This window comes from Nuphar pumila, chromosome 6, assembly GCF_984573655.1.
Source record: "Nuphar pumila chromosome 6, dmNupPumi1.hap1.1, whole genome shotgun sequence".
Lineage (NCBI taxonomy): Eukaryota > Viridiplantae > Streptophyta > Magnoliopsida > Nymphaeales > Nymphaeaceae > Nuphar > Nuphar pumila.
In genome coordinates, this window is record NC_143254.1 from 131,205,494 (window position 1) to 131,277,582 (window position 72,089).

Below are 72,089 nucleotides of genomic sequence, written 5' to 3' on the forward strand. Positions count from 1 at the left end.
GTTTCTCCGTGTAAATAAAAAGAAAATATTTTGTTTGGATATTAAAAAATCAGGTCCATATTCAACTCCACCTCTTAACTATATTTTTTACAGATCTAGATTCAAATCTATTGTTTAAAAACACCTGAGCTGGAACCAACCCAAGTTCCGACTACGATCTGCAACTTTTCAATGTAAAAAAAAAAAATTTATTTTATCAGGTATGGTCTGGATCTGGTTCATCTTATCCTTATATGGTCCGACTATGGTGTCTTTTATGGTAGGTCTGATTGGACCCAAGTCCGAAACTGGTACCAGCAACTTAAATGAAATCTAGGGTTTGGTCTCACCTGGGTCTGAATTGACACCCCCTACTCACAACCACTGCCGCTCCCAGTCCGAACAGAGTCCGCACAACTGGGTTCGGAGATCGGTACTACGTTCATTCCAACTACACCCTCGTTCAGAAGCTAAGCACGCTATACCTACCTCCTATTGTCTAAGGGTACTTTAGTCATTTAACACTGACGGACGACTCCGAACCCGCGATCGCCATCGACCAGCCTCTGGTGCAAGTCACTTCCTTCGTTCGCAACTTTCCCACAAAAAAAGAAGTCGTCGTCGTCGATTGTGCCTCGCCGACGATGGCCGAGAAACGAGCGCCGTTGGATCTGAACTCTCTCCTCCAGTTGCAGAGCAGCGACGAAGAAGACGAAGACGGAGCCGTCCCCCACCGGACCGTCGACGACATCCTCAACGACTGCGGCGATTCCTCCTCCTTCTCTTCTTCGTCTTCTCCTTCCTCGCCTCCTTCGGAGCTTCCCTTCCGCCCCCTCTTCCCTCCCAAACAGGACCCCAAAACCCTAGAAATCGCTACGCCGGGAGATGATTCCGCGGTCGATCCGGAGGTTCCGACTGCCGAGAGCCCCAAGTCGGACAGATCGGAGGACAAGACCAGCGTTATCAGCGTGCCGCGCTCGGTTTTCTCGGAGTCGCGGCTCGGTTTCTTGAGAAGGAAGCCTGGGGATGGAGAATTATCCGGGCGGATCGCGCCCGGGAGGGGCAATTCGCCGCTGCCCTCTCTGTTCGGAGGGATCAAGCCGAACCCTAGGCCCGGTGCCGCTCTCGCTGCGGCGACAGCCGCTTCGAGGTCGATCCCTACTCCGCATGCCGCCGCGATCAAGTTCAGGAGAAGTGCTCTTCAGAGAAAGATGGTCCCGGAGGACAATGCTTCGTCTGTGGCAGTGGGAGAAGAAGAGGAGGAGGAGGAGGAGAGAGGAGAAGAAGAAAAGGCTCAATCTGGAGGAGGTACTGAAGAATCGGCGCCTCCCGAATATTCTGTGGGTCGTAAGGGAGCCGATTCCGCTCTCCTTGACCGGAAAATTGATGGTGAAGATGCGAATCGCAGCAATGGGGAAGAAGTTGTCGAGACTTCTTTGAACGAGAGGGAAGATCATGGAATGCTAAATGGAGAAGTCCTTGATGCTTCAGCTTTGGCACCGGTAGAGGAGTTGGATCAAAATGGTGAAATCGATGTCATGAACGATTCACGCCCGGTGAGTGAGACCGTGGAGGAACGAACCTTCATGAATACACCGATAAAACGGTTGGAATCTATTCAAATGGATGAGATATCGGTACAGCCTGAGAGTGAATTCCGATCAGAGATGACAATTACGAATTCATCTAATGCTGAAGAGGGAGAAGTGGAGCCTGTGGAAGACGTTTCAAGAACAGATGCCGAGGAATTTGCAGACGACAAATCTGTTCTATCAGAAAGTAAGAAATCGTCGAGACCGCAGGGTAAGAGATCGAAATCATCGTTGAAGCCACTTGAGTTAGCCGAAGAGCTTGAGAAGAAGAACGCCTTCTCTGGGTTGCACTTGGAAGAAGGCGCTGCAGCTCAGCCCATGAGGCTTGAAGGTATTCGAAGAGGGCCGCCAGCAGTCGGGTACTTGCAGATATACACTGACAATGCTATTACTCATGCCATCTCTTCACAGGCATTCAGGCGTGACCATGGCTCGCCCCAATCACTGGCAGTTCATATGAACTACATTGCTGTGGGTATGTCAAAAGGAACCGTTCTTGTGATGCCCAGCAAGTACTCTCCTCATAGTGCCGATTACTTGGATTCAAAGGTAGCTATTGTTTCCCCATTGCTAATTATATCAACGCTAATCATATTGGAACACTTTATGTCAACCTTAGTTAAAGTAGAAGACATGAACATGGACAAAATTGGATCTTTGGAAAGCGTTTGACGGTTAGCTGATCTGTGTGCTTGATTATTTGTTATTTGGTAACTCACTGTTCTTGATTATCTATTTCACATGGAACTCCTAATAGCCATCCGTGTTCATTCTGGCACTTGGTTGCACTGATCCTGACACTGGACACTTTTGGATCCTCCATTTTCAGTTCATTTAACGTTGAAGGCACCTTTATTTTTTTTTGGGGATTTAAACATTTTTTACAATTAATTTTTGGCTGAAATTACAAGTAATTTTATGACTTTGCTTTGGCCAATTTCTTTATGCTTTTATTCTATGTAGTTAAAATCCCGCCTAGGTCACCTAGGGTAGGGATGCAAACGGACTGAATTCAGGTAGACAGAATTCTGATTTTAGCTGTTCAGACCCGATTCGGATCCTACATTTTTATGTATTTAGCTGATCTGAATCTGATCCAGTTTGCATCCTTAGGCACAAGTCTACTGCCTAGGAGCGCCTAGGCAAGTACCTAGGTTGGGTGAGGGGTACCAAGGTTGGTATTTTACAAATTTTTTATACTATTTAAAACACTAATCATGCTTTCTTTGAGTATTTTGAAATATTCAAGTTTTTCAGTATTTTTTATGTTTTTTATGTGTTTATTTTAAATAATTTTATTCTTTTGTGCCACTCTAGGTGATGCAGCTAAAAAAATATTTGTTTAGATGAAATTGAATGTTAAAAATGTAATTATGTTTAACTGTTTAGATTCATTCACAATTTTTTTTGTTGTTTAGCTTCATAAACTATGCTAAATATGTATTTTATACTTTTTTAAGGATTTATTGTAATTGTTTATTTTTTTTTTCTTTTTTGGGTCTCGACTAGGCTGACTAGTCCTGCCTAAGCACTGACTAGGCTTTTTAAGGGGGCTGGTGCCTAGGTGCCGACTAGTGCATTTGACTACTTAGCTTTTATTTGATTCATCAAAGTAAGAATCAGAAATAAATACTAGTATCTTTATTGATTTTTAGTCTCACACATTGTCTTGCTGTTGATGCCCTGTCAACCTAGATGGAAACCATAGGCACAAGCTTTATCTACCCAATCTGAATTCATATATGTGTGCAGCTTGATTTATTTGTAAAAAATCACACTTTGGATTGTGTTGTTTCAACTGAAAGCATGATTTTTCCTAACATAAAATTTTGATACATCATATGCTGCCCACATGTGCGTATGGTAAAAAACCCTAGGTGTTTCCTAGGACCAGCTCCCTTAACACCTAGGCAATGTCTACCCTAGAAACCTAGAATAAATTCATTGTTTCACAAATGGAAAATAAAATTTCAAAATATGCAAAGATATGAAAAATACGGAAAATTGCAAAATCATGATTCTGAATTTGTTAACATTGTATGTTAAAACATTTAATATATTCCTACTAAGTGCCACTCTTAGGTGTTGCCTAGCATCAAGACTAGCTTGGCACTTGACTAGGGCCTGCATCACCTAGGCGCATTTTAACTACAGAGGTGTATAAATTTAAAATTCAAACATGTGTGTGTGTGTGTGTGTGTGTGATAAGCATTGAAAACTTATACGTAATCATTGCATTACTTGACATAGAAATGATCACAAGGTTTTCATGAAAAGAGAGGGAGAGTGATTGGCAAATATTTTTCATTTAGTCGCTTAGGTTGGTTTGGGAGATAAGACTCACAATATCTCCAAGTACCGTTGTTTGACACACTGTCATATCCCTCTCTAGGTAATGTAGTTGATTTTTTAAAGTATCTATGATGTTAAGTAAAATACCGATCTTGATTTGTCTAGCGCTTTGCGTGGTTGCTGTCCTGTCTCTTCTCTACTGTTCTATCGATGTTACTGCTGTTAGTTGCTCTCCAATATCCTTCTGGCAATTATAAGAAATGTTAATTGGCCTCAGGTGTTTATGCTTGGTTCTCAAGGTGAAAAATCTCATTCACCTGTCACTTCCATGTGCTTCAGTCAACAAGGGGATCTGCTGCTGGTAGGATATGGGAATGGTGGCCTAACAGTTTGGGATGTGCAGAAAGCATCTGCAGCTAAAACAATAGGAGAACATACCTCACCTGTTGTACACACACTGTTTCTTGGGCACGATTCACAAATCACTCGTCAGTTTAAAGCAGTTAGTGGTGATTGTAAGGGCCTTGTTCTTTTACATACCTTCTCAGTGGTTCCTTTACTCAATCGTTTCACTGTCAAGACTCAGGTAAATCTAATTTCACTCTAAAAAATCCTATGGCAGTAAAGTTTGGTTTTGGCTAGTTATTTTTTTTTACTTAGATCACTTGTGTGCATTGAGAATTTCACTTTGTTGCCTTGCAGTGCCTTCTTGATGGTCAGAGGACAGGAATGGTTTTATGTGCATCTCCTCTCCTGTCGGATGAGTTCCATTGGCATGGCAGTGCTACAGTTTCTCCTGGTGGTATTGGTGGCATGATGGGGGGTGTTGTTGGGGGAGAAGCAGGATGGAAGCTCTTCAGTGATGGTTCTTCTCCAGAGGAGGAAGGTGTGGTTATATTTGTCACTCACCAAACTGCTCTGGTGGTATGAAACCTTCCTAATTTTGGCTAGCCAATCATACGTGTTTATGTTTCTTAAAATTTTATAAAGACACCATTCCCGTGATAGTTTTAACTGGATGTGTCTTTCATGTAGGTAAGGCTCAGTCCAAGTTTAGAAGTCTATGCACAGCTTCCAAAGCCAGATGGTGTTCGTGAAGGCTCCATGCCTTACACAGCATGGAAGTGTGTGATGAGCTCCCAAATATCCTGTCCTGGTAAGATTACATACACGTGGTTATCTAATTTCTACATGTTTGAGGCTTGTAATGATCATATACATAAAAGTAAAAAATTGTGTGGATGCAGAAGAATTGGATAAGGCTTCATTGCTTGCAGTCGCATGGGATCGAAAAGTACTTATAGCAAAGTTGGTAAAATCAGAACTAAAAACATTAAAAGAGTGGTTAATTGACAGTTCAGCAGTTGGTGTGGCATGGTTGGATGATCGGGTGAGTATAGATGGTCAGATTTCTTTTGTCACATGCAAGGCTAACATTAACAGTTGTGAGCATCTTTCTTTGTTTATTGATATCACCATGGTTATTACTGTCTTAGATGGGTCCTTGCTAAGAAATATCTTACATGGATAAAACTGAACACTGCACAACAATTTATTACAGATGTTGGTGGTGCTGACTTTGAAAGGGCAGCTCTGTCTGTTCACAAAGGAAGGAACCGAGCTTCATCGAACTAGTTACATTGTAGATGGCTCTGCTGGAGATGATATGATTGCGTATCATGCTCATTTGACAAATGTTTTTGGGAATCCTGAGAAAGCTTTCCATAATTCTGTAGCAGTAAGAGGTGCAACTATATATATACTTGGGCAGACACATCTTGTTGCTTCTAGGCTTCTTCCTTGGAAAGAACGTGTTAGAGTCTTGCAAAAGGCTGGTGATTGGATGGGTGCATTGGACATGGCAATGAAACTATATGATGGTCATACACATGGTGTCATTGATCTTCCAAGGACTACTGATGCTATTCAGGAGGCCATAATGCCATTTCTGGTAGAGTTGCTGACAGCATATGTTGAAGAAGTATTTTCCTATATATCAGTGGCTTTCTGTAGTCAAATTGAAAAATTGGAAGCTAGTGATAGCTCAAAAACTAGTCCTATTTACACAGAGATAAAAGAGCAGTATGCCCGTGTTGGTGGTGTTGCTGTTGAATTCTGTGTCCACATAAACAGAACTGACATCTTGTTTGACGATATCTTCTCCAAATTTACTGCTGTTCAACATGGAGGTAATCTTACTAGATAATCCTTTAGTTTCTATAGGTCTGTCAATGGCTTGGACATCCTACCATTAGGGTGCACCCAAACCAACCCAAATAACATGTAGTTGGGTTTGATTATATTGGTTGATAAAATGGTATTTGAAAGAATGTTTAAATCCTAATTTTACTTAAAAGCACATATAACACGTTGGGGCAGTGTTGTGAAAAGTGTTGAGGTGTAGCGAGGTGCTCCACCAAAAACCGAGGCGAGGCGTAAAGCGTAAGCCTCAATTTTTTTTTTGAAAACTTTAAAAAAATTATAAAAAAATATCTAAAAATACAAATAAATAAAGAAATGCTTTATTGATGAAATAACAACCAATAAGAAATAGAAAATCTCAAATAAGTACTAAAAAACATGAGATTAACATATAAAAGTAACTAAAAACTGATTATATAACTGGAAAATATATGAGATTAACCAAAAAAATTTAAAATTTACTAAGAAACTGATTACATAACTGAAATAACTGGAAAATATATGAGATTATTCTAAAAAATATGAGATTAACATATAAAAGTAACTAAAAAACTGATTACATAACTGGAAAATATATGAGATTAACCAACAAAAGATAAAATATACTAAGAAACAGATTACATAACTGGAAAATATATGAGATTAACCAACAAAAGTTAAAATATATGAGATTATTCTGAAAAATATGAGATTAACATATAAAAGTAACTAAAAAACTGATTACATAACTGGAAAATATATGAGATTAACAAAAAAAAAGTTAAAATATACTAAGAAACTGATTACATAACTGAAATAACTGGAAAATATATAAGATTAACATACAAAAGTTAAAATATATGAGATTATTCTAAAAAATGTGAGATTAACATATAAAAGTAACTAAAAACTGATTACATAACTGGAAAATATATGAGATTAACCAACAAAAGTTAAAATATACTAAGAAACTGATTACATAACTGAAATAACTGAAAAATATATGAGATTAACCTATGAAAGTTAAAATATATGAGATTATTCTAAAAAATATGAGATTAACATATAAAATTAACTAAAAAACTGATTACATAACTGAAAAATATATAAGATTAACCAACAAAAGTTAAAATATATTAAGAAACTAATTACATGACTGAAATAACTGAAAAATATACGAGATTAACCAACAAAAGTTTAAATATAGTAATATACTAATAAACTTATTACATAACTGAAATAACTGGAAAATATATGAGATTAACCTACAAAAACTTTGTTGATTATGTCTCTGAAATCTTGTTGTAATTTTTTTTTTGCGCCTTGAGGCACAAAGGGCCGCGCCTCAAGGCAAAGCACGCCTTTTGCGCCTCAAGGCGCGTTTTTGATAACACTGCATTGGGGTCATTTAGGTTGTGTCAGATATATCTGACAACAATCATATCTCATATCCAACCCAAATATTATTGGGGTTGTGTTGAGGGTTGACCTGAATGATATTTGTGTCAGTACTCTCATACCCAAATCCAGAAATTCAGGTTTGAGATGGATCAGTTACCCAGTGCTGATCTGACCATTGACAGCCCTAGTTTCTGTAACTCATGAAAGTTGGTGATTTATTATTCTAGTTCAATCTTCTTTCTTGTAACTCACTTGCGCCTCGCAATACTTGTTATCTTTTGCTCTTTGCAATTTGCTTCATTTAAAAAATTTATAATTTTAAAGTTGATGGAACTTTATTGAAATCCAATAGAAAAAGAAATAGAACAATTACTACAGGATGCAAGTCAAATGACCAAAGAGGCCTGATACAATAAAAATAGGCTGCACATAACTTCACTGTTGTATAAAAGAATCCAGTCCTGTAGGTTGTTATAAAGCCTCTTTTCCATCTCCCAAGGTCTGAGTGAATACAATTGATCCACCAGCTTCCTTTTCACTACGAATCTATTGAAATCCTCTTTCTTTTCATATATATTTTCCTGTTGGCTCAGTTACTTTTGTTCCTTGTAATACTTTGTCATTCTTTTTGGCTTTTCTTATTTATTTAGATCTTTACATCAAGCAAAGGAGAATATCCCACAGAAAACCCTAACTTGACCACTAAAATTTAGGCACATTTTTGGAGCTTCTGGAACCATATATTTTGAAGGACATGCTTGGATGTCTACCACCTGAGGTATGGATGCTACCAATGCTGCTGCATACTTGGTGGTGGTTCAAACTGAAATAGATTTTCATGTGATTATTTTGGTTTATTGACTTAAAGATAATGCAAGCACTTGTGGAGCATTACAGTGGGAAAGGATGGTTGCGGCGTGTTGAGCAGTGTGTTCTTCATATGGACATTTCCTCCTTAGACTTCAATCAGGTACTGGTTCTGCTAGTCCTTGTTTTGGTTTCTACACTCCACACATAAGTTTGTCACTATTGTTTCCTGTTGTAGGTGGTGAGACTATGTAGGGAGCATGGACTATACAGCGCACTGATATATCTTTTCAATAAGGGCTTGGATGATTTTAAGGCACCTTTGGAAGAGCTTTTGGTGGTTGCACAAGATAGCCAAAGAGGGGATGCTGTTGGAATTGGGTTTGTTACTTTCAACCTTTTGAAAATCACTAAGCATCTCTCTGCATCTTCTTGTCCTATTTCAGTTCATGTTTTTTGAAATTATTCCTAGATTGATGAAGACATGGAAATTTTGTGGATCATGATGTCTGAAGTGCATGAATATGTGAAGTAAGTTTTGGATGGTAACACTGCATAGCTTGGAATAGGGAGATGCTTGAAGATTCAAATTATATTAAAATGACTTTTGTATATTGATACTCTCTACTTATTACTATAACCATTTTCTAATGTTGGTAGGATCCTATCTGAGGCTCTGGTTTTTAAGCTAAAGGTATATAAAAAATGCTGCAAAAGCTTATATTCCTACTCCATAACGTGTTGCTAAAATTTGTTGCTTCCTATGATTTCGATGATATTGCATAAGTTTTCTCATAAGACACGTGGGCCATCACCATTCAAGCTATAAGTTGTAAAGAATTAAGGCCTTTTCTTCACTTAAAATTTGTTTCTTGTTGTATAGGTACAATTAATAACATTATTTTGGTATAATTGTGTCATGATGTTCAATAGTGTTATTGAATTTCTTGGAATGTTTTAGAACCTGCCATTCAACTCATTTACTTGCTTGAATTGAGCCGGATCACCCATTTACTGGGTCAACCCAATGAATGGATCTAGAACCGTGTAAGACTTGGCCAAGTCACAGGTTGACTTGGCTGAGTTATAGGTTTAGCTGAGTCAACACATACACACACAGACACAAATATGGGTGCTTGACTTTAATATCGTTGAGGGTACTATACTCGAATAATTCCATTCTTCTTCTAACGTTTGCATTGAATGATTTCTGGATCCAATCATACAAATGTTCAGTCTTTTTAGTGGATAAGATGTATCCCATTAAGTAGTTTGGTTGTGTATAGGTAGGCATTTTAAAAAAACCTAAAAGTCAATGGCCCACAGTGAACCAAAATTTCACAACCAAAAACCAATTTTTACATCAAAACAATTAGATTCAAAGCATGTATCTTACTAAACAAACCATGGGAAACACATCTACAAGGTATGATTGATTAAATTGCCTGCATCCATGACTTTTTACTGGAGAATATGGTATAGGTACCAAATTTAAGCCTGTTATAAATTATCTATATGGTATATATCAAGGATCTTTATTAAGCCCTTTCCTATTTGTTATAGTGATGGATGAGCTTACGAGATCAATTCAAGAAAATGTGTCGTGGTGTATGTTGTTTGCTAATGATATTGTTTTGATTGATGAGTCTAGAGCTGGGGTTAATGCTAAGTTAGAATTATGGAAACAAACATTGGAAGCAAGAGGTTTTAAGTTGAGTAAGAGTAAGACGGAATATATGGAATGTCGGTTTAGTGAGTAACAAAGTAGTGATGAGAGTGTAGTGAAGCTTGGTGAGCAAGAAATACCGTTGGATGACTGTTTTAAATATTTGGGATCTATCATTCAAAAGGATGGAGAAATTGATGGAGATGTAAATCATAGGATAAGGTTGGGTGGATGAAATGAAAAAGTGCAACTGGAGTGTTGTGCGATCGTAGAATGCCATTGCGGTTGAAGGAAAAGTTTTATAGGACGACAATTAGGCCCGCTTTACTATATGGTACGGATTGTTGGGCTGCCAAGAGACATCATATTCAAAAAATGAGTGTAGATGAGATGTGTATGCTTCGATGGATGTGTGGAAATACAATAAAAGACAAGATTTGAAACGAGGAGATACGTAAGAAAGTAGGCGTTGCATTCATTGAAAATAAGATGAGAGAGAATCGTTTACGGTGGTTTGGACATATTCGGCGAAGGCCTAATGATGCTCTAGTTAGAAGGATGGAGAAATGGAAAAATATATTAGTTAAAAGAGGCCGGGGTAGGCCTAAGAAGACTTGGATGAAAATGATAGGAAAGGATATGAATGCTTTGAACCTCACCGACGACATGACTTTGGATAAAAATGATTGGAGGAGAAGGATTCATGTGGAAGACCCAGAATGATTTTCTTATTTGGTTCATATCGCTGACCCCAATTATTTTGGGATGAAGGCGTTGTTGTTGTTGTTGTTGTTGTTGTATATATTTATTTGAAAGTTAACATGACTCTGTTGAGTGATCGAGTTAACCTGGCCAAGTCCTGGGTCTTTGGGTTTTTGAATCATGTTTTTTGCACAATTCTGTTATTGCACTTACTGTAGTTTTTTTTTTTTGGAACAGGTACAGGATGCTTGTCTATTTGAAGTATTGCTTTCTGGGTCTTGCATTTCCTCCAGGTATGTCTTCTACACTATGGCTTGATCAACTTTTTATTAGCTGAGCTTGTATCATTTTCTTTTTCTTCTGAGAAATAAGTGCTTGTTATGTGGTGAGTAATATCAGCCGTAAGCATTCGTACATAAGTCCACTCGATCGACAACCTAAATCTTTCATAATGAATATGGTATGACTAGAGTTGTCTTTGAGGAAAAGTAATTTTCATTGCTCATGAAAGGAGTGTGCAGCATGATATAGGAATATTTTTAGAATATGCATATTTTGGCATGGGAAATGTAATTTGATTTCTTTACTCCTAATACGGTTCATGTAAATGGGTGATTGCCTTATTCCTGTAGATATTAGTTACAAGGAGTTAATTGCATATAATGTCAATTTATGCCAATGTGGATTGTTTCGGTATAGCTAGAATCTTTTTCAGGATATCCTTATTGTTGTGTTGCATTGTTTCTGATAGACAAAATCTTAAGCCAAGAAGTAGGATTACAATTGAGATTCTCAAAAATCCATTTGAGGTTAAGGGATTTAAATGCAAAATATTTTTTTGTTCACGTCAGAAATGAAAACTCTATTAAAGAATCAAAAGAGAAGAAAGCGACACAGGTGATGACTGATGAGACATCATTGTGATAAATATATTTGCCAAGTTTCACGACCATACATGAACCTTAACAAGTTCACTGTTCACCACATATTTATACCCATAGCAAATTTTAAATGACAGTTGTTTCATGCATTAGTTTGTCACCACATGGACATTTTAGTGATTCTGTAAAGAATAAGTGACACAGTTATTAGCTGCACTTTTGAAATGCATAATATCTTTTAATGCATTTTCTTTTTAAGATAGCTAATATACGGAAATAACAATTAATGCATGAGACCACCATGCTATTTTCAAATTTATTAGGGGTATAAATTTATGGTGAACTTGTTGACTTCCACCTATGGCCATGGAAGTTAGCAGCTCCCAAAATACATAATGATAAGAATGAATGCAAAATTTGTCTTGACTATGAGTAGGAGGAGCAGCAGGACAGCCCCACTGTGCATATTTCAGTGAAGAGGTGCTCATCCAAAGCCATTTTGTTTAAGATGTAAGTATTAACTTCGTTCAAGGATAATTTGCATGATGCTGAATTGTGATAAATGTTAGTCAAGCTTAAAAATAATGTTGGATGACAAATTGGCAATACTTAAAGCTAAGTACATGGTCAACTAGTGCTTTGCATACTTAAAGCTAGGCAATACCAGAATAATGGTTCAACTTCAACACATGCACAAATGAGTCTTCTATATTCAGAAAATTCTTTTGGAAGGAAAAATTGTTCTAACTTGTGGAAGATAACATATTGACTGGGGTTAATAATGAGCAATACTTGGCTTGAGCCATGTGCACTGAAACTATGAACCTTTCCAAGGCCTAGAGATCTGGTTGGCGTCCAACCATAAACCCATAACGTTGATGCATGCTTTTTCATCCAATGCACATTGGCAATTCTTTAGGGAAAATTTCTGAGTTAACTTGATCAAGTGAGGTACATGCTGCATTAAGAGTCTCAAATTCTATGGAAGTTACATTAGGTAGAAAAGCAACAGCCAGCATTGGGACTGGTACTATCAGCATTTTTTAAAGAATCCGTTATGTAGATTGCATAAAGTTAGGTGATTGGAAGGTCTAGAATGAATATAAAAAATGTTCTATCACTCATACTGGCATACATGGCTAAAAAAGAACCTTGTGTGTGTACCTTTAAAGTAAGCATATTATCACAATAGGGAGATGGGCAACCTTGGTGAGCCAATTGGTCTGCTAGTCCATTGAGGGTCCCCTCTATTTTGGTATTGCCTAGTCTTCCATTTGAAGGGAGAGTGGAATATGAATGTATATAATATTTTAACATTCAACTTGGAAGCAAAAGAAACTCTGCAAGCGACAGACGGAGGACACTACAGAAAGTTGCCTTTTTACTGCAGATTCTTTTCATTACCACCCTACATAAAATCAAACAATCAATATGACAAATTTTGAAGCCCGAACAACAAGACCAATACTGGAGTGATATGCAGGGCGCCCAACCCAGACCATCCTTGTGATGAACCTTTTGATCTGATCAGTGCCCTGCTTAGGCCTAGAAAGGCTTTTCTTGTCCAAATTATTGATATGAGTTGAAAAAAAAAGTGGGTTGATTTTAAAGAGTGAAGCCTAGATTCCTGTGTTGACACGCTGAAAAGGTCAGTTTACTGTTTTATTCTAATTATTTGCAATGAGTTTTTGTGTATTCTGTTAACATATATATATATATATATATATATATATATATATATATATATATATATATATATATATATATGATCTTTCATACCATAATACTTGATAGGGGTATTATGGTCTTTTCACATAATACCCGATAGGGGTATTTATTTTCTTCTTTTCATTTTTTTTCTGTATTTCTTTTTTCTTTTCTTTATTTTAAACCACATAGGGGGGCCCACCATAGAGTCGTTGGGGCCCCCAACGGCTCTATTGGGAGCCCCCCCTTGTGGTCCCTTGGGTATATAAATAGGGGCTCTCTCCCCTTGTGCTTTCTATGTTCTTAAGAGCTCCTCCTTTAATAAAAAGGGTATATCTTTTTTATGTGTAGCCTTCTTGTAAGGCCTTTTCGTATTATCCCTTAGTGGATTGTCTCTTTGTGTGCCTTTGTGCCAAGTCCATTGTTGGACCTTGTGAATGCATTTGCATTCTTGATTCTTCCGCATACTTCATTACATGGTATCAGAGCCCCTCGTTCCTTGTAAGGTGAAATCGTGACTCTCTCTCCTCTCTATTCTCATACTTATTGGAGCAATGGAGGCCAAGATCGACCTATCATTCAAGCCAAATGGCAAAAATTACATGATGTGGGCGTCCGCAATGGAGAATAACCTCAAAGGAAAAAAACTTTGGGGTTATGTAATGGGGTCCGTTGTGGAACCTCAACTTGAGCTCACCAAGATTAAAGGAGGTCAAGAAAAAGCTCTTGAGGGAGATGCTCGCTTCAAAGCAATTGAAGACCATCAATGACAAATGGAGGATTGGGAAAGCAACCATGCAAAAATCCTAGTATGGTTTATGAACAACGTTGAACTCAATGTATGTGCAAATATTGCAAAAATTCGCTGAGCCAATGAAGTTTGGTTTTTTTTATGAAGGGTATGTATACCCAAAAAGATCTTGCAAGAGCCTATTTTTTGCAAGAGAAAGTTAGAACTACGAAACAAGGAGATATGAGCATCCAAGATTACTATAGTGCTTTAAACTCTTTGTGGGATGAATTGACTCTTTTAGAGCCTAAATGGGTGGCTATGGATGATGTAGAGCTTAGACAAAAACAAATGAAATAAAATAGATTGTTTCAATTTTTATTTGGGCTTCATCCCGAATTTGAACAAGTAAGATCCTCACTCCTTCATAGATCCACTCTTCCTCTTTTAGAGGATGCCATTGTCGAAATTACTCAAGAAGAGACTCGATATGGCATGAGTAAAAGTGTGGATTAAGTTCTTGTCGTATCTAAACCAAGCAATCTTGTCAAGACATACAAACCTCTCAATTTTGGAAAACAAGGGAGTGGAGGAAGGAAGATGATTATATATCATCATTGTTATGAGCCGGGACATATCAAACCCGCATGCACAAAATTGAATGGGACTTTCAAGCCTAAGGTGGCTTCCATTGAGGAATCCTCCACTAAAGAACATGAAGGCAAAACTGTGGATCTCAAGGACACACTTGGACAAATATCCATGGCTCTCCAACAAATCCTAAAGGCTACTTCCTCTGTCTCCGGTGCCGCCATTGCTTCTTCATCACCTCTCGGTACGTATTCTTGGATTTTAGATTCCGGAGCTTCTTTTCACATGACTCCCCATGAAAGTGCTTTAACCAATGTATGCACCAATTCAAAAATATCTTGTGTCTCTACGGCTGATGAAACATTTTTCAAAATAAATGGCATTGGAACTTTAGATCCTAAAAATTTTCAAAATTTCTTTGTTTCAAAAGTTAGAATAGTTCTTAAACTAAATCTCAACCTTTTCTTCGTTTCTCAAATTGCCGACCATGGATGTGAAATATCATTCTCATCTCAAGAGTGTTTTGTGCAGGATCTCCAGTTCGGGAAGCGGATTGGGCAAGGCCATAGAAAGAGAGATCTTTAGTATATGGATCACTTGACGCTCCCTACAAACTCTTTTTGTACTTATGTCCAAGATAAAAGTATTGAAACATGACATAAAATACTTAGACATCTATGTCACATGGGTGCGGGTGCGGGTGCGGGCGCGGGTGCGGGTGCGGGTGCGGGTGCGGGGATTCGGCACTTCCAAAAAACCCGGGTGCGGGGGTGCGGCAGGGGCAAAAATGTAATAAGTAATATATATATATATATATATATATATATATATATATATATATATATATATATATATATATATATATATATATATATATATATATATATATATATAAAGGGGGTTGGGGAATAGGCGGGGTTTTTTTTTAAAAAGGGGGTTGGGGAATAGGCGGGTTTTTTTTTTAAACTTTGCAGCTGTCAGGCAGTTGCTGTCAGCAGCTGACAGGCAGCTGCTGCAGCTGTGCTGACAGCAGCTGTGCGTGAAAATTGAAAAACTTACTTTATGCTAGGCAGCTGACAGACTAGCATAAAGTTTTTTAAAAAAAAATTTGAAGCCCATTTGGGCAATTTTTTTTTTTTAAAAATGGACATTAATGATCCTGGGTGCGGTCAACGCACCCAGGATCGAGTTGACCGCACCCGGTGCGGCACCCGCACCCGCACCCGCGTCGAGTCGCGTCGACGCGGGTGCGGCACCCTCCTAGCCGAATCCCTGTGACATAGTTAGACATCCAAGTTACTCTAAAATGTTTTTTTTTTTTGGAAACAAATTTTGTAAAGAAAAAGATATCAATTGCAAAGATTGCATTTTTGGAAAAATGAAGTCTATTCTATTTCCTACGAGAACCTTTATTTCAACAAGACCTTTTGAATTGGTGCATTCGGATGTGTGGGGACCATCTTCGGTTCTATTCAAAGGTGGTTATTCATACTATGTGACATTTATTGATGATTATACTAGATATATATAGATCTATTTTCTTAATCTTAAATAAGAAGTCTTTACTTTTTTTAAAGAATTTTGTGCAAAAATTCAAAACCAATTTCAAAGTCACATATCCATTCTTAGATCCGACTCCGGTAGAGAATACTTATCAAATGAATTTCAAACATATTTAAAACAACATGGCATTTTTCATCAAAGATCATACCCAAGAACTCCTCAAAAAAACGGTCTAGCGGAAAGAAAACATAGGCATATTTTAGAAACCACTAGATCATTACTTATTTCTAAAAATATTTCTAATTTTTTTTGGGCCAAAGCCGTGTTAACCTCCACTTAATCAATCGAATGCCGTCCTCAAAGTTAAACATCTCTCCTTATGAAAAACTTTTTAAAATGACACCCGATTTCAATCGTCTTCGTATTTTTTGATGTAAATGTTTTGTTCTTTTACATAAATGAGATAAATTATCACCAAAGACAATTGAATGTGTATTATTAGGATATGGTGAAAATCAAAAGGCCTATAAATGCTTTCACTATAAAAACAATAGTTATATGTTTCAAAAGATATAACTTTCTTAGAAGATGAGAACGGATTTGAAGTATTAGACAAACAAAATGAAATTGAATATATGTTTCTAAATGATCTTTTAGAAGATATAAATAATGACTCTTTAAGTCATCCGAAAATATTAGAAAATGCACATAATAGTGAAGATACACATAATATTGAAGTATCACCAACTCATGGTGACAATCTTCATGTTTACACCCGACGCGAGCAAGAGAAACCTATTAGTGCCTTAAAAAATTCTCACGACTTAACGAACCTCTAGAAGAAACTTCCCTTAGGCGATCCTCTAGAGAATCAATTCCACCTAATAGGTTTGTCTCATATGAATCTCTCTCACCTAATTATAAAGCTTGTTTAATAACCTTACATTCTTACTATGAGCCCTCTCATTATAATCAAACAAAAAATATATCACATTGGATTAAAGCAATGAGGGTAGAACTAGATGCTTTAAAAAAGGATAAAACTTGAGAAATAGTTCAACTTCCTCCAAATAAAAAAGCTATTAAATGTCGTTGGGTTTATAAAGTTAAGACCAAAAGTGATGGTTCCTTAGAACGTTATAAAGCAAGATTAGTAGCTAAGAGATACTCACAAGAATATGGCATTGACTATGAGGAGACTTTTGCCCCAGTTGCTCGAATGACTAGTGTCAGAACCCTAATTGCTGTAACATCATCTAAGAAATGACCTATATTCCAATTAGATGTTAAAAATGTCTTTCTTAATGGTCAATTAAATGAAGAAGTATATATGAATCCTTCGTCGGGAATTACTCTTGAACAAGGTCAAACTCTTAAACTATTAAAAGCTTTATATGGCCTTAAACAAGCCCCTAAGGCTTGGTATGATAGATTTAGTCCTATCATGATTAAGTTGGGATTTCGTTCATGTTATACTGACACTGCTCTCTTTGTTAAAAGTATAAGTAATAATATTGTAATTGTGATAATATGATCATCACAGGCAATGATGAAATGGGTATTATTAATGTTAAAAATATGTTAAAAGATAATTTTGATATGTTTGATTTAGGTTTTCTCAGATATTTTCTTGGCATTGAAGTTGCATACTCTCTCCAAGGGTATATATTATCATAGATGAAGCTTGCTGCAGATATATGTTCAAAATCTAGAATTTCAGATGATAAAAAGGTGGAGACTCCAGAGGTTATCAATGCTAAACTACGGTTGGAGGATGGGGTTCTACTGGAAGATCCTACACCCTACAGACAACTCATTGGATCTCTCACCTATCTCACTATCACCAGACCAGACATCGCTCATGCTGTTTACTCTGCTAGCCAATTTCAACATGCTCCTACAACTGTGCATATGAGTGCCGTTCTTCAGATCATTCGTTACATCAAAAACACTCTAACTAAAGGGTTATTTCTATCTTCACTCTCTTCATTAAATTTGCTTGCTTATACTGATGCTGACTGGGGAGGAAACCCAAATGACAGAATCTCAACTGCTGGTTTTTGTGTTTTTTTAGGAGATTCTCTAATTGCTTGGAGATGCAAGAAACAACAGAAAGTCTCGTTATCTTCTACTGAGGCTGAGTACCGGGCTATGACAACTACTACAATCGAACTTGTGTGGCTTCTAAGTCTTCTTCAAGATATGAGAGTTAAAATTTCCGGCGCCTCGAAGCTTTGCTGCGACAACAAAAGTGCCATCTATATTGTCAACAATCACACCTTTCATGAGTGAACCAAACATATAGAAATGGACTGTCACTATGTTCGTGATGAGTATCTCCGTGGGACAGTTACACTGTCATATGTCACTTACGAATATCAGCTTGCAGACTTTTTTACTAAAGCGATCCCTACTCCCCGCTTCTTGTTTCTCCTTGGCAAACTTTCCGTCATCTCTCTGTAAAGTTTGAGGGGGGTGTTAACATTTGTATATATATATATATATATATATATATATATATATATATATATATATATATATATATATATATATATATATATATGATCTTTTACACCATAATACCCGATAGGGGTATTTATTTTCTTATTTTCTTTTTTTTCTGTATTTCTTTTTTCTTTTCTTTATTTTAAACCACATAGGGGGCCCCACCATAGAGTCGTTGGGGCCCCCAATGGTCACAAATGTGACCGTTGGGGGCTCCCAACGACTCTATTGGGAGCCCCCTTGTGGTCCCTTGGGTGTATAAATAGGGGCTCTCTCCCCTTGTGCTTTCCATGTTCTTAAGAGCTCCTCCTTTAATAAAAAGAGTATATCTTTTTTATGTGTAGCCTTCTTGTAAGGCTTTTTCGTATTATCCCTTAGTGGATTGTCTCTTTGTGTGCCTTTGTGCCAAGTCCATTGTTGGACCTTGTGAATGCATTTGCATTCTTGATTCTTCCGCATGCTTCATTACATTCATCCCTGCACTTGTTCTTGCTTTAGTTTTTCACTGTGCTTTGGCACCTTTGATTGAGAAAACACTACTCCTTGTTAGAGGCACAAGGCCTTACAATTATAGAAATGCAAGAAGCTATTTAATGCAAGTTTTAAGGTGTTAAGTTTTGTGTTTCAACCTTGGATGCATTCTTTAAGCATGTTATAACAGTGAATAATATCCTGAGCAGTAGTCAACTGAAACTGAGGATATATGTTTTGCAGGCCAAGGTGCACTGCCACCCTCTCGCCTGCCATCACTAAGAAAAGAGTTGATCAAATTTCTTTTAGAAAATTCCAGTGGCCAGAACTCTCAATTTGTGACAAGCTTTAAGTCATCTCTTGGATCATGCTTGAATCTTTATTACCTTCTATGGTTGGATACTGAAGCCACTCTTGAGGTTATGCGATGTGCTTTTTTTGAAGATGAATATCAAAAAACGGAAAACCCTTTATCCAATTTAGTTGATATGGTTGTGGAAGAGAAGGATGGAAGAATTGTGAATAAAACAGAGGACCAAACTTTGATGGCACAAAATATCACCAATGCGTTGATTAGTGTTCTTGATATTGAGGTTCCAGGTGTGGACAGGTCCTCCAGCAGTGATAGTTATGAATGTTTAGATTTGTGGCCTTCAAAGAAAGAGCAGGGTCATCTTCTGGAGTTCATTGCTTGCTTTGTTGCTTGCCAGCAGGCGACCATTCCACAAAGTCTATTTAATCATATTTTGGAGTATTTGACATCTGAGACTGATACATCCTCAAGGTCTCTTGATCAAGGACATTTAGCTGCTCATAGACAGCAAAAACAGGTTCTTGCTCTTCTAAAAGCAGTGCCACAGGCTGAGTGGGACTCATCTTATGTATTGCAAGTTTGTGAGCAGGCTCAATTTTACCAGGCATGAATAATCTATTGCATTAGTTTTTCAATTTTGTTCTTTCCCTTCCATCTTAAACTCAATTTGTTTCGATAATATTTGTAAGTTTTCTGTTCATATTCTGATGGGGGTAGTTTGTACATCAATCTGCAGGTATGCAGCTTGATACATATGCAAAGGGGCCAGCATGTTGCAGCCCTAGATAGTTACATAAAGGATGTGGATGAACCTATTCATGCCTTTGCTTTTATTAGCAATATACTCCTGCAGCTGAAAGATGCTGACTTTTTCGCCTTTCAGTCAGCAGTCATCTCTCGGATACCAAAACTAGTAAAATTGAGCAGGTGAAACTGATATAAGACCTTTATATAGACAAAATATTCCTTCATTATATCTGAACTAAATCATAGCCTCACCATTATCAATGGGAATGGTCCTTTGCAATTAAATTATTTGGCACTTTTAAAAAATAAGTTGTTTTTCTTGTCAAAATCTAGATTCTTTTGAAATATGTATTTGAAAGCATGGAAATCATTTGAAATGATTTTTTCAGGAAAATATTGTTATGTTTTTGTTAAGAATTGATAAACTCAATTTCTTGTGAGATTTTCTATAAAGGATCAGAAGCAAAAGGAAAAATTTGATTTCTCATTGGAATGATGACTAATAGTCATTTTTCTTTCTCCTCTTTCATTTATTTTTTCATGTTTTAATTTGGCAGAGAGGGCGCATTTTTTCTGGTCATTGAACATTTTAGCAAAGAAAGTGAACAAATGCTGTCCATACTACAGCCTCATCCAGAGTGCTTGTTTCTTTATTTAAAGACTGCAGTTGACGTCCATCTATCTGGTGCACTCAATTTTTCTTCTTTGACAAAGGGGGACATTTTGGTTTCTCCTTTCTATGGAGTGAAGTTCATGGATAAATCAGACGAAATTCAGGCCTATTTGGAAAGACTCTCAAACTTCCCTCGACTTATGCGTAATAATCCAATTAACATCACTGATGAAATGGCAGAACTTTATCTGGAGGTATGTGCATATTAAAATGTACAAGATGGAATCATGGGTTTTATATGCATTTTGATAAATTGACACTGTAATTTGGCAGACATCAGTTGCTTTTTTCAGTTCACGATGTACCTCACATTTTCACCACCTTCATTGGGGTGATCTTTTTTACCTAAATTCAATTTGCTACTCCAACCTGTCGGGGATATATTACCAATATTTTGAACCTATCATGATACTATTACTAAAGGGATGATTTTATAGGAAAACAATGTGATATTTTTTAAACATATTGCAATGTCATTGAGAAAATCTTGGAAAATATCAGGACCATCTTAGGTGAATATCTTGTTGTTTCCTTTTTTTAAATTAAAAAATAATTCTCATTTGGTTAAATATTTTCTTTATGTTGATGCTTTTCCACTTTACTGCTGTTTTTTGGAAATAAAAAACAGTTATAAAAGATAATTTACATGATATTTTTCCTAAAATATTTTTTTCTGTGAGATTTTCTTGAGGCTTGTAAGAAAAAACATGGCTTGCCAGTTGCCAATATATTGCCAAGGCTGATATTGGTGAGTATGCTTTAGAGCACTCTCATGGTTGGGTTCTTATGGGGGGGTATCTAAAGTGTGAAATTGTCTACGAAGAGACAATACATAAACAAGCATAAAAACCTTATAAAAGAAGTGCACGAAAGCACTCTCACAACACTTGAACAAAATACACAAAAAGTGTATAAATAATAAACATGCAATAATGCATGTATTTCAATATATAAAAGCAAATGCTTGAGACTCTCAAGCTTAAGTAAATACAAAGGGGGAACACCCCTATTTATACAAGAAGGAAGGAGGCAAGAGGGGGCTCCCCAAAGGAGTCGTTGAGGAGCTCCCAACGGTCACAATTGTGACCGTTGGGGGCTCCCCAACGACTCTATTGGGGAGACCCCCAATGCACTTTTTGAGAGTGCAAAAAAGAAAAAAATAAAAATTAAAAGAATTACAAAAATAATGGAAAAATTACAGCATATTCCAAATGGAATATGCGCAAAATGTAAAAGGACAAAAATACCCTTTCGGGTAAAAAAAGGATAAAAATGTATAAATATATATACTTATATATAGAGATACGTATACATATAAAATGTGTATACGTATCTCTATGTATATAAGTATATATATTTATACTTACAATATTGATTTTGAGTGTACATTTTAACACCCCCCCTCAAACTTACGGTGTGATAACCGCAAGTTTGTCCAGAAGGAAATGAAATCTAGGCGAACAAAGAGCTTTTGTGAAGAAGTCCGCAAGTTGATACTCAGACGTCATGTATGGTAGATCAATGACCTTCTTCAAGTATTCTTCTCTGACATAATGGCAGTCCATCTCTATATGCTTTGTTCGCTCGTGAAAGGTGTGATTTTTGGCAATATAGATTGCACTTTTATTGTCACAGCACAACTTTGTTGGTTCTCGGATAGGTACTCCTATATCTTCCAAAAGTTGTCGAATCCATACAATTTCCATGGTAGTGGATGCCATGGCTCTGTATTCGGCTTCAGTGGATGACAAAGAAACTTTCTGTTGCTTTTTACACCGCCATGAAATCAAAGATTCACCTAGGAAAACACAAAAACCAGTGGTGGAGTGACGGTTACTAGGGTCACCTCCCCAATCTGAGTCAGTATAAGCAAGTAATTTTAAATCAGAAGAAGAAGATAGAAATACTCCCTTATTTATTGTGCCCTTCAAGTATCTGACGATGCGAAGAACAACACTCATATGAACGGTTGTGGGAGCGTGCTGAAACTGACTGGCGATGTGTATAACATGTGATAAGTCAGGTCTAGTAATACTAAGATACATTAACGAACCTACCAGCTGCCTGTAAGGGGTAGGATCGGTTAAAGGAACACCATCGTCAATTTTCATTTTTGCTCCCACAACTTCAGGAGTTTCGCATACTTTGTCATCAGAAATCCCGGATCTGTCAATAATCTCACAAGCAAGTTTAGACTGAGATAAAAAATAACCACGTTGCGAATAAGCAACCTCAATTCCAAGAAAATATGTCAGAAAACCCAAGTCTGACATCTCAAATATTGAAGTCAAGACGGACTTAATACCCTTGACTCCTTGAACATCATCACCTGTAATTAACATATCATCAACATAGAGCAATAATATTACAATCCCTGCTTTAGATTTCTTAGTAAATAGAGCAGTGTCAGTATAGCATGAGAAGAAACCATTTTCCAACATTACACTGGTAAATCTATCATACCAGGCTTTGGGAGCCTGTTTCAATCCATAAAGAGCCTTTCAAAGACGAAGAACTTTATTTTCAGGAATCTTCATGCCTGGTGGGGCATCCATATATACTTCTTCGTTAAGATCACCATTTAAAAAAGCATTTTTCACATCCATTTGAAAAATGTTCCAATTTTTAATAGATGCAATAGTAATGAGACATCTAACTGTAACCATTCGGGCTACAGGAGCAAAAGTTTCTTCATAATCAATTCCATACTCTTGCCCATATCCTTTTGCAACTAAGCGAGCTTTATACCTTTCAAGGGATCCGTCACTCTTAGTTTTAACCTTAAAAACCCATCGACAACCTATAGTTTTCTTTCCTATGGGTAGAGTTTCGAAATCCCAAGTTTCAGCCCTTTTAAGAGCATTAAGTTCATTTTGCATAGCTTCTTGCCATTCTATACATTTTTTAGCTTCTTCAAAGTTTCTAGGTTCAAAATAAGAATGAATGGCACTAAGACAAGCCCTATATCGGGGTGAAAAGGAATCAAAGGAGACAAAACGAGTTGGAGGTCTCCTATTCCTCTCAGATCTACGGTGATCGAGAACAGGAACAAGTTCACTATATTGATCAATAGCACTTCTAAAGGTGTCTTGGTTTCTACGTGAGTATGTTATTGGATCACTTGAACTCCTGCCTTCTTGTTGGTTATGCTCTTCGACATTACCCTCAATGTCCTCATCATGGTTTGATGATACATCATCATCACTAGATATATCATCATTACTAGACAATAAGTCAAAAAGGAAGGAATAATCAAAATTTTCTTGTTGCGAAACATTTTTTTCAAATCCACTTTCATTTTCCAAAAAAGTTACATTTCTAGAGACATATAACTTATCTTCTCGAAGATCATAACACCGAAATCCCTTTTGAGTTTCAGAATAGCCAAGAAAAGCGCAGGGGATAGCCTTGGGAGAGAGTTTGTCATTCTTATCCGTAAGTATGAAACACTTACACCCGAAGACTCGTAACCTATTATAATCTGGTTCAAGTTTATATAAAATCTCAAAAGGGGATATTTTTCCTAATAATCTAGAAGGCAAACGATTTATCAGATAAACAGAAGCAAGAGCAGCTTCAGCCCAAAAATTTTTTGGTATGTTTTGGGAAATAAGAAGGGTTCTAGTGGTCTCAATAATATGTCTATGTTTTCTTTCGGCCAACCCATTCTGTTGGGAGGTTTTAGGACAAGATCTTTGGTGAATGATTCCTTGATCTTCAAGATATATTTTAAATTGGTTGGAGAGATATTCTCCTCCAGAATCACTTCTAAAAATCTTTATGTTACTATTAAATTGATTTTTGATCATCGAATGGAAAGTTCTAAAGCATGAAAAGACTTCATGTTTGAATTTAAGAAAAAAAATCCATGAATATCTAGAGAAATCATCCACAAAAATAACATAATAAGAAAAACCTCCTTTTGAGACAACAGGTGCCGGTCCCCAAACATCGGAATGAACAATTTCAAAGGGTTTTGATGAGAACATAGTTCTTTGCTCAAAAGGTAAACTTTTCATTTTTCCGAGAATACAGTCATTACAAGAAAAGGAACTTTTACATAGGTCTTTTGCAAAATGTAAGTAAGACAACTTGGTGATATTAGGATGACCAAGTCTTTTGTGCCACATGTTTATATCTTTGTTTCGGGCAACATTACAAAAAGATTTTGGAACTCGAAGAGATTCCATGTAGTATAAATCGCCTTTTCTAAAGCCTTCCCCAATCAATTTCCCGGACAGGCGATCCTGTATTAAACATTTATCACATGAAAATTTAATATCACAACCATGATCCGAGAGTTGAGAAACAGAAAGAAGATTTAAATTAAGTTTAGGTATAAATCTAATTTTTGGAATAAAAAAATCTTGAGTTTCAAAATTACCTATTCCTTTAATTTCAAGAGAAGTTCCATCCGCAGTGGAAACAAAGGATGGAGAAGCATTTTTTGAATAATCGGAAAGTGAAAACATGTTTGGGGACATATGAAAGGATGCACCTGAGTCCAAAAGCCAAGGGACTTTACCTGGAATGGAAGAAGTAGACACGGCGGCACCGGATGTAGCTCCCTTGAGAAGAGGTTGAAGGGCTTCCATTATTTGGTTCAACGAGAGTGACCCACTTGATGATGCCTCTTCCTTTTGTGGTGCGCCGGTGGTGGCCATAGCAAGGAGCTTCTTCCATTTGGGACATACCGGCTTGATATGCCCCGGTTCTTTACAAAAGTGACATATAGTCTTGCTATAGTCCCGCTTCCCTCTTTGTCCACCATCTCCTCCTTGATTTTGGAATTTAAAGTGAGGAGGACGATAGGTCTTTACATTATTTCCGGGTCTTGATACGGCATTAACCTCATTATTTTCTTCATAATTACAAGGAACCATAAGAACACTTGGTCCTTGTTTACATAAATTCATACGAGTCTCCTCACCACTTAATTTGGTGAGAACATCTTCAAGAGAGGGAGGAGTAAATGAGGATAGAAGTGATGACCTTATTTGCTCAAATTCCGGTCTCAACCCATTCAAAAAATTGAAGAAACGATCTTCTTCAAGTTGCTTGTGGCGAAGTTCAATTGCCTCTCCACTCCATTTTGGTTCAAGCATAGAGAGCTCATCCCAAATAGAGGAAAGATCGGCAAAATATTCCCTAATAGACATTTCACCTTGAGTAAGGGAGAGGGCCTTCTTTTGAAGGTAATACTTATGAGATAGGTCTCTTGATGTATACATCTTCTCGAGATAATGCCAAGCTTCCGATGCCTTTTTGAATTTGATAATGTTGGCATTAATCTTCGTTTCGACGGATGCGAAGAACCAAGAAAGAATCTTGAAATTCTTCATTTCCCATTCGTCGTGTTTCTTTGAGTATTCTTCAAGAGCTTTGATCCTTTCCTCTCCCTCAAGAATCTTGATTTCACTTCCGTCCATTATGGTTATCTTGGGTTCCGGTTCCGGAATTGTTCCTTGCACATAACCCCACAATCCTTTTCCTTTTATGTGGGCCTCCATATTCCCGGCCCAAATATGATAGTTGGACCCATTCAACTTGAAGCCAAGGGCAAAGTGAGACTCTTTCTCACCCATTAAGACGTAGAGAGAAGAAGAAAAAAGACGTACCAATACGATGTTTCAACTTCTTCTTAGCACAAGATCCTTCTAAAATATTTGAGAAGCAAGATCCACCACTTCAATCTCAAAAAATCCGAAGGCACGGTTTTCGAGGCACTCGAACAAAGGCGGATCTCACGATCTCCAATCAACAACCGAGCTTTGATACCATGTGAAATTGTCTACGAAGAGACAATACATAAACAAACATAAAAACCTTATAAAAGAAGTGCACGAAAGCACTCTCACAACACTTGAACAAAATACACAAAAAGTGTATAAATAATAAACATGCAATAATGCATGTATTTCAATATATAAAAGCAAATGCTTGAGACTCTCAAGCTTAAGTAAATACAAAGGGGGGAACACCCCTGTTTATACAAGAAGGAAGGAGGCAAGAGGGGGCTCCCCAAAGGAGTCGTTGGGGAGCTCCCAACGGTCACAATTGTGACCGTTGGGGGCTCCCCAACGACTCTATTGGGGAGACCCCCAATGCACTTTTTGAGAGTGCAAAAAAGAAAAAAATAAAAATTAAAAGAATTACAAAAATAATGGAAAAATTACAGCATATTCCAAATGGAATATGCGCAAAATGTAAAATGACAAAAATACCCTTTCGGGTAAAAAAAGGATAAAAATGTATAAATATATATACTTATATATAGAGATACCTATACATATAAAATATGTATACGTATCTCTATGTATATAAGTATATATATTTATACTTACAATATTGATTTTGAGTGTACATTTTAACATAAAGCTCCAATTGAAAATAATTGGTATCTATGCATTCGTAATCCACATCATATTCTTACCTAGTTACATTAATTATGATTGATGTGATAAATTTTATTAAAAGTTCTCCTTGCACTTCTATTATAGGTTTTTCCTGTCATATGCAAGGTCAAAACTTTTCATGACAGACCAAGTGCTTCTGTTTTGCAGCTCCTGTGTCAATTCGAACCTGGATCAGTACTAAGGTTCTTGGAGACTTTTGAAAACTACAGATTGGAGCACTGTTTGCGTCTTTGCCAGGATTATGGGGTGACTGATGCAGCTGCATTCTTATTGGAAAGAGTTGGTGATATAGGAAGTTCCTTATCACTTATTTTATCTGGTATTGATTCCAAATTAGACAATATTTACTCCACTGTTAGAAGTAAAGTCGTTGAAACAACTTTTAGCATTAGTGAGTCGGAGCAGCTGAATACCATTTTAAACACAGCAGAGGTTTGTATGAACTCTTTTTGCATTCAGGTCATTATTTGTCATTCAACGATAGATGCCTGATATATCAGCAACTATGCTCCCATGCAGGTTAGATCTGTTCATGACATTTTGCAGTCTTCTGTAGGCTTGTGCCAGAGAAATACCCTGCGTCTGGATCCTCAAGAGTCTGAGTCACTGTGGTTCCACTTGCTTGACTCGTAGGTTCAATTGCTTGATTAAATTACAAATCTTCAATGCATTATTCCTAGAATAGTTCATCATTAACTTTTGGACACCATATTTGTTGATTTGTGTATAGTTTCTGCAAGCCATTAAGGCATCTGTTTGGACCTGGAAATCCCTTTAAAGTTATGAAGGCCACTGAGAATTTTAATACACTGGTAGATGGTTCTGCTACTTCACATAACACAGGGATTTCAGGGCTTGAAAAAACAGCTCGCATTTCACGAACAGTGATCTCCCAGTTTGTAGGAGAAATTATTGAAGGAATGGTGGGTTATGTGCCTCTTCCGACCATCATGACTAAGCTCCTTTCTGATAATGGGAACCAGCAATTTGGTGATTTTAAAGCAACTATATTGGGCATGCTGGGTACTTATGGCTATGAGCGCAGAATCCTGGTACATATCGCTTGAATCCTAGTTTTTTTTTGCTTTTCCAATCCTACTTTTCGAATCTTTAAACCACTCCCTCAATTCAGGTAATTTCTGATAATGCTTATTATAGTGGTACACGATTGGGCCCTTTTCAAGAGTCAAACACAGAAAAATTTGATTAAAATGCATAAACATGAACTAGCCCAAGCAAAAATGTAATTGATGCATAATATCATTCTGATTTTACATAGAATAACCATACTATCTTTATATATGGACTATAATTTTCCTTCCATGGGAGATACAGTTGATGTTCGATATGAGTGATTTCCACTTCTATCTGCTTTTATTGTTTGGGCCCTTTTTTCATTGTTCGTACAGGACAGTGTACCTTTGCTTATCATTTGGAAGACACCTGCAGTGAGTTCTTAAAACCAAGAAATTGAAAAACAAAAGATCATTGACAATGTAATCTATCAATAGGTGATTTATGATGTATAATTTTCCAGCCATTTTGCTTTAGGACTAACAATCACTCATAAAACAGTGGTACTGTAGGTTGACTTAAGAAGATATTGTTCGTTACTTTCACTTTTGATTATCTGACTCTCTTGCTGCTCTTAAATCAGGACACTGCGAAGATTCTGATTGAGGATGATACATATTATATCATGAGCTTACTCAAGAAGGGAGCATCACATGCATATGCTCCACAGAGTCGTATCTGCTGTATATGTAGCAGCCCACTGACCAAGGAACCTTCTATATCAAGCATCCATGTTTTCCATTGTGGACATGCAGTACATGTGCAGTGTGAAGTTGGTGGAAATGAACTTAATAAAAATTCCTCAGTTGAGTGTCCCATATGTATGCCAAATAAGAACCCTTCTCGAGCCAGAAGCAAGTCCATCCTTGTAGAAAATGGATTAGTGAAACATGCCTCTTCGAGATCTCAACAGAGACAAGGCAGCATACCTGCCCAACCATTACACGAATCTGATCTCATTGAGAGACCTTATGGACTTCAACAGATATCTCGGGTAAGAGTTTATTCTTTAACATAACATCTGTATATGACGTTTAACCCTTAATATACTATCTGAATAATTGTTTTGCAGTTTGATATCCTGAATAATCTTCAAAAGGTTCAGAGGACACTTCAAATTGATACCCTACCTCGGCTGAGGCTTGCACCTCCCGCTATTTATCATGAGAAGGTTAAAATGAACACTGATATTTCCATAGGAGAAGCAAGTAGTTCTGCTGTAAAAAATGACAAACCAAGTAAATTTCGTCAATTGAAGAATCTTAAACCAAAGGGGTCTTCATTTCAGTTTCCCCTAACATCCAGTATATTTCGTAAGTACTTCATCTCATCCGGTAGTGCTATCAACTTCTTAAAATACATGTGCATGCATGCACACACATGTATCACATGTTCTCGGAAGTTTGTGTGTGTGTGTGTGTGTGTGAGAGAGAGAGAGAGAGAGAGAGAGAGAGAGAGAGAGAGAGAGAGAGAGAGAGCTTGAATATACATGTACCTGTTTGACATCTTTTTTCTAATATTCCAAATATTTTGCAGTTAATGAGAAGAATAGGAGACAATAATGTGCATTATTTTCGAAGAATGCTTCTTCATGCAATCACACAAGTGTTTGGAACAAGTAGAGATGGAAGCTGGCACCTTGATGTGTCTCATTATTGCATCAGAGGTGCTGCTCATACAGCTCTTATCAAAGTGCCAATTCATTCAAAACCCTCAGGTACATTATCATTGTTTTTTTGCTATAGGATTAGTCACCATCTTTAGATATATGCAAAATACTTTCACTGATATCAGCTTACTGGTTATTTCCGTGAAAATTACTAGTTAATATAGAACATGAAGGCTGAACGTGTAACTTGATTAGTTATTTAGGCTAAGCAGAAGTTCTTGTTTGCAAATTAGTTTCTGAATGTCCGGTACCTATGCTGCTGTGCGTAAGCTATTGCATGCTCTTACTGGCAATACTTTCATTATAGTTTCGCTATCAATTGCTTCTTTACAGTTATAGTATCATTGCTCCAATAGGAGATATGAACACCTATAGATGCAGTTTTGGTTTTCTGAAGATGTTTATTGTGGTAAATTTAATAAAGTTTTACGTCTGTCAATCCATTTGCATTGCATATAACTAATACTTTGTGTCAACATAAATAATATATGCATAACCAATTCAGTGCCATAAAATATTGAGAAGCAACAGCCAAACAATGAGTGATACTTATTATCAGGTCTTATTGAACAAATTTGGATCAATTTCCATCTCATGATTTACAACTCTGGTTTTGCAGCATTTGACACCTATTCTTCGAGCTCTGGTACAATGGAGATGTGCAAAGTTTTATTACCCAGTTATTCTATTTCAGGTGCAGAGAACATAGATGTTATAGAAACTTCTTTATTCGACTGCAAGAACAAGTGCAATTATTTTTTACCGAACTAACTAAAGTTGTATTTGATCAAGTGGAAATTTGTCAATGTGCATGTGCAGGAAGCATTTCGAGGCTAGGAAAATTTTGAAAACTATACAATGTATATTGAATAACCCTTGGAAGGTTCTACATGAGCCATTTCTATAGCATGTACACCACCTTCCTTCTCAATAGAACAGAGAGCAAAAAGAATGCTTGGACATACTGAAAGGCAGCTGAAACATGGTCCTGTCATCAATTTTTTCTCCAGAAATTAATCAGGAAACTGGTGCGGCATCAGCGGTTGAACATACAAGCTAACATGTTGCACGCTTACATGGTATCACTTTCAAATTAGATCAGCTTTGCTAATTGTTGCATCCGCGCATGGCTTTTCCAGAGAAGCTTAACATGTTCAGTTCATACAAATTATCCTATGTAAATCTTTTTTCAATCAGCTATCGTATGTAAATCTTGAGTAGTTTAGAATGTGTACAGTAAGGGCCAAAAATTTTCATGTTTTGTATATTTGTTGGTTGTTTTTCACCAATAGAAGGTATTTAATTTTGCTCAAAATAATCAAATATTATTCTGCAATTGTGAGTCCTTTCATCTCCATATAACATAAACTGACCACATGGGACACATGGCCGTTGTTTCTGGACCAGGTCTTTAACCACTCCAACTCATTCATACAGGGCATTCGTAGATGAAATTTGTTCATGCCTAGTGTTAGTACAAGTACACTAGGAGGTGGAGAGTTTGCTTCAGGCCTTGAAGCGTTAGGCTGAGCCACAGGGTGTTTTGAGGCATGTGCCTCGAACTTGTGAGGTGCATGTCTCACCCCGAGGCTACAACGTATTAGGGCCCACTTTTTCATGTGGAAACATACTTCTCTCATGGGAAAAGGGTCATTTCCTTGTGGGAAATGAAACAAATGCACTTTGTGAGAAAACGCTTGGCGCATGTGGCCCAATGGTGTGCACGCCGAGTGGGAGACTCAATTTGAATCGGATATGGTACCTCTTTATACTCTTTAAGAAATAAATCAACGAAGCCAAAATCTTGAGAAATTGCAAGATAAAGGGTGATTAGAGAAATGGAAACTACCAGATAGAAAGTGTACCAACCCTACCCACTAACGGTCCCAAGCAATCGGGTACCATCTGGTAGGGGTGCAGTCAGGTAGCTTCCCACTACATATTGATTCTTCGTATGATAGGTGCTAGTATACTAACATAAAGCAAGAAAAAGAATTGTTTGAGCTTAAAGTCTTCTGTTTCTTTCACATGTGAGTGGTTATTTTTTGGAGCGTCCCCCCCCTCTGCACAGGCCGACGCCCAGCACAACTGTAGCCTCAAGGTTTTACACAGCCAGCATGATGACAGTAGGTATGGCAGGTTGAGCCAGCACAACCAGGTCTTCGTGCTGGGTGCAATTTCTTCAGGTTATAAATAAAATAATAATAATAATAATAATAATAATAATAATAATAACCTGATTCATTATAAACTAAAAGTTAGGCACTTGTCAAGAAAGAAAAGAAAGCAATGGCCGACCTTGAAGTGGTTGAATTGTTAGTCACTCAGAACTGATGGGTTTTACTTGTTGATTTAGTTTTTTATTGTTTTAATGGAACTTGTTAATTACAATTAAAATAAAGTGAAGCTAGTGTGTGGCACAGTTTTATTTAACTTCTTAAGCTATTAGGCCCTACTTGCCCACTAAAGGTCATCTACCACCTTCCTCAAACTTGAATTCACCTGAAGTCTATGAAATCCTGATGAAGTTTCCATAGGTACCACATACAGAAGGCAAATTTAACAGCCATATAGTAAAATGTGCACCTTCAATAAAGAATGGGCGATCCAACTGGAGAAGGGATTCATGATATATATTTCATCTTCCTTAAGTACCATTTGCAACAAACAAGTTTTGTAGTTTTCAAGAGATGCATGAGGGTTGATCTTCACTTTGCAAATCCTCTTAAAGCGTTGACCATGACAAGTTCTTCCCATGTTAGATGCCCTAAAACAACAATAACGTGCCTTTAGAAATGTACCTTAAAGAAAGAATGACCAGTAAACCAAGTAGGCACAATACCCTAATGAACAAAAATCACAAGTATCCCTTCACAGAAGTAGCGCAAGAAATTTGTCAAACATAATGCCAATCCTATTTTTGAAGGATGCAAAATGAGCCTTTGGATGGGCACTTTTGCTTCATTCATGTGCCTGTAAACTCCAGCTGGATGTCTCTGTCAATTTGACATTATCTAGAACACTAAATAAATTATTTGAGACAGGTCACAAAACTCAGAAACTGGAATCAACCCATGTAAGAACCTTAACAAAAACCACACTCTTTTGATCATAAGCTTAGCCATTTCGCCTGCATTAAAAACTTCCCACCTTTTAGTATTCAAGCAAGAACGTGAGCACAACCAAGTCTAACTCCATGTTCTTTCATGATCTCTGAAAAACCATTAGGCCTTATTTTTCACTTCATTTTCAATCTTGCAACTGTATCAAGCATCAACTGATAAGAACACACACCTTATGAACACAATGAAAGCCTCTAACTCAACCATAAACAAAGAAGAATGCACAGTTCAGAAACTCAGAACTCAAAGGCTCAAACCAGTACATTGAGTTAGCATAGAATGGCTACAACTGTTGATTCCAAATATCAGTTTGCACTGCACCAGAGTGATTACTCAATTTTCACTATGTATTTGACCAAGCTAACTTAATCATACAACAGTTCATCTTTCGGTCCTAATACATGATGCCATTAGAATTGTACTCTGCAAATGCTTATAGTAAGACATGCTTGCTCAAAGATCAAGCATCCGAAGTTTTAAAGATATCCTGAACAAAAAAGATTCATATCAATAGTACCCAACTGTCTCTGAGACTCACATAAGCCACAAAAGATCAAAGATAACCTTGGAGTTGAGCAATTCCTACACTTTGAACAATGCCAGTTTCAACTTACTAACTATTTCAAGAGAATTAAAAATGTATAAACAGACCCAGATTATCAATGTCTCAGACATTTGACTTCATTCAATGATCATCGCTTTTATGAGAATTGGTAATTAACACATCAACACATCCTCGAAATTCCTTTCCGGAATCCCTGCCGAAATCAATAATGTTTCAATCTGAAATGACAGAAGATGTAGGACTTGGATCGATATGAGGATGCCCATCCTTGTATTGTTTCAAGGATTTTGGAGCAAATGGAACTGGCAGATATGGAAGGAACGGGAGAATTGGAACAATTGGTAATAAGAGGCTGAAGTTTGCGGTATTACAAATGAACCAGGCAAGAAGCAAGACCCGTTAATTGCTTGAGAGGGAATGAAGAAATAGAGACGGCACAATAAGAAGATTTTAAGAAGATCAAAGTAAAGAAAAATGTATGGAACATTGGGTGGCCTGGAAACTGCCTGTGAGAACACTGTTATTAAATTTGGTGCACAGCATTCCAGTTCAACAAAGAAATGAAATTATAAGAATCCAGGGCGATTAAATTTAAGAGTATAAGCCACAAAATATACGACATCACAAAACTCCATCCGCTCGTCAGCAAACTAAGAACGCATCTCTCAACAATTAGGGAAGCGTAACTAAACATACCACCATTCTGAAACACGATTACAATGAGTCCTTCTCAAGTCGATCGATCGATCGATTGATCGAGAGAGAGAGAGAGAGAGAGAGAGAGAGAGAGAGAGAGAGAGAGAGAGAGAGAGAGAGAGAGAGAGAGAGAGAGAGACGTCACAGTTAAATGAAAGAAAGAAAAAACTAAAGGAAAAGAACCCATAATAATCAATCCCTTCCATAGCAAAACGCAGCCTTCATTCCTATACAAACCATCACCGCAGAAGAGAAGAAAACGAAATCCATTTACCCTCATTGCTGCTGCTGGTTGGAAGGCGGAGGGGGAACACCGGGCCGAGGCGGGGCAAACACCGGAACAGATCCTGCAGGCGGAGGTGGCGTCCCAGGCCGATGCTAAGGAGGCACCATTCCCGGCCGCATAGGAGACGGAGGGCCCCTCATCACCTGCGGAGGAGGGGGAACCATCAGCCGGACGCCGAACGGCTGCAGCGGAGGGGGCATGCCCAGTCCAGCTCCCGGCATAGGCGGAGGCACGCCAGGCCTCGCCGCAAACTGCGACAGTGGAGGCCGCGGAAAAGGCCGGGGGGGGGGGGGGGGGGGGGAGGGGGGGCTGTCCGGGGATTCCCAGCATCCGGATTCCGGGAGGGGCAGCGGGTAGGAGCGGCGGGCGCGAGATCTGCGGCTGCATCATACCAGGGGCGAGGCCGCCGACTCCGCGGACGGGACCGGAGAGCCCGGGCTGGGCTTGGACGAGGGGCGCGGTCGGGATGCCGCGGAAAGAGGCACGGCCAATGCCGGGGCCGGCGCAACGACGCCCTTGGCGCGGGACTCCTCCGGCGTGGGCGGCCCCTCGACGGTCGTGGAGACGACCTCCTCGCCGCGGAGGAGGACGAGGCCGAGGGACTGGCGGTCCACGCGTTCCTCCCCCTTCTGGCCCTTGTCCGGCTAGAGCCGCCGGAACTCCCCGCAGTCGCCGAGCACGAGGTTCACGTGGCGATCGAAGGCCATGAACTTGCCGACGAGCTGGCGGCCGTCCTGGATCGTCACCCTCATCCTGTAATTGATGAACTACAGCATCTTCGAGCTCTTCGATATCGACATCTTCGTCCCCCTTCCTCCCTTCTCCTTTTTCTCGATCTCGACTGTGATGCCAAAACTGGTTCGCTAGGGTTTTGGGAGGAAGGAAGGTTTTCGAATTCAGTAACGCGGGAGATCGTTGAGGATGTAGTCGGGGTAGCTCGCTTATGAATTATGATCACAAATATCGCCGATATTTTAAAAGTTGTTTAACGATATTTTCATAAGCCGATTTTTTCATAAAAAAAGTATGATTTTTAAAAAATATAGTTTATTTTTTTAATATATATATATATATATATATATATATATTATAGCTAGAGAAAACTATTTCACTAACTAGTCACTATAGAGCTCATTAATATATAGGGAATTTATTGTCTGCTATCAATATCGGATATCGCATATATATCGGCTACATATTGTCAAATTATCAGGACCTAATATTTATTAAGGCTAAATATAAATATATAATTAGAAAATCAAAAGATATTTATTATGAGGACAACAACACTAATTGTTAGTTTTAGCTACTTTTAATATTATAAATAAAATAACACATGGTTCCCTACTCATATCATAATCTTCATAGATGTCAATGGATTTGATTTTGTCCAATATCATAGCTCAATCGACTTCATTTATTTCAATTTGTGAGCAAAACCATGTTTGATTATAATAAGTTGTAGATCTGGTTTTGATTTTTTGCTACTGAATCTGATAGTTATCCAGATTTGATGGATAGTGGAATTGGATTACATGTGAAAAATCAAGTACAGTATCAGCTTTTCACAATCCGAGTTTGAATAAGATCCAGAATCCATTTAACCAACATGTGATTAGTCAAATCTGGTATTGACCATATCCAACCTGAATCCAAACTATTTACATGCCTAACTCAGTTCTAGATCTATATCCATTTGGATTGAAACCAAAACTTTGAAAAAACAAAACAAAACAAAACAAAACACTATGTCCTATGTTTATAGACCCATTAGATTAAATGCAAACCCATTCAATCATTAAATTAAAGCTTATAATGTGTCACGGGCTAATTTTTGGTGAACATGTACTGCGCCAAGTGAACCCAACCTGGCTAGCCTAATGACCTTAGGCCCTGCACATCATCCAATGTGCGACTATCAAAATGATTATTGGCATTGCACATCACCCTATAAGTAGTTGCTTAGACATATGTTCAACCTGATGCACCACCTCACATGCAACGACCTAGCTCAAGCCAGGGCTTCCTGCACTACCCTATGCATGACACCACACTACCCTATGCATGACACCACAATTCTCTTCATGAAGCAATCATCGTTCAAGTTTTGAAGATGGAGAGACGCTTATATGCCACTGAACCAGTAACTCAAATTCAACAGCAAAGTCGCACTACGAAAGCTGTGGCGTGGTCTCCTGAAAGCGTCACCTAGGAGACCTGCAGGTACTTCACGATTGAGGAAGGTTGTTGTCGACCCCAACCTTCGGACCAATTGATAACTATATGTTTTAGTGAGCAACACTACTCAGATTACTCATTGACGCGTAGGCACTCACTTGCCCGACCTCGTGCCGCCATGCACTTTTAAAACCACATAATGTGATTCCCGAGAGAATTAATCCTAACCCACATGCACTTCCTGTGTGCACCAAACGCTACACATGAGAAATATTATCCTGAGTTAAGAGACACTTAACTAAATCTCCAAGGCATCCATCCTCTAGTCCGCTGATCCAACACAATGTAAAACAACACACCATGTCCATCACATGGCATGCTACCATCATACGTCACCGATAGCTCAACACATACCACCTGCTACTACGCCCTATGTCACCACACACCGTCGCACCAACACTGATACTATTACCAATTGCATGACATGCTACCACTACATGTCACTGATAGCTCAATGCATACCACCCGCTACTACGTCTGATGTATTTTCCAATTAATAATGCTTCACACTGCCCTTGCCACATTCCAACCCTTGCAACACCATTAGGGGTGGCAAAATCTGACCCGACCCGCCAACCCGCTTCTTAGCCAGGTTAGGGTTTGGCTTAAACGGGTTCGTGTCATAAACGGGTCAACCCGCCTAACCCGTTTATTAAATGGGTCATGTTCGTGTTAGGGGTATGCCAACCCGCCAATCCGTTTGACCCATTTAATAAACGGGTTAGGCAGGCGGGTCAACCCGTTTACACGAACCCGTCAACCCGTTTATATATATATATATATATATATATATATATATATATATATATATATATATATATATATATATATATATATATATAAACTTATCTAACCCTAACTCCTGTTTGACCAATAGTCTGAACCAAACCAAATCGTAAACAAAAATGTCTATGTTATCGGGTTGACCCGTTTAATAAATGGGTCGCCGTGTCGTGTAATCGTGTTGTGTCGACCCAACCCATTTATTAAACGGGTTAACTGTGTCGTGTCGGGTTACCCGTTTAATAAACGGGTCGTGTTCGTGTTGAGGTATTCTGACCCGCCAACCCGACCCGATTGCCACTCCTAAACACCATACATTACACAAACATCTTCTGCCAAACTCCCATCGTCTACTTCAACATCGAGTGCCTTTTTATCACCCACACAACTGGTTGTGCCAAAGATGACTCACAACCCTCGCTTCACATGACAACATCCATATGCACCAAGACTATCCATACACATTGGTCTCCAAACACTGAGTTTCCTCTTCCACCCGCGTGCCTAAGAGTGCTGTTGGCTTGAGACAATGTGATTGATGCCACCTAATATTCAATCCAAGCACACCAATATATCTGGAATCTATGTATAAGAAAAAAAGAAACTCAAAATGATTTGAGAAGCAAGTGGGAAGTGTGTTTCCTACAAATGGAGAAGCGAGATCCCCCCACGCTTCCCCCTTTTGGGGGAAGCATGGCACTTCTCGCTTTGGAAGCGCTTTTTTCCCCAAAAGGGATGCTTCCGGTAGCTAAGATATATATCGAGTTTTCCCCCATATATACGTGATATTGTTACTATGGTTCAAATTGCACTCAATGAGTCAATATGGCTGTGAGCTGTGGCACGTTAAAAGTTGATATTAAAATAATTAAAATCATATTTTAATAACCTTTTCAAATATCTCACAGGATAATGTCTGGTTCTACAAAGAGGCTACTCAGTCACATGTAAGTTGGGTTTCACTCATCCATTATGTCATCCCCTATCTTATACCTCTCTTAAATCTTATGATGCAAGTTATTTTGATCAAATCCGACTTTATAAATGGATTCAACATGATCTTTTTAATAAGAATTGACCCTTAGATTGTATCTCTTTGACCAAAAAATATAATTTTTTAAATCACAAAATTTTATATTTTGTCAACCATTGATTTTTGAATCATCAAAAATTCTGCACACAAGTCAGATTTAGGCAATTTAAATGTCTATTCACTAAATGAATGATGTAGATCACATCTATAGAGTCCAATTTGATCAAGACAACTTGCATCAATAAAATCAAAATCAAAACATTGAAACCAATGTTGTCAGTATTGGTGCGCGTATCATATTGGCAGAAAATCGATAAGCTTCATCCGTGAATCGGCTATTTTTTAATAAATCTAAAAATATTAAAATAATATCTTTAACACGTGTCACGTTATGATAGACACATAATATTTTTTAATTATTTTTTTGTTGATTCCAAATGATTCACCACCTGAATCATTGGCCAAACGATACATCGACCAATACCGATACTGACAACATCGGTTGAAACTAGTTAATCCCAGATTCCCAAGTGTATTTTCATTAAACCAACACCCTTGGATGCAATTTGTGTGGTGTCACACCAGGTAAACAAAGCTTAGAAACTGATCTTGTGCTCCTAGGAAGTACATATTATGACCTTGAACAAGAATTATACATAAACAAGCGAGGGATTACCACCGAGGTGGTATCCCATGTGGTAAGCGGGGTCCTGTGCCAAGCTAAAGGCCCATGTTCGAATCCCTCTGCCACATGGGGCTTAATATATAGATATCTGGTAGGGGTTTGCCTAACCCCAGCTTGCCTAAAAAAAAAAAAGATCAGCCAGGGATTACCCCTTGACTTTTATCCCTTGCCCTTAGAATAAAACCTTACCACCCATCTAAGTAGCCAAGCCCCCTTACAACTGTAATAGGGCTCAAAGCAACATGATCTTAATATAGGAATTCTCGCCTATGATTAGGGCTGGTAAACGAGCTGAACAAAACAAACAGAGGGTATTCAAGCTTGGTTGTGAATCATGGGAATTCATAGCTAAATATCTTGAGTCAATGATGTATGATCATATATGACTTCTTAATTTAAATAATTAACTCTACGAGCTTAAGATCATAATTAAATAACCTTCTGCTTGGCCTTGCTTCTTAGATTGTTTTGGCTGGTCCTAGGAGATCTCTAACCACTATCTTTAGGTAAACTCCATTAATAACCGAACCTATGGAGAGATGAAAAGATTCCAAAAAGAACCAAGTATGTAGAAAATTTGTGTATCTAAAGAGAAGGAGAAACCCTATCATACTCCTAAGCTTGGTGGTTTCTACGGAGGCATTTCCTGATCGTAGGTTTAGGTGACAACAATTCAAGAGGTGGAAAGAGTCAAAGCAGATGCATGAAAAGTAAAAAAAAAAAAACCAAAAGGGTCATGTGTGAGAAAGTGTTAAAAAGTGTGGATTTTAAGGTGAGAAAATAAAGATGTTATTAGTTGAGAAAAGCCAGGATAAGGTAAATTGACTTAAAGGTGAACATAGACTTATCTTCAATATTCTGTTTTTTCAAGGGGCATAAAGGTTTCCAAGGTGCTCTTCTTGATTAGCTGTAAGATCAGATCCCGTGTGGTGATCTAGTACTACGAATATTTAATTCTGAGTCATTATTAATAACTGTCATAGATCCCGTGTGGGGTAAAATCCTCGTGAGTAGTATTTTTCTATACATTTAGCCACTTTGATTCTTTTCACCTTTCAAATAGTTGGGAGATACCTTCATAGAAACCACCAAGCCGAGAAGTATGATAGGGTTTTCCTCTCTTTAAATACACATTTTCTGCATACTTGACCTCCTTTGGGCTCTCTTCGTCTCTCCATTGGTTCACTTATTAATGAAGTTTACTTAAATCCTTTAGACCGGTCAAAGGAATTTAAGAAGAAAGGTCAAGTAGAAGGTTACTTAATCTTGATCAGAGTTAGTTATCTAAAGAAGTCCTGTGTAATCAAACATCAATGACTCAAGATATCTAGCTACGAACTCTCAAGATTCACTTGTAGAAATCCCTACACTTTGCATCATCTTGGGGACTCATAATTGGATATGAAGCCTGTGATATCTAAGTAAGAATCAGATCCAGAATCAGTCGCATCATTCAAAAGCCCTACACTATTTTGGGTCGAAAATGGTCGGAGGGATATCAAACCCATTTCTGTTCCAACTATATATATATATATATATATATATATATATATATATATATATATATATATATATATATATATATATATATATATATATATATATATATATATACAGCTACACAATTTGTGTTGTGATACTCGTGGACTCTTGCAACTGAAGAATGCTGGTGTGGATTATTTGCAAACTGTTGAGCTTATCCAATGCCTGCAGAGTCACCCCCATCTATTGCATCATCCGTCATTGCCCATTTGCTCAGTTTATCCGAGACCACAAAATTTGATGAATACATTGCACCATTTGTACTAGTTCATTCTTTCATGTTATTTTTTCCCGTGGTAGATGTAACTGTGATTGACTTCAATTGGTCCTTATTTAGGACACTTTTGCTTGGCCCCAAATGTGAGTCGTTCTCTCACGAGTTTCCGTTTACCTGATTTCTCACATGCAAGCAAACATGATACATTCAAAATTACAGTAGGCCTGTTTTACTTTCAGGGATGTTTACTTTGGTCACAGGTGGTGATGAACAACTTTAGTTTACCAACGGGTCACAGGTGGTAATGCACGTCTCTTTGTGGTGGGACGTTGTAGGTTCAAAACCCAGTGGTACTTTGAATAATAACTGGTGGGGGTCATCCTAACCCCAGCTTGCCTTTCAAGAAAAAAAAAACAGGTGTCAACTTGAGAAGATAGATGATGTGATTATTTGTCACAAGATCAATCTTGTGACCAACTTTCACAAGATTCAAGGTAAAAACCAAATCACAGATGGCGATCACAATCACTTGAAACTCTTTCATGTTTTCCTAACCTTGAGAAAGTGTTGTGATTGTGTTTTACAATCACATCTTCAGAAAATTCTAGAATCACAGAGCATTGCAAACATGTGCATGTAGTTTAATTCACTTTTCATATAGCATTGCAGGCATCCTTGAGATGGAACCCACATATGATTCGTATCACATGAGTTGCAAGCAAATGTCCCATAGTTTCTATCAGTACCACACCACCATTAAAGTACCTTTCTTTCTTGAATCTTCATCATATAGCTGTAATATGTTATTGTTGGGTTTAACCACCACGTTGGTGGTGGTTACCCACGATGTGGGTAACGCTTCCCCACATGAATGTGTTCCTTCCGTTAAACTTGAAATCAACCGTTCCCATTTCGTGGCTTATAAAAGAGTTTCATGAGCGACCCTTTACATAAGCGCAATACAGAAATCTCAGTGAGGGAAAAAGGTCGACTCACCGGTAGCATTCGGAGGCCTGCGCTCTTGGTGGCAGCATACCGACTGAGTTGAAGATTGTTCCTCTCCGGCGACCACAACAGCTCCATCAATGGCGGCATCAGGTACGCGTATGCTCTGTTTTTTCTGTTTGTTATGCAGGGCCACCAACGTACAGAGATGCCGGTTGCCGTCGCCGGAAAACCCCAGCCGATTCCCTACATTGGGTTATGGGCCCACATTGCGTGTTTCGTTGCACGAGGGTTCCGGCAACTGTCGCCATTGGGCGATAGTGTTTTTCGGCAACTGTTGCCATGAGGCGACAGAGCTTCTTCCGGCGGTAAAAGATCGTCGTGGGGCGATGTTGCAGGCTGTCGACAGATGGTCGCCGTGGGGCGACATGATGTCGACGGCAGCCGACGACTGCGCCGATGACTGTCACCGTTGGGCGACAGACAAAAAAAAAAAACTTACCTGTGTCGTTTTCAATGCTCCGGCGTTGATCGTCGGCAGGCGCCGGGGTTGTTCGACGGCAGGCGTTCGCCGACTGCCGGCTGCATGGGCCGCCAGCAGGCGGCGGCAAAGGCCTGCTCCCTCTGCAATTGCTGTTGCAGCTGCTGTCGCCCCACCGTCGACTGCCGGGTGACCATTGGGTCATCGACGGTGGTGGCTGACACCTCCTCGCCGTCGGGGTTGCCGGCGATCGTTCGATCGTCGGAACCGGCGGCCACACCCTGCAAAAAAATCAAAAGGGCGAAATAGGGTTCAGAAAAACCCTATTTTGACTCTTAACATTTTGTTTTTTCGGGTCGGGTTCATTTTCTGAACCGGACCCGCTCACCCGAATCTGATCCATAAAGTTGATTCGGATCGGATCAGGGATTCGGGTGGGGACCCGCTCGGGTCCGACCCGGATAAGGTAAACCCCGGGTCAGACCCAGATCCGGAGGGTATCGGGTCCTACCCGGATCTGGTCCTTACCGGGTCCGACCCGGATCCAGTAATACTGGGTCTGACCCGGATTCGGACAGTACCGGGTCCGACCCGGATTCAGTCATTATTGGGTCTGACCCGGATCCAGGTATTAACCGGGTCCGACCCGGATAACCCTGGGTCTGAACCGGATCCAGGTATTAACCGGGTCCGACCCGGATCCAGTTTATACCGGGTCCGACCCGGATCCATGTCTTAATCAGGTCTGGCCCGGATCCAGGTCTTAACCGGGTCCGAACCGGATCTGGATAACTCTGGGTTTGACCCGGATCCAGTTTGCAGTCGGGTCTGACCCGGATCCAGGAGGGTCCATGCACTATTTGGCCTGAACCGTATCAGGGACTGACACAGCCCCTTTCCGGGACCAGTTCAGAGCCGTTTTTGGCCGGTTCCTTCCAGTTTCTCACCGGTTCCGAGATGCTAAGACTATGTTTTCTTAAATATAAGAAAATACAGGGGTTTTGGCATACGATTATAGGGTTTTAATGAACTTTTTGTTCATATTTGACCCGGTTCATAAGGTTCAGAACCGGTTCGGACCCTTGGATGACCGGTTCTGGGCTGTTTCAGACCGGTTCAGAGTGCTTTAAGACCAGTTCGTGGTACATATGACAGGTTCATTCAGTTTTAGAACCATTTCGAGAGTCATATGTCTGGTCCATTTAGTTTACGGACCATTTTAAGATATTATTTTATATTGGCATTAAGGATAATCAGATAACTTAGTGTATTCATGTCACCAAAGTGACTGAATACACGTATGTTGTCAAAATGTTATATTATCATATGGTTTTAGTCAATATTAATGTTGTACTTATATTCATGAAACGATAAACGACCCAAAGGTAGTTTTTTATCGTGTTTGGAATTTAAGTAGGGTAGAATAAGATAAATGTGTCGAGATACATCACACATGAGTATCCAAAGGTACATTGTGTTGATGGTCTAACTTCACAAGAACCTTAGTTTAACCAAATATGGTCGGTAGGCGAAGTGGTTTCACGTGTCGGAGCTCTTACCAAAGTAGGACTCCGATGACCCCCTTCACTCGCCTGGAAAGAAGCATATCAAGGGCCTTTATTATTTTGCTTTTTTCATTAAAGTTTAGTCTCGTACGAATGCTTCTTGATACGTGTCTTTTGTCATGCAGTTTCTAGTTCTGTGATTTTAGATGACTCTAGCTCTATACATTTTCTTGATGGATATAATTTTAGTGATTGAAAAAAAACTGTTTTATTTGCATTAGGGTATATGGATCTAGATCTGGCCCTAAGGATAGATGAACCCACTGCCCTCACTGATCAGAGTACAGCTGATCAAAAGATTGTTTTTGAGAAGTGTGAGTGCTCAAATAGGCTTAGCTTGTTGCTTTTGCAATCTAAAGTAGCTAAGAACATTCAAAGTGCTATTCCGCAATGCAGAACAGTGATGGAATTCATGAATGCCATTGAGGCACAGTTTGTGAGTTCAAACAAGGCCAGAGCCAGTACCCTGATGTTAAAACTGATATCTATGAAATATACTAGAGGGAAAAACATTCGCCATCACATTTTGGAGATGAGAAACATAGTGTCTCAGCTGAATGACATGAAGCTCACCATCTCTGATTGTTTTCTAGTGCATTTAGTCCTAACATCCTTACCCTTGGAATACTGACCTTTCAAAATCTCGTACAACACACACAATGATGAATGGACATTTAATGAACTCATGTCCAAGTGTGTTGAAGAAGAAGAGAGGATGAAAGGTGAGAAGGTGCAGAGTGCACATATGACTTCTCATACGTCCAAGGTAGGACCAAGGAAGAATGCATTTAAGAGAAATGCTAGGAAGAAGTCAACTGGGGATAAGTCATCCCAAGATAAGCAATCCAACTCTGCTCCCATAAAGTGCTTCTTTTGCAAAAAGAAGAGACACATAAAGGCAGATTGCATAAAGTACAAGAAGTGGTTGGAAAAGATACGTAATTTGTCATTTGTTTCTCATAAATGTAATTTATTACAAATTCCTGAAAATAGCTGGTGGATTGATTCTGATGCTACTGTTCATATTTCCAACTATCTACAGTTGTTCCTGAGCAGAAGGGAACCAACAATGCATGAGAAAAGCATTTATTCGGGAAACAAGATGCGTTCACATGTGAAGGGTGTTGGAACCTGAAGGATTACTCTGGATACGAGCGTAGTTTTAGATCTTCATGATGTCTTTTATATTCCATCGTATAGTAGAAACTTAATTTCAATTTCAAAGTTGGATAAATTTGGATATTGTTTTAAGTTTGAAAATTCCAAATTGTTCATATTCAGAAATTCAATTGAAATTGGTTCTGCATCAGTTTATGATGATTTATATAGATTGAATGTAAAGATCCAAACCCAGGAGTCTTTGACTTCTGAATACGCATTAGTTGGAAATAAACGTAGCATGATGAACGATAAATCTTACATGCTTTGACATCGAAGGTTGGGTCATATCTCTGAAAAGAGAATAAAGAGACTAGTAAATGAAGGGATCTTGCAATCTCTAGATTTTACTGACAATGACCCATGTGTTGATTGCATAAAGACTAAGCATACAAACACATATAAAGAGGGTGTCAAACGAAGTAGTGAGATATTAGAAATAGTCCATATGGATGTATGTGGACCGTTTTCCTCCTGTTACACAGGTGAAAAATATTTCATCACCTTTATTGATGACTATTCTCGGTATATGTATCTCTATTTGATTTTCGAAAAATCTGATATTTTTCAGATGTTTAAGGAATTTAAGAAAGAAGTAGAGAAACAAACCGATAAAGTTATTAAGATAGTTAGGTCTGATAGAGGTGACGAATATTATGGTAGGTTTACTGAGATGGGGCAAAGGGAAGGACCATTAGCACGATTTCTTAAAGTGGAAGGCATTGTGCCTCAATATACCATGCCTGGTAGTGCCTATCAGAATGGTGTAGCTGAAAGGAGAAATCGTACGCTTAAAGAAATGGTGAGGGCCATGTTGAATTATTCAACACTTCCCATAAAGTTGTGGGGTGAAGCCTTAAGGACAGCTGTGCATATTTTGAATAAGGTTCCTACGAAATCTGTGCCTGAAACTCCTTACGAGCTGTGGACAGGTAGGAAATCATCATTGTCTTATATGCACATATGGGGATGTCCTGCAGAGGCTAAACTGTATAACCCCCACATTAAAGCCTTTGATCCAAGAACAACCAGTGGATATTTCATTGGTTATCCAGAAAGATCAAAAGGGTACATGTTTTATTGTCCATCTCACTCACCACAGATTGTTGAAACGGATAAGGCTAAATTCCTAGAAGATGGTTCAGTAGGATTAAGTGCACTTCAAAGCATTGGTTTTGAGGAAATACAGGATCCAGCTTCATCACCTGTTAAGGAAAACATCGAAAGATACCACATTGTTATTCCTAATGATGGTGTGGTTGATCATTCGATTGTTAATGCACAAATCCAAAGTGAACCTATTGTGGACAATCACGAACAGGATGATCAGGTTCCATCTGAGCCTGAGGAACGACCTGTTTGGAGATCCACAAGGATTAGGAGATCTGCCATACATCCTGATTATGTGGTGTACCTTCAGGAGCCTGGTGATTTCATAGATATGGATGATGACCTGTTGAATTTTATGGAAGCTGTTGAAAGCAAACAATCTTCGCACTGGATTGAAGCCATGAAAGAAGAGTTAGACTCTATGGCTAAAAATCAAGTGTGAGATCTTGTCACGTTACCTAAAGGAGTAAAGCCCGTAGGGTGTAAATGGATCTTTAAGACCAAGAAGGACTCCAAAGGTAACATAGAGAGACATAAAGCAAGATTGGTTGCTAAAGGATTCACCCAGATGGAGGGCATTGACTATAATGAGACATTTTCTCCTGTCTCAACTAAGGAGTCAATGAGAATTATTCTGGCCCTCGTAGCTCATTATGACTTAGAGCTACATCAGATGGATGTGAAAACAACGTTCCTCAACGGGGATTTGAATGAAGAGGTATGCATGGAACAACCTCTTGGTTTCTCTGAAAATGATCGTTTGGTTTGTAAGCTTAACAAATCAATATATGGACTTAAACAGGCCTCCCGACAATGGTATATTAAATTTTTCCAAGTCATTGTGACTTTCGGGTTTACAGAAAATATTATTGATCAATGTATATACCTTAAGGAAAGTGGGAGTAAGTTCATTATATTGATGTTGTATGTGGATGACATCTTACTTGCAACCAACGATATAAAGTTGCTTTTAGAGACAAAACAGTTTCTTGCATCACATTTTGATATGAAAGATATGGGTGAGGCTGCTTATGTTCTTGGCATTGAGATTCGCCGAGACCGAGCAAAAGGGTTTCTAGGCCTCTCCCAAAGATCCTATATAGAAAATGTGTTAAAGCGATATGGGATGGAGAATTGTTCTCCTACTTCTACACCTATATCAAAAGGTGACAAACTGAGCCTAAAGGATTGTCCACAGAACGATATTGACAAAATACAGATGAGTGCTTATCCATATGCATCAGTTGTTGGCAGCTTAAAGTACGCGCATACATGTTCTCGACCAGATATTTCTTTTGCAGTAGGGGTACTTGGCAGATTTCAGTCTAACCCAGGTTTACCCCATTGGAAGGCTGCCAAGAAAGTCTTGCGGTATTTGCAAGGGACAAAAGACGATATGTTAACGTATCATAAAGTTGATCACCTCGAGGTCATTGGCTACTCAGATGCGAATTTAGAAGGATGCCTTGATAGTAGAAAGTCTACTACTGAGTACGTCTTCTTACTTGCTAGGGGAGCGATCTCTTGGAGGAGTGGGAAGCAGACGACAACTGCTGCCCACACCATGGAGGCAGAATTTATTGCATTATACGAGACTACTTCGCAGGCTATATGGTTAAAGAACTTCATATCACAGTTAAAGGTGGTTGATTCTATTGGGAAGCCACTGAAGGTCTACTGTGATAATGAAGCTGCAGTGTCCTTTTCGAACAACAACAAAAGTACTACGTCATGCAAGCATATGGAATTGAAGTATTTTGTTGTTAAAGAAAGGACGGAGAATCATTTAGTGCATATTGTCAATATTAGTACCAAAGAGATGATCGCTGATCCTCTTACTAAAGGGCTAGCATCGGGATTATATTCCGAACATGTAATGAAGATGGGATTGTTAAACTCTTTTTGACATATGCATACAAATAAAGTGATCACTTTCAGTTTTTTATTCTCATTATAGTTGTTGTCAATCTCCTAAGAATTAGAGATTCAACTAAGGACCTTTAGAATAAAATAAAAAGGTCATTCTATTCATCAAGTTATTCCCATAAGGTTTTCTGGTTAAAGGGTTTATCGTCGGAACAAGTGGGAGAATGCTGGGTTTAACCACCACGTTGGTGGTGGTTACCCACGATGTGGGTAACGCTTCCCCACATGAATGTGTTCCTTCCGTTAAACCTGAAATCAGAGGGAACGGTTACTCAACCGTTCCCATTTCGTGGCTTATAAAAGAGTTTCATGAGCGACCCTTTACATAAGCGCAATACAGAAATCTCAGTGAGGGAAAAAGGTCGACTCACCGGTAGCATTCGGAGGCCTGCGCTCTTGGTGGCAGCATACCAACTGAGTTGAAGATTGTCCCTCTCCGGCGACCACAGAAGCTCCATCAATGGCGGCATCAGCGTATGCTCTATTTTTTCTGTTTGTTATGCAGGGCCACCAAAAACCTCAGCCGATTCCCTACAGTTATCACATACAATTTCTAGAATGAGCAAACTCTATACTCTCAAATTTTGTATATCCATGATTTGATGCATAGTTGAAACCAACAGTTGATATCTATCCTAGAGCCTTGAATCAGAGTTGTGTTGGGATTCTGCTGTTTGAAAACATCGGTGTTGCCAAAACACTGCATTTGGAACCGAGTCATCGCCACAATTCAGCATCATTCATAAGATTTTTTGGCAACTCCGTCAATAAATTGGCATTTTCTTTTTCTTTTTTAAAGGCAAGCTGGGGTTAGGACAGAGGAGTCCCCGTTGATAACAAAATGGCCTTTTCATCTCAATGCAACAAACCCAATCAGAGCAGAAATAAAAAAAGCTGACACATGCATGCGCAACATGTTTTCCTCATTTTATATATATATATATATATATATATATATATATATATATATATATATATATATATATATATATATATATATATATATATATAATGATATGTTGACTTGCATTACCCTTTGGCTACTAACATTGTAAACATCGATCCAAATCGAACTGAAACAGCTGAGTCAAATCAAAAGGGGCGATATGGATTGGAGACAGCTCAGTGATCACTTGATCTTTTGGTTGGGTGGTCATGGGGACTCACCCGGAGTTCTCACACAAATGAGTTCACTTTCTAAAACCACTCTCAATTGTAAAGGCAAATAAGTGATTTACTTTCTCATGAGAGTACTTTTTTATGTTTGGTTGCTTTTTAAAGTGTAAGAGAAAGTGAATCTCATGTGAACCTACTACCCTCAATGAACAGATTTTGGATTCCATCACTAACTAGTTGAGACGCTTTGCAATTCCCTCGTGAGCAACACAAATACCAAGAAAATGAGGAACCGAAAACAGTACAAGAAATGCAAGAATCTTTTCCTTCCTACGGCTAATAAATTCCTCACAAACTCCACGCACCAACAAAAAAACGACTACTAAAACAGGAGAAAATCTAAAGTAAATTCAATAACATTGCAGAACCATTCTTGTCATTGTCTAAATCCTCCCGGCTGTGCCTCATCCTGTTTGGACGGAGGTTTTAGAAAATGAAACGAGGACATGGAGATTAAAATCAAAACAAGTATCGGGATAAACTTACTCTTACCCCTACCCACCCTGTCCTCGATTTTCGTTAAGAAAATTATTATTATATTTTATATATATTCTTAATCCTTATTCTAGAGTCTCTTTTCGTAACATATAACCCATTTTAGAATCTTTTATTTATTTATTTTTTTTTAAAGAGTTTCTTCTCTTTTTTCTTTCTTTTTTCTCTTACGGAAAGTGCAGCAGAAAAGGTCCAAAGAAACGGTTTTGCATTGCCCGCCTCGTTCAGTTTGGATCAAAGATGAAAAGCACGAAATAAAAAATAACAAAAAATGGAGGTTAAAATCAAAACCCGTACAGCAACGAAAGCGGGGCTGGATGCATGATTTTAAGACGGGACGAGTGGAGACCTTATCCCTGCCCCGGTCCACTGCCATCCCTAAAAAGCAGGCAGTTGGCCAGACTCACCCTCCCTCCCTTTGCCTCCTTCGATCGGCCAACTCCCCACCATTGCTTTCTCCGCCCCGCTCCTCTCCTCGATTCCTCCGCCTCTCTATCGTCTCTCTCTTCATTCCCTCTTCTTCCCTAAACCAAACAAGGAGGCAAGCAAAACAAAAAAATGTCTTCTTCATCCTCAGCCATCTCTGCCACCAGATTCCTCCACCCTTCAACCCACCCCAACAATCCCAAACCCCTCCCCAAAGCCCTCCCCACCTCCCCATTTCTAGGCTCCGACTCGAAACTCTTCAACCCATCTTCCCTCTCCTTCAGACCCCCTCGCAGAGCCTGCTCCTTTTCGAGCGTCCTCAATCAGAGACCCCCCAAATCGGCCTCCCCCATCGCTGCAGATTCACTGGTACAATCATTACAACAATAGCGACATAAAAATTTATTCACCAATATCATCAATCTCTTTCTTATGGAAGATTAATGTTTCACTTTCTTTGTTGGTTTTCTTTTTTGTGGGTGTTCTTTGATTCAGTTGGTGACGAGGGAAGAAGGGTTGGAGCTGTATGAAGACATGGTGCTGGGGAGGTCCTTTGAAGATATGTGTGCTCAGATGTACTACAGAGGGAAGATGTTCGGCTTCGTCCATCTATACAATGGGCAGGAGGCAGTGTCGACGGGGTTCATCAAGCTGCTGAAGAAGGAGGACAGCGTCTGCAGCACCTACAGGGACCATGTCCACGCCCTCAGCAAGGGCGTCTCCGCCCGGGCCGTCATGGCCGAGCTCTTCGGCAAGACCACTGGCTGCTGCCGCGGCCAGGGCGGCTCAATGCACATGTTCTCCAAGGAGCACAACCTTCTCGGCGGGTTCGCCTTCATCGGCGAGGGGATCCCGGTCTCCACCGGCGCCGCGTTCACCTCCAAGTACCGCCGGGAGGTCCTCAAGGAGGAGAGCTGCGACCATGTCACCCTCGCCTTCTTCGGCGATGGGACCTGCAACAACGGACAATTCTTCGAGTGTCTGAACATGGCCGCACTCTGGAAATTGCCCATCGTGTTCGTCGTGGAGAACAATTTGTGGGCGATCGGGATGTCGCACATGCGGGCGACGTCGGATCCGGAGATCTGGAAGAAGGGGCCGGCGTTCGGGATGCCGGGGATCCATGTCGATGGGATGGATGTTTTGAAGGTGAGGGAGGTGGCTAAGGAGGCGATTGCGCGGGGGAGGAGGGGAGAGGGACCGACCTTGGTCGAATGCGAGACTTATCGGTTCAGGGGACATTCCTTGGCCGATCCCGACGAGCTTCGTGATCCTGGTAAGATGCCAAATCCTTTAGGTTGTTCCGTATAGATGTGTTTCTTCATCATTGGGAATGCACGAGTTCTTATAAACTTCACTTGATGCCATACAAAAATTTGTTAATTGGACAGCTGAGAAGGCTCACTATGCTTCAAGGGATCCAATTGTGGCATTTAAGAAGTACATGATTGAGAACAATTTAGCTAATGAATCAGAATTGAAGGCAATTGAGAAGAAGATCGATGAAATTATAGAAGATGCGGTTGAATTCGCAGATCAGAGCCCACATCCACCAAGAAGCCAGCTCCTTGAGAACGTGTTTGCTGATCCAAAAGGCTTTGGCATTGGTCCTGATGGTCGGTACAGATGTGAGGATCCTGGTTTTACAGCGGGCACAGCTCAGGTTTAGGGATGTTTGATTCATGCAATTGCTGTTTTATTTATTTCAGTTGTAGCCGCAGTTTTTTTCTTTCTTGGTTTCCTTTTTTTTTGTTTTTTGATTTAGCTATAAGGGTTGAGATTGGACATGCCAAAATGGCATAATTATCTTGTTTTCAATTAGGATGTTATGGTCTTTAGCCAATGATATGCAGTGAAGTTTTTGTTGTCTTTGTGAGTGAGCTCACCTCTTGGTTCTTTACTGTTCTTTTTTGAATGGATCATAAGAATAGTGTAAGCTAAATAATCAAATCAATCTTCAGATTTTAATGAGTGATCATTTCACGTATGCCCATCATGCGGTAAATAGTCTATTAATGAAAAGGCCCTCAGTTGGGTTTTTGCACCTGTTCCCATTTTTTCCGTGCATGTATAAGTTTTACATGTTTTTCTTGTAACTTGAACACTCGAAGAACATTCAACTGTCTTGGAACTCCAGGTGACTCGCTCTTATATGCAACTTTTGTTTGAACAGAGTCTGATTAGTATATGGACGCACAGAATTAACCATATATTTTCTCTATGTTCTTCTATTTATCGGATTTTTCTCAGGATTTCTTTGTTTTTTGCTTTAGATTGTTCTTAGAGATATACTTAGGTGTTGAAATTGGATATCAAATTCTTAGAAGATGATGTTGTTCTTAGGTTGATGGATTGAATATTTTTGAACACAAACATGATTCCATTAAGTTACCACTATTGTTGCTGCTATTCAAATTGGTCTTTTAGACTTGATTCTTTATGTCTCTACTAAACTCTTTGCTATACTACCTCATGATTTATGTAACTTAGGTTTTAGATTCATTTGTCAAAGTGTTCAGATGCAATAAGTTTGCTGAGCTGGTAGTCACCATTGAGACTTGTCCCATCTACATGGGGTTAAAAATTAGCCATGTGTAGTTGTGCGCTTCTCTGATAGAAGATCACAACCCAATCAAAACTTAGTCTTTGAATACTTCTTTAATCATGGCATCTGAGCTCCTTTTGGATATTATGATTGGTTCCACAGCTTACAGCTATACTGCAGGAAATTTCTCCTCGATGCACCCACTAGGAATCGTATGCTTATAGCAATTTTCTGTCTTTAAGTAATGATATGTGATACCACGGTGAACGTTTCTTAATCAATTTAATTATAATTCGTGCAAGTCCATGATCAGTATTCCCATTATTTTCCCCATCTCACCTCTTGACATGAAGTATTTTTAGGGCAAAAAACCAATATTATTGAATGGTGAAATGTGGAGATTTCTTTTCCTTTCATTTTATGCTTAGCATTGAGCCATTTGATCCAGTTAGTTTCGCACGTTGATCTCAACCATAGTTGATCAGTTACAGTTTGTAATGTAACAAACGTATGCGGTTCCCATGCGGCTTGCTCCAAGACGATTGCTGTTCTCTGCATAATCACTTGCCTAAAATTCTCCATTTTCTCTCCATCTTCTTCTCTCCCATCTTGGTCTTCAGTTCTTTGGCAGCATCAGCACTAATCAGTTTTTTCAGAACAAGATGCAGCTTGACATGTTTTGCTTGTCCACTCTTGGATGCTGTGGCAAGTTTTATCATATTCAACTTTAACCGGTCTAGTTCATGTTATATTTGGAATTCGATGAGGAGTCTTCAGCCTAGTAGAGGTGAACCTCTTGGTTTTGGAAGTTTACATGAAAAATTTGACACGAGGTGGTGGAGAAGGTATGGAGGTTCCAAGTTCAGCGACTCATTGACTGTGATAGCTGTGGTTGGATTAATTTTTGTTTCAATGGTTGGGTTTTGGATCTCCTTTCCTCTCCCCCCCACCCCCCACTCCTTTTTGCTGAGAGAAGCAAACAACTGAATCAAGCCATGAAATGGAGGAGGCTGAATTGGATGATTGGTTGGTCATATGAAACCTTTTTCAGAAATTCCTCGGTCATCCTGTGGGGTTCTCACTTCTCACTCAGGAATTATAGGCAACTACTGAGAATTTTAGCAATACATCTGGTACAGGTGGATTATCATTGTTATATGGAGGACATGGATGGCCAGAGAGTGGCTGTAAAGCACATTGAAGGTATGGGACAGGTTAGGAAGCATTTCAAGTAATGGTTGCACAATAGAGATTGTTCATCATCATCATGTGTGGAAACTCTTTCATGTGGAGGATGGTTATCATTCATGCTGAATGGTTTCCTCAATAGGTACATCCTTAAAATTCTTCTGAATCTTTATTACTGGGAAACCACACTGACATAGCCATGAGAGCAGGAAAAACTTGGAATATTTTGAAATGTGCACAAATAAGAAGTTGTTTCATTGCGAAGCTGGAAAACAGACTTTTAGTGAGATTTTCCAGATAAAGTTACATAGGCTCTAGTAACCATGTGGGGCAGCAGAGGTTATCTGATATTGCAGTGTCACAACAAGATGTAGCTTGTCCACAAGGATCATTCTCTACCTCTGGGATGGTGGTTGTTGTATGTCACTGGAGGTGTGAGTTCAATCTGATTAAGCAGTGTAGGTAAAGCATGCCCTATTCATGTTTATAATAAGCTAGAGGGAGGTATGTGGAGGTGGTCAAAGGGAGGATGAGCATGTTGATAGTCGGTGAAGTGCAGAGGTATCTGAATATGCGAGAGGTGGTTTTAATGGGAGGTTGAGCATGTTGGATGATATGGAAGCGTGCATTGGTGCCTGCAAGTGTGATTGTGATGTATTTATCAGAGGAACGAGCCATTGGGAAGGTGTTCAGTGAAGGCCGGGGCAATAGGGAGCAGTTTTCTTGCTTGCTTGTTGAAACTTTCTATGTTCTATAGGCTTCTTCTTTGGCAAGTGTTATCACTTCGCCTTCTTAAGATTTAGCATAAAATGCAATTATGCCTGTTCAGATGATCCATTGTGTATCTTATACAGTCTGTCACCTCAATATGTTGGAGATAAAATAGATAAATATCAATTTTTTTATGTTAATTACTCAGTCACTACCTGTTAACACCTACAGATCTGGCTTCTGCCTTTGCCACCATGGAGATGATGTTAGTTATTCATTCCCTACCTGCATAGGCGGAGCTGGGGGAGGGCTGCCTCCCGGCCCAGTTAATTTTTTTTTTTAAAAACCCAGTCCTAGCCCAGCCCTGATTCCATATGAAATAGATTTTTATCCATTTTTGTAGCCCAGTCCTAGCCCAGCCCTAGCCCAGCCCTGACTGCAGCAAATAGTTTGATTTGTCCATATGAAATAGATTTTTATTAATAATTGTAGCCATTTTTTATTTTATCTAAAAAAAAAATTCAGGGCGCTGCCCCCGAACCCCAGACTATCACACAATTTTTTTTTTTTTTTGCTACACCCCTGTTTGCCCCCCCTCCCCTCCCCCCCCCCCCCCCCCTCACATGAATCCTAGCTACGCCCCTGCCTACCTGCTAACCTACATCTTTGATTTCTGACATACCCACTTTACGGACATCTCTTTTGTGGTTCTCTCTTTCTCCCCCTCCGCCCTTCTCATGGGTAAATATCAATTCCTGTATGCAACCACTAGAAAAAACGAAAACCATTTTTGCTTTGATTTTGTGAATTTTCTGAGTCAGTACTGAATACAAAGAAGGCTTGTCTTACTATTACTTTCTGTTAATGTTGCTATTTTAGAACATATTGCATTCTTTGATTGCTGTTTTTCTAATTTTCGTATTGACTGGATAAAACTTCAATAAGAAAAAATGTATAATTACAGGTTCTATGGTTTTTGAATTTTTATCATCTATTTCTATTGGATATGATTTCTATCTATATGGGAATAAATGTTTGGAAAGCCTTTTCCTAGGTTATGTTATCTCTTGAGTTTGAGTTTAAAACATTTGCATCTCAGCTGTAAATAAACAAGTTCAATGATGATTTGCTTTTTGGACTGGACAAAGATTCAGTTCTAGCCTGATGGGCTTTCCAAGCCTGCCTGATCAAGCTAGGACCATTGTTATCAAAACTCCATTTAAAACACATCCTTTTCATTTAAACTTTGAAAATGAACAAAAGAACTCCATTGTTTTCAAAAGATCGGGGAAACAACTCTTTAGTTTGATAGAAATGTTTAGAATAAGAAATCATATTGAGGAAACAATGCCTCGAACAAGCTCAAGAATGTATCTAACTTTGTTTGATCTTGGATTTAGATCACGTTCAGTCTTGAAGTTAAATCCTACAGTTCCTATTATCCTAGCTTGATATTCACCAGAACCCCCCCCCCCCCATATATATATATATATATATATATATATATAGATAGAGAGAGAGAGAGAGAGAGAGAGAGAGAGAGAGAGAGAGAGAGAGAGAGAGAGAGGAATGGGTAGGTGCTTAATAATAAGTGCTTAATGGGAATTTCAGGTTGTTTTTTTACCGTACAGATGTGATCTATGTACTTGATTTTATCGGATCAGCTCTTGAAGTGTTCGATTCTGACACATGGGTGGGTTTTTATAAGGTTCAAAAAATCAATGGTCCAAAATCTTTGTAAAATTTTGAGGCTCCAAATATCATTTTTTTAGTGAAAATACATGATCCAGGTGTGAATTCCTCGTAAATTGACCATGCCCAAAAAAAATTTGGTTACTCTAGACTGGTCCTTAGACATGAGAAGGCGGGCCTTATCTGGGTTGTGGCGCCATTGGTGCCAGGTATGGCCCAGGTTCGTGTATGGGCTTGCCCCATCATCAAGCTATTGGGACATCTGCATATGGTCTTACTCCACATATGGAGAGTTCTCAGTGGCTTCTTTTTGCCTAGCATTTGGCAAAGTTGGGGCTGACCCATTTTCAGTAGAGAGCGTGTAGCTTCGAGGGCCTTCTCCTAGATCGAAGTTCTTCACATGGCTAGAGAATAACGCTGAGGTTTCGACTCACGAGAACCTTTTAAGGAGGGGTTTCTACCATAGTTGGCAAACCCGGGGAGTTGACTCAGGAATTGCTCTAGTCGACTCGGATCGAACCCTAATTGGGTCACCGATTCAGGACTGTTGATCCATATGCCTATTATGTGTTTTTTTCATTCATTTTGTGATTTTAATGCGTAATTTTCATAAAAGAATACTTGTTATAAAAAATTATATGTTTTTAAATAATAAATATTACCAATTATATATAGTTGAATACTTATATAGCTTAGTCATTGATGTCGTGCTAAATTTAGTAATATGAATTTTTATTTTTTCCATATCTTCGAGTTACCAAGCTGACCCGCTGACTTGCGAGTCAAGGGTTGGGTGATCCTACTCTGAGTCATGAGTTTGCCAACTATGGTTTCTACTTACTCAGTGTGTGCTGCCTATGCGGCGAGGATGCAGAATCGGCCCCACACTTTCTATGGTTCTGCAAAATTTTTCAGATCCTATTCTCAACTACTTGGTATCAGCTTAGCATTTAAGTTCACTGAGAATCTTTCACTAGGGACCTACTTCTCAACCAAAGTCTGCTGCCTAGGGGCAGCAGGTGGTATTTTGTTTGGCGATGTTGGTTATTCACTGTTTGATAGGCGGTTTGGCAGGAGCGAAGCATGAGGACCTTTGAGGGTCGAGCTAGGCCTGCCTCCTCATTTCTCGCTCATATTATGTCTGATGTATTTCACATGGTTGCCCTGAAATGGCCGGCAATGGATTTGGGTTGGTTGCGGTCCATCTTCTCTGTCTGTCCCAATCTGCTTGTACAGCTAGGGGTTGATTTCTCATCGCCCCAAGCGTATTATTTTTCCAGTTTTAATTAAAATCAAGTTTACCTTTTCATAAAAAAAAAGGCCCAACACATATTCATGCCCGAGCCCGACCTAACCCAATTGTGTTTGGGCTCGAGCCTGGTCGGGCTGGGCCCTTTAGGCCCAACCTAGTTAATAGGTTGGGCTTGTTAGGCCCTGTGCATTTTGCACATGGGCCTGGTCCGAATTGCGGCTGATTATGTAATTGGGCTGGGACGGGCCCGAGTTTAATTGGGCTCGAACTGCAAAATGCAGCCCAAGCCCGATCCGATATAGCTGGGTACCCGACAATGGCCACCCCTAATCCTAGACAAGAATCTTGTAAACTCTTTTGCTGCAAAAAGCCAGCATAAATATGACTATTCTAACAGATAAAACAAAATTACTCAAAACGATTAATATAGCAAGATTTCAACTCAACTGGTAATTAACATAATGAATTCTTCAATTAAAAAATCAAGACTCTTAATTGACCAAAAATCTTATCTGAACTTCTATATAGTTTTGATTAAACCAAAAAAAAGAATAGTAAACTAACCTGAAAAACTTTGCTTATAAATATAGAATTGATTCAACTTTTCTCTACGGCTAATACTAAATCAGCCAACTAGCCCTCAATGGCTTCGATAGGGTGTCTAAAATAATGAAAAAGTTTGGTGGCTTGAATAAAATTTTTTAAGCCCACGACAGTCTACCGTGGCTGTTTAAAATCTAGTAGTCCTGGAGTTGGCACATTGAGTAATCCTACTGGTTTTCAAATAACCATTGTTATAGGAAATTGGCGTGTTTCATAAATTGAAGACAAAAAATGCTTAGTTCAAAACTATGGAATAATGGATGCATAAGCATTATGCAATTGGTGATAGCAACCATTGTTCTTCAAAGGCTGCTGCCTTCAATCAAGGCTGTTTTCACGAGTTGTGGGTGCCACCACAGGTATGGGTTTTTCCTTTCTTTTTTTTTTTGAATATATAGATCTAAGTATTTTGATGAAAAAAATGATTTTTTTGTTATGAAGGTTCGGTTTATTGCATGCTATATAGATCTTTGGATTCCTTTAAAATTCTGTTTATACAACAAAATATCTTAATTTTTATACTTCTTTTTTGTTTATAAATCATTTTTACAGGAATGTTAGAAAATTAGTGGGACTACGAGGCAGCATATTGACAAATATCGGTGATATTATGAAAATATCACGAAAAAAACGATATTTTGGTTGCCATTTTAAATTGCCTAAAAATCATGATATTTTTCAAACATTGCGACAATACCATTTTAATGAATATATCACAATTTCATAATGATATTATGGTTTTAATGGCTATTTTGCAAGGAAAAAATGTGTCATTTTACTATTATATTTTTTGTTATTTTTGTGTATTTTTATTAATTTGTTACTTTATTTAGTTTTGCCAATATTTTCCAATAAAAGACCTGAGAAAATCATAATTTTCCATTTCCCGTGAGATTTTCACTGCCGTGTTTTCCCATTTTGAACTTCCATCAATAGAGTACGGATCCCATCATTTTGACATAGGATGGGTTCCATCTTATGCTCAATCTTAGCCGTCCAATCAACAGCTAGGATTGGTCCACATTTTAATCTGGATGTTGACTGATCGTAGTGGTCCAGATGATTAAGTTGGACAACTAAGATCAACATAGGATGGATCCAGTCCAATTTCAAAGGATGAGATCCTTTTGGACATCAATATGCGAGGCAATATGGGCACTACCTAGATATGACACCAACCGGCTACAAGAGAGAGAGAGAGAGGGGGGTACCCATCTGGCCCATATGTAGCTCCGCCCCTAGGCCCATGGTAGTCGGATCCAACATCCCTTGGTTATCGTAGTGCAATTCTACCCATCCTCTTTCCTTCGATCCTATGTTTGTCAACTTGGATATCAGTTAAATGATGTGTTATAGATTTAGGGTTGGCTTACAAATTCAATGATTCTGGACTCTTATGACCTATTTTTTTTATTTTTACTTGGAGAAACCACTCTAGGCGTAGAGACCTAGCCACGCTGGCTCAGCTTGCCATACAGTCTTTGTCCATGTCAATATAAAACTCCGAGGGCTTACCCCTCGACCCCAGGGATTCGCCAAGCTTCGGCTTATGCAAGGGGGTGACACCCATGGGATTTGAACCTAGACTGCCCATCAAACGGTCTAGGCCCCATCCCACTGTGCCAAACCCCTCGGGTCTGACTCTATGACCAATTGGCCCAGTTTTCTAAAAAGTGAATCCCATATTTCTTTCCAAACAACAGAATTGTGTGTGTGTTAAGATGTCAAATTCTAGAATCCAAACGTTTCCTTAAGATTGAAATCCAACAAAATCAGCCAAAGTGACCATATCTTCTCCTTTGGCCCAACCTTTCCTGCATTGGTCATTGTGGATGATGCATTTAATTAGTTTTCCTTCTTTTTCTTCCTTCTCTCTTGGGTAATAAGAGCCAAATATCTTGGTCAAAATGAAAAGAGCGACATTGTTTAGCATGAAGTAAGTAAGGGTATATCCCCATTAGATTTGAACCTCAAACCTCACTGTTATGATGGTGTGACTTTACCATCTAAACTATCTCATTCAATCCCCAAGCAACCTATGGACTAAACTGAGTGACATGATGATCAAGTGAAACTCTTTAGCACAAGTCTAGTCATTTACCAAAGGGGCTCCGCACGGTTGGTAGTTGTCAGTGCAGGTCTCCCTGTGGTGGGATGTTGCAGGTTAAAACCCAATGTCACTATAATATAATAGGTCATTATCGACAAAAAAACTAGCTACAATAAATTATCCTTGTCAATAATAATTTAATCCCGATGATATTTTATGTCATAGTAAAAAACATCTATTGCTGACAATATTTTATCGTTGCTCTTATCCCATCAATAATATGAATAGAAAGACACGGAAGATGGTTGAGAAGAGATATTGTGGTTAAGTTTAAATTACAATGATAATTAATTGTCACCAAATATCATTTATAATTATGACAATAATTAATCATCACCAATAATCACAAGATTATAATTATCGTTGAGTTTAAATTACCATGATAATTAATTATCACCAACTATCCTTGCTTTTAATCATTAGCTGGCACTACAAGAAAACCGTGGATTAGCGACGGCCTCTATCCATCGCTAATCCGTCACTAAGCCGTCGCTAAACTGTTTAGCGACGGCTTAGCGACGGATTAGCGATGGATAGAGGCCATCGCGATTTTTTGCTCGCTAATTAGCGAAAAAAATTATCTGTCGTTAATTCCGTCGCTAATTTGCGACAGATTAGCGACGGAAATTATCCGTCGCTAATCTGTCGCTAAATTTTAAAAAAAAAATAAAAAAAAATTGATCCTTGTCGGGCGGTATTCCGGCAGCACTAAGCCGGACTTATACCGCACCCGACAGGCATTGCATGCACATAACGATCGCTCTGCCTCATCGCGAACCGGCGTCGCCGTCCTCCATGAACCGGTGCTCTCCGGCGTCGCCGTCCTCCATGAACTGGCACCGTCATCTTCCGTGAACCGGCGTCGCCGTCATCCTCTGTGGACCGGCGTCATCGTCCTCCATGAACCGGCGCCAATGTCCTCCAGCGATCGTCGACCGTCCTCCGTGAATCGATGTTGTTGTCCTCCGTGAACCGGCGCCGACATCATCCAGCATTTTGCATTTCTAACCCCAACTTGCCTAACCCCAACTTGCCTTTCAAAAAAAAAAACCCATCTCATTCAATCCCCAAGAAAGAAAAAGAACTCTTTTGCAGCCATTAAGTCATTAGTTTTAGCCAGCATTTTGCATTTCTTGATGGTTTTTTTTTTATGGTGCAATGAAACACCTGACTGGGATGCCTAATGGAAAGGGATTTTCACGCATGCCTCCATAGCTACCTCATCCCGGCCTGCATTTTATGCACTATGCACTTGTAAACCACTTTGAAATCAAGGATCGTTTAACTGATCCAAATGTATGACACAGCCAATCACATGACTCCATTTTGAGTGGGAACTGCACTCTATCGCTGTGTCCCTTGTGATTGGCTGATGGAATATAAGTGATAAGTTAAGCCATCCGCAGATCCCCTCCAATTATAAGGCCCTGTTTGGAATCTAGGAACTGAGACAGGAGTTAATGCATTTGGCAAAAAGTTAGTCAAACTATCATCTGGCGGCTCTTTGAGAACTGGTAGCTGGGATGGGCGAGGCGGTTATATGCTCCCCAGGAACATGTGCATGTTCCGGAGTCCCCACTGAGCGCCACGGAGTTCTGTGATTGTAAATCACCGTACTTTCTCAAGGTCAGTGGAACATAGAACATGAAAAAAGTTAAAGTTGTTACTGTTGACAAGTTTTTGCCTCTGGATCACAAGGTCAACCCTGTGATTCACAATCACGGCTTTTACTTTCTCACCTGTGACTAAAGCAAATATGCCCGAAAAGCCAGCAAAATAGGCTCAAATGTGATTTCAAATCTCACTGCCTCATTTTTTTTTCATGTTTGCTTGCACTCGATAAATGGGGGGCAAATCAGAATTGTTTTCTCACCATTGTGAGAGAATGATTTTCATTTGATGAGAAACAAACGTGATTAAAGAATTTTTCCCCCAGTAATTTACTGTCGAGGACGGCATTTAACCAGATATTTCAGTAATCACCACATTTATTACATTAATAATGTGAGGCTCATTACTAAAGGAGTCCGGATCGGGTGCAATATGATTGCACCAAAAATTTGTGCATTAAGCACCCTCCATCAGGTCTTGGGTCTCACACCTGACAGGCCCGGTCCCCAAGATGGAGGGTGATCTGGTTCTCAATGCACAAATATTTGTGCAATCATATTTCTACTGATATTTTCACTTACTAAAGTAGCCGGCAACAGGCCTTCAAAGCAAAGCATCCTTTTTTTCTTCTTTTTTTCTCGTGATTTCTAGGTACAGTGAGCAGCTTCTTGCCCTCTTTTAAAGATGAAGGATATTAGACAAGACAATGGTAAGTCCCAAGCAAAGCAAAGATATTGGTGGAAGGATGATTACTTTGTTGGACCATTTGACCACCTGAATTTGGATCCGAATCTTATGACATCGGGTCTGCTAATTCTTTTAGGGTCAGATTTTGAATTCAACTAAAAGTTTTAATCCATTAAATTGGTCGGGATAACATGACCAAGGGGGAGCATCAGAAACTAGGGGGTGTCAATGGGTCGGGTTTGACCCAGACCCGACCTGTTCCAAACTCTATAGGGTCAAGGTTCGGTGATAAATAAGAAGGCCCGATTAGAATCTGGGCCAGACTTGAAGAGTCCGATTAATACGTGGAGCTGGGTATGGTTTGTGAAATTTTATAACAGACCCGGGCCCAACCTGAGTTCCAATTAAGGTCCATAATTTTTCAATGTAGAAATAATAAAAAAAAATGATTTTACCGGGTATAGTCCATGTTGGTTCATGTAATCCTTATAAGATCCAGGTATGGTTTCTTTTATGGTGGGTCTGATTCTACTTGGGTCTGAACCAAACCCGATCTGTTGACACCCTTAGAATAAACCCTTCCTAATAAGGGTGAGTCATTAAACTAAGGGGGAATAAATATCTCTGATCCAAGGGCTCTTCTCGGGCATTGAGATCTGGGAATCAAGCAGATCTCCCAGCTTTTTGCTAGGGATCAGGTTCAATGTAATTGCACAATAAACATGTACCGCCTCATCTCACGTAATGACATTTATCCCATTCAGCCCTAGGCTACCATTTGAATTAAATGAGGCCAGATCAAGTGCAATGTGATTGCACACTTTTGGTGTGCTATTGCACGCGATCAGGCACAGTACAATAACATTGCACCTTATCCTCCCTCCAATTAAATGGGTATCTATCAACAAGATGGAGCTGCATATGTTTTTGTTCAATCACATTACACCTAATCCACCCTTCTATTTATATCAAGGATTTTAAATCCCCATTTGCGTTGTTTTGGATCTCGGCATGTGACCCATTTCACATCAGCATGCCCTACGTACTCAAACCCTTGGATCAGATCCAAGGCTTTTCATAAACACGAGCAATGTTGAAAGTATCCCTATCGGCCCTGTATCGTTGGGTGAATCGGATGACACCGATACTCAAGTGAATAGTTCTGAATCGGCTAAAAAATAATTAAAAATTATTACGTGACACATGTTAAAGCCATTAAAATAAATTTTAAAAACAATTTTAAGTTTATTTACATTTATTAAAAAAAATAACGGATTTAAGGTGAAGCGTATCCATTTTTCAACCGATATGATACAGGTAGGCCGATACAGGCCAATACCCAAAGATACTGACAACATTGCTCTAGAGAAAGTATGCCCTAGAGGTAAGGCTGACCTAGCAAGGGGTAAACCTTGGCCTGTGTCCAATTTCCATTGGGTTTGGGTGACTATTAATGAGCCATGGGCTTTTGAATTGCCGGTGGCCGGGCAACGGACAAAATCTTGTTATTGGAAATTTTAAACTTAATTTAAAAACGTGATATTTTGAAATTATCACGTTTCTTTTCAGGATTATATCAGTTTTTGAAGATCTCATGATCAAGTAGCAACATTTCCAGAAACGGCTGATAATTGTGACTATGGGAGATTGGATAGGCCAAATTGTAGCAGTAACACAAGCCCGGCTCAAATGGGCTGATCCAAGAGCATACTGCAAGCCGCCCCGCCCGTCCCGATGTTGTCAGTATCGGCGCTTCACCCCTGAATCGGCTCTTTTTTAATAAATACAAAAAAAAAATATACTTACAAATATTTTTTAATATTATTTTAGTAGCTTTAACATGTGTCACGTTCTGATTGACACATAATATTTTTTAATTATTTTTGAATGGGTATGGGCCGCCCATTCACCTCAATCGTCGGCCAAACGATACGGGGCTGATACCGATACTGATAACATTGGTCCAGCCCCTACATATACATATAGGTCCGATCAAGTAACCGCATTCAGATTAGGTAAATGTTTATCAGTTTAAGATTTTTATGCAAGAAAAATATCCTGGTAACCGGAGCAAAATTTGGAAGTTGTCACTTTTCCTTTGTGATTCCATGTTAGATTTTTTGTGCATCAGTATATCATATGCGCCAAATCCAAAAAAAACAAAAGGAAAAGCATGTGATCGTCCTCGCCAAAAGATTGCAAGCGGGGGGACACCAAATCTCCTTTATATTCTTAGCTTCCCCCTTGTTTCTTGAGCACCAATCTCTCTCTCTCTCTGGTTTGGATAAGCAGAGTTAATACAAGAAACTGAGAGCAATATCTCATTGCAAACCCCCCCAAGATCTTTAATCGCCAACATGACGATTTCGGATGCCGTAGTCGCTGTCCGGGCGTATTTCCATGGACAAGGAGATACTGATGCTAAAAGCAAGGTAATCTCTGTGTCTTCTTTTCTTATCATGGAACTGCAACTCTATGTCATCCCCCATCTTCATACCCCTCTTAGATCTTATGATGCAAGTTGTTTTGATCAAATTTGATGGATTCAGCATGCTCGATTTAATAAGAACTGGTCTTCGAATTGTATTTTTTCAACAAAAATATATATATATATATATATATATATATATATGATTTTTTTTTTTATTACAACCATTGGTTTTTGAATCATGAAAAGTCAGAATTCGGTGATTTAAATGTCGATCTTCACTAAATGGGTGATGTAGATCACATATATGGAATCCGATTTGATCAAAACAATTACTTGCACCAATGAAATCACCAAGAGGGGTACAAAGATAGTGATGATTTTGGAGATGAGTGAAACTGATTTGATAATTTTGTCAATTTTGTAAAATCATTGTTAGGGGGCAATGTTTGCTATCCTCGTGGGTAAGAAACTCCGCCCCTTGGTGAAAAAATGTAATGTTTTTATTTTATTTTTTAGTTTTTTTGTACATTTGACCCTTAGGTGATCTACTTAATTACTATATATTAACTTTAGTATCTCATTTTGTTTTTTTTATTTTTTGAGGGATATAGGGTGTGAATGAAGGCTCCATGGAGAAGAGTGGAGCCGAGGAGAGGCAAAAGAAGAAATCTGAGGAGTCTCAACTAAGGGGACAACCCAGAGCAGCGTTGGAGTTTGATGGGATACATTGCTTCGAGTTTGTGGTGACTCATTGAAGGAGTGCATTTTTCCTTCTTCCTCTAAGTTAATTTGTAATTTAATATTTCTCTAATCTTGTGTCCCTAAATATAATAGCGAAACTTGCGGTATAATTTTGATTAAATTTTTGTTACATTAATTTCACTTACTACAATTCTTTCTGACCAATGTTGCCGACAGGTATCGTTTGGCCAACCATTCAAGTGAATCGGCCGATACTGATTCTCAATTGAATCTTTCTGAATCAGCCAAAAAATAATTAAAAATTATTATGTGTCAATCAGAACATGACATCTGTTAAAGCCATTTAAATAATTTTTAAATATAATTTTAAGTTATTTTTTATATTTATTAAAAGTAGTATCATATAATTAGAACCGGCCGATTGATGCTGACAATGATTTGAGTCCCGGATCAAGTTCAATCACATTTTACATAAATATAGTTGTTCTTGTCCTCGGCAAATCAAATATTGGACAACTAGCTTGGTAGGCCAATCTCTCTGGGCAATTGTGATTAATGTGATAAATCTAATAATTTGTGATTAATTGGCCAAATCATTATTAGTGTTTCACCTTAAAATCTTTAATCGTATATGATTCAACGGTCTTTAAATCCCAAGTGGCTGAACAACAATTATCCGAGAAAAAATGTTAAACAAACTTGATGTCAATGTACATAAACAAAAATATTTGAATAAAACAAATTATAAAAAGTTAAGGACAGCAAAATTCAATTAATAAAACCCCTCATATAAGATCCACATGCATAAAAAGAATAATTAATGAAAACAAAATCTTAATATATATTTTAGTTTGTTTCAAAATTTTTGACTAATATTTCTTATGTTACTAAATCCCTTAATATCATGACCATCTCAAAGGTACAAAGAAAATAAAAAAAACTTTCCAAAGCTACATATTTTTTAGGTTTTTCATAAAGTACCTTTTTGAACTTTTAACCATGCCCATCTCTCGCTCTCATATAATGGTCTTCACCCCTGCCCCGTCTCAAAATCCTGCCCTCCGTCCCCATTTCATGTCTACCATATCCGGTTCAAACGGGGCGAGAACCGGTTTTCCCTCGGTCCCATAAAAAAGGATTGGGGACGGGGCAGGGCAAGGTGGGGATCAGGATAGGGATGGGGACGGGGCAGGGCAAGGTGGGGATCAGGATAGGGATGGGGACAGGACAGGGCGGGAGAAAGCGTAAGTTCATCCCGGCACGGGTTTTGATTTTAACCTCCATTTCATCCCCAGTTAGTACTAAGGAGGCAAGATGGGGCGGGGCTCCGTTTCCCCTGGTCTACTGACATCCCTATGCACCACAGCTTCATGATGTGGACCCCACATAAAGAGCCTATTTACCGTAGAAAGAGGGTTTTTTCATTGACATGTAACACACAATCTGTTTCACCCATCCCCTTTGTCATCCCTATCTTCATACCACTCCTTGGGATTTCATTGATGTGATCTACTGAAGATTCAAAAGTCACTTTTTATTAAATCAACCATGATGAATCCATCTATGAGGTCGTCAGATTTGATCAAAACAACTTGAATCCTAAAATTTAAGGAGTTGTCATTACCCTAATCAGACCTGTATCGTTCGACCAACAATTCAGGTGAATCGGCCGATACGGACCAATGTTCTCAAGTGAATCGTTCGGCAATCAGAACGTGACATGTGCTAAAGCTATTAAAAAAATTAAATTTAAGCTATTTTTTTTATATATTTATTAAAAACTGGCCAATTCGGGTGGGTATTGGCCGATTCGATACCGACAACACTGGGTATGACGACGGGGGATGGCACAAAGGGATGAGTGAAACAAAACTGGTTAGCCCGTGATCACTACTCAATGGAATTCCTTCAAAAAAAAAAAAGGTTTACAACTTAAATGACAACCAAATCTAGAAGGTTCTAGAAGGCAGCCATAGGTTACTTTATTAAGCACCATAGTGTTTACAAATGTTTATTAGACCAATTGCAGATGCAGTACCATAATAAGGTTATCAAATTGCTACTTGTGCACCCACTTGGACAGTGGGGTTTGGTACTTTTGGTGTGGCCGATTCACCAAATTGACCATAACTTAAGCCATAAATTATGGAAAGCTTCTACAATCATTCTAACCTCGCTTTCTTTGAAAGAATGAAACTAACCATATACTTCTTTCATGTATTATAAAACCGTATGATAAGCTCGCTTTTCTGAATATAAAACCTGAACTTCAGTTCATATTAGAAATATACTTTTCTCGTTAAAATAAATATTTTTCCAATTATTTTGTATTATAAATCCAATGAATGATGGAAATTTTTGGACAAAGAGTTTAAAAATGTATTTTAAAGATTGGTAAATATTTGATACGTACAAAACTATTGGATCGAAACCATTTTCTTCATATTTTTTGAAGTTTTTATTGAATGGACCGTATGGATGTCATCTACAATGTTTGTTAAATAGACTCAAGATCCAATCCTTGGCAAACAACCATGTGGTTAAATTAAGTCTATACAATTTGCACCTATGATTTTCAGCTCTACAGTTTCATATTTTTATCCCTATCATATATATATATATATATATATATATATATATATATATATATATATATATATATATATATATATATATATATATGAAAAGGTGGTAGCTACTAACCACTTTTATAGGTAAACCGGGCTTTCAAAATTTCTCATGTATTACTTAAATCCGACCATACAAATATGTTCAACACGGTTGATTTACTCTAAAACGATACTTGGATCATGTTTATTTTATGAAAAACATGATTTTTTAAGCCTTAAATATTTAGAAAAATCTTAGAGCTTCAGTTTTTTAAACCTTATAAAAAACCAAGGTTGTCAAACTAAGAAGCGGAAGCAAAAAACGATACCGAAAGCTGAAGCGAGAAGCAAGGCATTTAAAAATTTATAGAAAGCGGAAAGCGAAGCATTAATTTAAAACGAAATATTAAAAAAATGAAGCAATATGGTAATTGAATAGGAATCGAACAAAAAACAAATAAAAACTAAAAAAAAATTGATCATTCTTATATTTCATGATTTTTTAGTAAAAGAGTTAAATTTTTGTTAAAATCTAACAATGATGGTTACTAATTTAAAGAAAGTACATGAAAATGAGTGAAAGAGTGAGAAAAATACATGAAAAACTTGAAAATAAACACGAGAAAAATATATAAGAAGCATAGACCATGTGTGTGGGAAATATATAAGAAGCCCCCCCCTAGCTACGCCCCTGTATATATATATGGGTGTCAACTGCAGTGGCGGAGCCAGGAGTTTTTTGTTGGGTGGGCAGATTTTGGGTTTTGGGGACAATGCTATGGTCTTGAAGGACAATCCAATTATTCGGAGTTGTGTTGTGCACGTACATATACATACATACGTATGCATGTATATTTTTTTTTGCTTTTGGACTCCAAAAGAAAAAAGGGAAAAAGAATGTACATATCAGCAGTATATATGTACATATGCAAGCATGCACACATTTATGTATAACAACTAACAAAGCAGGATTTAAAGACTAAACAAGTAAAATTTTATTTAGAATGAAAGATGCAATAATTTAAAATTGCCATGGTATTAACATAATATAAAATATACAGACAAAAACAAACATCAATGACATAATGTTTCTGCATGGAAGCATTACCCTATTTTTGTAGCAGAACAAAAGGAAAAAAAGAAAATCTCCTATGCTTTTCAAACTCTCAGTATCAATCTTCAAAAGCTTGTCATGGTCAAGATAATCAAAATCTGGGATCAGGTACAAAAGATTATGAAAGACGAGAAAAAAAAGAATGCTTCATTCTTTTCTTTTTATTTGGTCTTTTCCTCATGTATGGAAACAATCATACTTTGTTCGTAAAATCTGGAGCCCATATTCGATTCTCATGTAGGGATCTGAAAATATTCAAGGACCTAACAGGGATGCAGATCTTACTGTAACGGGTTTTTTCGAAGGGCATTTATGTAGTCATTTTCAAAATTACAGCGAACATACAGGTCCATCGTGGAACTCTTTTTTGGAGAGGGTTACTGAATCATGAATAATGGTTTTTCATTGACTGAGCAATTCGTTTTGTTTGTGCTGTTTGGGAGGAGGAGGGTGATGAAGAACTTAATACACCAAATATACTACAAGTAGTAGTGCTATTGGACAAGCTGAAGATGATTTTCTTAAGCCTATCCCAAATTCAAAGATTAGCTTTGACATCCACTAAATTGCTTAAAAACTAAATAATTAACAGAGAAAAATAATACAAAAAAGCAAGCTAACCATGAAGACCTTGAGGCTAAAGGTCTTGCAGCAAAGATCCGCATTCTTTGACAAATCCAACTGCCACCTGAAAGAAGGAAAAGGGACAATGAAGTATCGTCACTAGACTCAATACGTACAAAAAAAAGTCACACAAGTACTGAAATAAGAAGAAGCATGCAACAGCAACAAACCTCTACACTGTCATCAGTTGGATTCTCCAAGAGCACAGTGAGCAACTCCAAAGCAATAATTTCATGAGCAACTTGTTGATTTACAAGATGAGCGATGAATTTAATTGCAGCAAGCAATAGTGGCTGCATTAAAACAGAAAGAAAAAAAAGAAGGGATTAAGCATGTGCTCCCACTCAAAATTTTAAGATAAGAAATACCATAGACTACTAAGGGATTATGTGATGCCTGACCTTATCATTCCGCTTGTATGCCCTCTTAAGACGCAGAATGATTCTCTTCAGCAGTTTACCCACTCCGGGAAATTTTGCGTTGACAACAGCAACCAAAGCAGCAAATACGTCAGTAAATCCAGGAGATGCCATTTGAGATTTCAAACACGACCTGCAGAAAAGGCCTCTTCCGCGGATCAGATTCTCGCCACTGAGAAACATGGTAGGGAGAGATAGGGCTTCATGCCACACTCTGAACTCCAAAGTTTTTTTTTTCAACAGAAACAGACCAATATAGTTTGCGGTTTCTGAGAAACCAAAGGCTTCGGTTTCTCAGAAACCGCAAACAGGGTTATCGTCGACAAGAAAAGCAAGAGAGAGGGGGTAGGGACTAGGGAGGTTACCTGAGACAGTGCGACGGCCGACTGCTAGCGATGGTCGCCGGAGATTGGTGAAGATCCGACTGACTGCGACACCGGTGCCTCGCATCGCCGGAGATTGCAGCAGAGAGGGAGAAGCTCGGAGGGGGGCACCGCCACCGCGGGTTCACCGAAGGGAGGCCGGCGGCCCAGCATAGCACAGGGGTTGCCGGCGAATGAGGTTGCCGCCTTGCCTGTGACAGAAGGGGAACGTCGGAACGGAGGGGCAGAGCTTTAGAAAAATGGTGAGGGTTTTACCCCTCGCCCCTTTTGGCAGGCTCTAGACTCATCGAGAGCCCGGGTCCCGGTCGACTCGGTTTCACGAGTCCCGATTCGACTCGGTTTCCCGAGTCATGAGTCGACTCGGTTTCAAAGTTTAGGGTGGGCGGCCGCCCACCCATGCCCACCCGTGGCTCCGCCACTGGTCAACTGGTAGGGTTTGGTTCCGACTCAAGTGATTTTTTGGTATAGTATCGAGTTTAGATCCAGGTCTAATTGGACTTATCATAAAATAAACCATACCCGGACTCAATAAGAACTACATGAACCAGACCCCCAGGCCATATCTTGTAAAATACTATTTTTATCAGTTTTATATTGAAAAATTTGGAGTCTTAGTCGACGGGTCCAGCCTTGGTTTGGTATAAAATTTCATGAACTATACCGGAATTCATGTATTAATCAGATCTTTGGGTCCAGACCCAAGTCTTCTTATTTATTACCATACCCGAACCCTATAGGGTTTGGTATAGGTTGGGTCCGGGTAAACCCGACCTATAGGCCAACGGAGGCCATGCTAGTCTGTACGAGAAGTTAGTGGACGTCACCTTGAGTTGAGACGTTGCAAATTCAAAACCCAATGGTATTAAATAACTCGTGGGGATCTAACTAACCCCAGCTAGCCTATAAAAAAAAAAATCCGACTCTATAGATGAATTCAGCAAGTCGATTATACAGGAATCAACATTTAAATCATGTTTGCTGCACAAAAAATCATCATTGTTTAAATCATAATTACTAAAAAATCATGTGCACAAATCAAATTTTAAACTGGTCATGTAC

General features: G+C 38.8%; 3 protein-coding genes and 1 pseudogene across 3 annotated transcripts; 2 read left to right on the top strand and 2 right to left on the bottom strand.

The window, feature by feature from the left end:
- Nucleotides 1-595: 595 nt before the first annotated feature.
- Nucleotides 596-31,218, top strand: SETH5 (transducin family protein / WD-40 repeat family protein). Its single transcript, XM_090009088.1, has 21 exons — nucleotides 596-2,120; nucleotides 4,141-4,449; nucleotides 4,566-4,787; nucleotides 4,899-5,019; nucleotides 5,111-5,253; nucleotides 5,425-6,052; nucleotides 8,159-8,223; nucleotides 8,314-8,415; nucleotides 8,491-8,633; nucleotides 10,858-10,913; nucleotides 19,252-19,925; nucleotides 20,058-20,248; nucleotides 20,626-20,935; nucleotides 27,305-27,589; nucleotides 27,677-27,786; nucleotides 27,888-28,209; nucleotides 28,815-29,225; nucleotides 29,304-29,544; nucleotides 29,768-29,948; nucleotides 30,520-30,594; nucleotides 30,720-31,218. The coding sequence occupies exons 1-19, from the start codon at nucleotides 624-626 to the stop codon at nucleotides 29,791-29,793; spliced, it is 5,856 nt and encodes a 1,951-aa protein (XP_089865214.1). The 5' UTR covers nucleotides 596-623; the 3' UTR covers nucleotides 29,794-29,948; nucleotides 30,520-30,594; nucleotides 30,720-31,218.
- A 3,443-nt stretch (nucleotides 31,219-34,661) lies between these two features.
- Nucleotides 34,662-35,369, bottom strand: LOC149836259 (uncharacterized; annotated as a pseudogene).
- A 14,977-nt stretch (nucleotides 35,370-50,346) lies between these two features.
- On the top strand, nucleotides 50,347-52,216 carry LOC149836260 (pyruvate dehydrogenase E1 component subunit alpha-3, chloroplastic-like). Its single transcript, XM_090010839.1, has 3 exons — nucleotides 50,347-50,718; nucleotides 50,845-51,625; nucleotides 51,741-52,216. The coding sequence occupies exons 1-3, from the start codon at nucleotides 50,482-50,484 to the stop codon at nucleotides 52,016-52,018; spliced, it is 1,296 nt and encodes a 431-aa protein (XP_089866965.1). The 5' UTR covers nucleotides 50,347-50,481; the 3' UTR covers nucleotides 52,019-52,216.
- A 17,971-nt stretch (nucleotides 52,217-70,187) lies between these two features.
- On the bottom strand, nucleotides 70,188-71,064 carry LOC149836261 (uncharacterized). The gene is made up of 4 exons (XM_090010871.1): nucleotides 71,013-71,064; nucleotides 70,630-70,780; nucleotides 70,399-70,521; nucleotides 70,188-70,292 (listed from the first exon to the last, which is right to left on the bottom strand). The coding sequence occupies exons 2-4, from the start codon at nucleotides 70,759-70,761 to the stop codon at nucleotides 70,242-70,244; spliced, it is 306 nt and encodes a 101-aa protein (XP_089866997.1). The 5' UTR covers nucleotides 70,762-70,780; nucleotides 71,013-71,064; the 3' UTR covers nucleotides 70,188-70,241.
- Between the last annotated feature and the right edge of the window lie 1,025 nt (nucleotides 71,065-72,089).

What these genes read in the sequence shown, in the direction of transcription:
- LOC149836261 (XM_090010871.1), bottom strand. Translation starts at nt 70,761, where the DNA reads ATGGCATCTCCTGGATTTACTGACGTATTTGCTGCTTTGGTTGCTGTT. An exon ending in CATACAAGCGGAATGATAAG is followed by an intron (nt 70,522 to 70,629) that starts GTCAGGCATCAC and finishes GTTTTAATGCAG; the next exon opens with CCACTATTGCTTGCTGCAAT. An exon ending in CAACTGATGACAGTGTAGAG is followed by an intron (nt 70,293 to 70,398) that starts GTTTGTTGCTGT and finishes TCCTTCTTTCAG; the next exon opens with GTGGCAGTTGGATTTGTCAA.
- SETH5 (XM_090009088.1), top strand. Translation starts at nt 624, where the DNA reads ATGGCCGAGAAACGAGCGCCGTTGGATCTGAACTCTCTCCTCCAGTTG. An exon ending in AGCAGGCTCAATTTTACCAG is followed by an intron (nt 19,926 to 20,057) that starts GCATGAATAATC and finishes ATCAATCTGCAG; the next exon opens with GTATGCAGCTTGATACATAT. An exon ending in GACTTCAACAGATATCTCGG is followed by an intron (nt 29,226 to 29,303) that starts GTAAGAGTTTAT and finishes ATTGTTTTGCAG; the next exon opens with TTTGATATCCTGAATAATCT.
- LOC149836260 (XM_090010839.1), top strand. Translation starts at nt 50,482, where the DNA reads ATGTCTTCTTCATCCTCAGCCATCTCTGCCACCAGATTCCTCCACCCT. An exon ending in CCATCGCTGCAGATTCACTG is followed by an intron (nt 50,719 to 50,844) that starts GTACAATCATTA and finishes TCTTTGATTCAG; the next exon opens with TTGGTGACGAGGGAAGAAGG. An exon ending in CGACGAGCTTCGTGATCCTG is followed by an intron (nt 51,626 to 51,740) that starts GTAAGATGCCAA and finishes TTAATTGGACAG; the next exon opens with CTGAGAAGGCTCACTATGCT.